Source organism: Scyliorhinus torazame, chromosome 14 (genome assembly GCF_047496885.1).
Source record: "Scyliorhinus torazame isolate Kashiwa2021f chromosome 14, sScyTor2.1, whole genome shotgun sequence".
Classification (NCBI taxonomy): domain Eukaryota; kingdom Metazoa; phylum Chordata; class Chondrichthyes; order Carcharhiniformes; family Scyliorhinidae; genus Scyliorhinus; species Scyliorhinus torazame.
This window is the reverse complement of record NC_092720.1, coordinates 174,479,990-174,552,078: the sequence shown is the minus strand read 5'-3', so window position 1 is coordinate 174,552,078 and position 72,089 is coordinate 174,479,990. Positions and strand designations below refer to the sequence as shown.

Sequence of the window (72,089 nt, the reverse complement as noted above, 5' to 3'; positions counted from 1 at the left end):
TTTAGAGTAGATGTACGAGGCAAGTTTTTTACGCAGAGGTTAGTGGGTGCCTGGAACTCGCTACCGGAGGAGGTGGTGGAAGCAGGGACGATAGTGACATTTAAGTGGCATCTTGACAAATACATGAATAGGATGGGAATCGAGAGATACGGACCCAGGAAATGTAGAAGATTGTAGTTTAGTCGGGCAGCATGGTCGGCACGGGCTCGGAGGGCCGAAGGGCCTGTTCCTGTGCTGTACATTTCTTTGTTCTTTGAAACAGATAGTTAACAGTAATTTTTAAAAAATTATATATAAATATTTTTTAAAAACTTTTAATTTTAATTAATTGACGCAATGTCAGTTAGAGGGGTGCAGTGCTCTGACTGTGAGATGTGGCAGGTCCGGGAAGCTTCCAGTGTCCCGGATGGCTTCATCTGCATAAAGTGCACCCAACTGGAGCTCCTCACAGATCACATGGTTCGGTTGGAGCAGCAATTGGATGCACTTAGGAGCATGCAGGTGGCGGAAAGCATCATAGATCGCAGTTATATAAATGTGGTCACACCCAAGGTGCAGGCAGAGAAATGGGTGACCACCAGAAAGGGCGGGCAGTCAGTGCAGAAATCCCCTGTGGTTGTCCCCCTCTCGAACAGGTATACCCCTTTGGATACTGTCGGGGGGGATAGCCTATCAGGGGAAAACAGCAGCAGCCAGAGCAGTGGCACCACGGCTGGCTCTGATGTTCAGAAGGGAGGGTCAAAGTGCAGAAGAGCAATAGTAATAGGGGACTCTATAGTCAGGGGCACAGATAGGCGCTTCTGTGGACGTGAAAGAGACTCCAGGATAGTATGTTGCCTCCCTGGTGCCAGGGTCCAGGATGTCTCCGAATGGGTAGAGGGCATCCTGAAGGGGGAGGGCAAACAGGCAGAGGTCGCTGTACATATTGGTACTAACGACATAGGCAGGAAGGGGCATGAGGTCCTGCAGCAGGAGTTCAGGGAGCTAGGCAGAAAGTTAAAAGACAGGACATCTGGGGTTGTAATCTCGGGATTACTCCCTGTGCCACGTGCCAGTGAGGCTAGAAATAGGAAGATGGAGCAGCTAAACACATGGCTAAACAGCTGGTGGAGGAGGGAGGGTTTCCATTATCTGGACCACTGCAAGCTCTTCCGGGGCAGGTGTGACCTATATAAGGACGGGTTGCATCTAAACTGGAGAGGCATAAATACCCTTGCCACGAGGTTTGCTAGTGTCACATGGGAGGGTTTAAACAAGTATGGCAGGGGGGTGGGCACGGGAGCAATAGGTCAGAAGGTGAGAGCATTGAGGGAGAACTAGGGAATAGGGACAGTGTGGCTCTGAGGCAGAGCAGACAGGGAGAAGTTGCTGAACACAGCGGGTCTGGTGGCCTGAAGTGCTTATGTTTTAATGCAAGAAGTATTACGGGTAAAGCAGATGAACTTAGAGCTTGGATTAGTACTTGGAACTATGATGTTGTTGCCATTACAGAGACCTGGTTGAGGGAAGGGCAGGATTGGCAGCTAAACGTTCCAGGATTTAGATGTTTCAGGTGGGATAGAGGGGGATGTAAAAGGGGTGGTAGAGTTGCGCTACTGGTTAGGGAGAATATCACAGCTGTACTGCGGGAGGACACCTCAGAGGGCAGTGAGGCTATATGGGTAGAGATCAGGAATAAGAAGGGTGCAGTCACAATGTTGGGGGTTTACTACAGGCCTCCCAACAGCCAGCGGGAGATAGAGGAGCAGATAGGTAGACAGATTTTGGAAAAGAGTAAAAACAACAGGGTTGTGGTGATGGGAGACTTCAACTTCCCCAATATTGACTGGGACTCACTTAGTGCCAGGCGCTTAGACGGGGCGGAGTTCGGAAGGAGCATCCAGGAGGGCTTCTTAAAACAATATGTAGACAGTCCAACGAGGGAAGGTGCGGTACTGGACCTGGTATTGGGGAATGAGCCTGGCCAGGTGGTAGATGTTTCAGTAGGCGAGCATTTCGGGAACAGTGACCACAATTCAGTAAGTTTTAAAGTGCTGGTGGACAAGGATAAGAGTGGTCCTAGGATGAATGTGCTAAACTGGGGCAAGGCTAATTATAACAATATTAGGCGGGAACTGAAGAACATAGATTGGGGGCGGATGTTTGAGGGCAAATCAACATCTGACATGTGGGAGGCTTTCAAGTGTTAGTTGAAAGGAATTCAGGACCGGCATGTTCCTGTGAGGAAGAAGGATAAATACGGCAGTTTTCCGGAACCTTGGATAACGAGAGATAATTGTAGGCCTCGTCAAAAGGAAAAAGGAGGCATTTGTCAGGGCTAAAAGGCTGGGAACAGATGAAGCCTGTGTGGAATATAAGGAAAGTAGGAACAAACTTAAGCAAGGAGTCAGGAGGGCTAGAAGGGGTCACGAAAAGTCATTGGCAAATAGGGTTAAGGAAAATCCCAAGGCTTTTTACATGTCCATAAAAAGCAAGAGGATAGCCAGGGAAATGGTTGGCCCACTGAAGGATAGGCAAGGGAACCTATGTGTGGAGCCAGAGGAAATGGGTGAGGTACTAAATGAATACTATGCATCAGTATTCACCAAAGAGGAGAAATTGGTAGATGTTGAGTCTGGAAAAGGGTGTGTAGAAAGCCTGGGTCACATTGAGATCCAAAAAGACGAGGTGTTGGGTGTCTTATAAAATATTAAGGTAGATAAGTCCCCAGGGCCTGATGGGATCTACCCCAGAATACTGAAGGAGGCTGGAGAGGAAATTGCTGAGGCCTTGACAGAAATCTTTGGATCCTCACTGTCTTCAGGTGATGTCCCGGAGGACTGGAGAATAGCCAAGGTTGTTCCTCTGTTTCAGAAGGGTAGCAAGGATAATCCAGGGAACTACAGGCCGGTGAGCCTTACTTCAGTGGTAGGGAAATTACTGGAGAGAATTCTTTGAGAGAGGATCTACTCCCATTTGGAAGCAAATGGACGTATTAGTGAGAGGCAGCATGGTTTTGTGAAGGGGAGGTAGTGTCTCACTAACTTGCTAGAGTTTTTCGAGGAGGTCACTAAGATGATTGATGCAGGTAGGGCAGTGGATGTTGTCTATATGGACTTCAGTAAGGCCTTTGACAAGGTCCCTCATGGTAGACTAGTGCAAAAGGTGAAGTCACACGGAATCAGGGGTGAGCTGGCAAGGTGGATACAGAACTGGCTAGGTCATAGAAGGCAGAGAGTAGCAATGGAAGGATGTTTTCTAATTGGAGGGCTGTGACCAGTGGTGTTCCACAGGGATCAGTGCTGGGACCTTCGCTGTTTGTAGTGTATATAAATGATTTGGAGGAAAATGTAACTGGTCTGATTAGTAAGTTTGCAGACGACACAAAGGTTGGTGGAATTGCAGATAGCGATGAGGACTGTCAGAGGATACAGCAGGATTTAGATTGTTTGGAGACCTGGGCGGAGAGATGGCAGATGGAGTTTAATCCGGACAAATGTGAGGTAATGCATTTTGGAAGGTCTAATGCAGGTAGGGAATAGACAGTGAATGGCAGAACCGTCGTGTATTGAAAGACAGAGAGATCTAGGTGTCAGGTCCACAGGTCACTGAAAGGGGCAACACAGGTGGAGAAGGTAGTCAAGAAGGCATACGGCATGCTTGCCTTAATTGGCCGGGGCATTGAGTATAGGAATTGGCAAGTCATGTTGCAGCTGTATAGAACCTTAGTTAGGCCACACTTGGAGTATAGTGTTCAATTCTAGTCGCCACACTACCAGAAGTATGTGGAGGCTTTAGAGAGGGTGCAGAAGAGATTTACCAGAATGTTGCCTGGTATGGAGGGCATTAGCTAGGAGGAGCGGTTGAATAAACTCGGTTTGTTCTCACTGGAACGAAGGAGGTTGAGGGGCGACCTGATAGAGGTCTACAAAATTATGAGGGGCATAGACAGAGTGGATAGTCAGAGGCTTTTCCCCGGGGTAGAGGGGTCAATTCCTAGGGGGCATAGGTTTAAGGTGAGAGGGGCAAGGTTTAGAGTAGATGTACACGGCAAGTTTTTTTAAACAGAGGGTAGTGGGTGCCTGGAATTCGCTACCGGAGGAGGTGGTGGAAGCAGGGACGATAGTGACATTTAAGTGGCATCTTGACAAATACTTGAATAGGATGGGAATAGAGGGATACAGACCCAGGAAGTGTAGAAGATTGTAGTTTAATCAGGCAGCATGGTCAGCACGGGCTTGGAGGGCCGAAGGGCCTGTTCCTGTGCTGTACATTTCTTTGTTCTTTGTTATGGTTCGGAAATTGGTTGCGTGGCAGACGACAGAGTTAATAATAATCTTTATTGTCACCAGTAGGCTTACATTAACATTGCAATGAAGTTACTGTGAAAAGACCCTTGTTCCATTGCCTGTATGGGTACACAGAGAAAGAACTCAGAATGTCCAAATTACCTAACAGTCTGTATTTTGGGAATTATGGGAGGAAACCGGAGCACCCGGAGGAAACCCATGCAGACACGGGGAGAACGTTCTGACTCCGCACAGACAGTAACCCGAGCCAGAGTGGGGATAATGGGAAAGTACTCTAATTGGCAAGAGTTGACTAGTGTGTTGGGGCCTTAGTTAGTCATTGATGACTTGGGTGATGGCATTGAAAGTCATATATCCAGATTTCAGTGAAGATACAAAGTTAGGTGGCATTGTAGACAGCCTAAATGATATGTCAGACTCGGTGAATTCAATGTAAGCAAGTGTGAGGTTATCCATTTTGGACTAAAAAAGGACAGAGCAGAGGAATGTCTAAATGGGGAGAGGTTAAGTACAGTGGATGTCCAAAGAGACTTGGGGTTCAGGTTCAAAGATCCTGAAAATGCCACAGACAAGTAGGGAAAATAATCATCAAGGTTAATTTGTGCTAGTCTTTATATCTAGAGGATTGGAGTATAAAGACACAGAGGTTATGCTGCACCGAGAAAAAACCCTGGTTAGACCCCACTTGGAGTACTGTGAGCAATTCTGAGCACCTCACTTTTGGAAAGATATTTTGGCCATGAAAGGCAACTTGGGTTTACAAAAAGTGATAGCTGGATTACAGGCATTAAATTATGAGGAGAGATTACACAGATTAGGCATGTTTTCACTAGAATTAACAAATTTAAGGAGTGATCTGATCGAAGTTTTCAAAATATTAATGGGGAAGACAGGGTAGATAAAGATGAACTACTTCCACTGGTTGGAGATTCATAAAGTAGGGGGCATAGTCTAAATATTAGGGCTGGACTGTTTAGGAGAGATGTTAGAAAGAACCTCCTCACTGAAAGGATGGTAGAGATTTGGAACACTCTCCCACAAGCAAAGGTTCAAGCAGGAACAGTTAATTTTAAATCTGAGATAGATAGATTTTTGTTAAGCAAAGATATTAAGGAATATGGGCCAAAGACAGGTGTTTGGAGTAAGGCCACGGATCAGCCATGCTTTCATTAAATGGTTGGGCAGGCTGAGGTGCTGAATGGCCTAATCCTGTTCCTATGATCAGCATATGGCACTGGTAGTAATCTTGAGATCACTAGCTTTGAGGCCTGACTTCTCAACTTTCTTCCGAACTCCCTATATCTGTTTTCAGGAACACTTCCATTTTTTCTACTTATGCCACTTGTACAATGTGTAGCACGACCACTGGTTGTTCACCCGCCCCCTCCATAATGTCCTATAACCGGTCTGAGACATCCTTGACCCTAGCACCAGGGAGGCAATATAACATCCTGGAGTCACAGTTGCGGCCACAGAAATGCCCATCAATTCCCCTTAAAATCAAATCCCTTGGAACTATTTCACACCTATACTTTTTACTCCACTTCTGTGCAGCAGAACCAACCGTAATGGAACAAATTTGGCTGCTGTTTCGTTCCCGAGTGGCCATTCCCCTCCACACTATCAAATGCGGTATATCTGTTTTGCAGGGAAATGGCCACAAAAGATTTCTGCACTACCTGCCTTGCCTGGTGGTCACCCATTTCCTTCCTGCGGAGTCTGAACCTGCGGTATGACCACCTCTCTATACGTACTTTCCACGATATTCTCCACATTGTGAATGCTCCACAGTATCCCCAGTCACCATTCCGGCTCCAATATCAAGGCTTCCAGAAGGTATATCTGAAGACAATTCCTGCATAAATGCCGGCCTGAGCACTGTTAATGCTCAGGCCTTTGGGGCAACACTGTGGTTAGCACTGCTGCCTCAATGCACAAGTGACCAGGATGCAATTCTACCTTGGGTGACTATTTGGAGTTTGCATTTTCTCCCTGTGTCTGCCCAGGTTTTCTTGGGGTATTCTGGTTTCCTCCATCAGTTCAAAAAAGTGCAGGTTAGGTGATTGGCCATGATAAATTGCCCCTTAGCGTCCAAGGATGTGCAGTTTAGATGTGGTTATGCTGTTACGGGTGGGTGGGCGAATGCCTGGGGGGGGGGGGGGGGGGGGTTCTTTTGGAGGTTCAGGGCAGACTCAATGTGCCGAAGGGCCTCATTCTGCACTGTAGGAATTACATGCTTCTACTCTATGATTCCCGCAAGAAGCACGAGGAACAGAGCTAAGCTCCGTGACTTAGAATCATAGAATTTACAGTGCAGAAGGAGGCCATTCGGCCCATCGAGTCTGCACCAGCTCTTGGAAAGAGCACCCTACACAAGCCCACACCTCCACCCTATCCCCACAACTAACCCAACCCCAACACTAATGGCAATTTTGGACACTAAGGGCAATTTCGCATGTCCAATCCACCTAACCTGCAGATCTTTGGACTCGCCGCTTTAAATTCAACCTCTGGAAGATGCTTGATATTATGAACTGTCATTCGATACACTAACTGAAATGGCAGGTAACAGTACCCAAAAAGCGCCGCGCCGTTAGAATACGGCCCATCTCGAATAAAAGGGTGGTAGCGCGCAGGCGCAGAAAGGTCCCGCCCTTGAAGAAGCAATGTCTGCGCGGAGCATGCGCGCTGTGACGCCAGGAAGCTGAGTGGGGGCGAGTGCATCTTAAGCAATAACGAGTGCGGCTTTCAGGTCCCGAATCAGTGTCACCGAGCCCAGCGGACGTATGAACAGGTGCCTGAGGTGGGTAGGAGCACGATTAACCCGATGGTACAGTCCCTTCCCCGTCCTACCCGCTGCGTCCCGGTTTCTTCTCCGGTTTCCACCAAGTCCGTCTCGAAACAAAGGAGCCGTCCAGAATGCCTCGCGTCTGGCCCTGAGGAGCATGCGCATTAAGCGCCCAGGGAAATGAGCGCATTGGATAGAACGGTTTCTGCCGCGCGGGGGATTGTGGGATCTTCAGCCGCCATTACTACTTGTCAGAAAGTGTTGTACTACACGACCCAAGGTCGCAGGCTTGAAATGTTTAGTATATTTCTCTCTCCACAGATGTTTAATCTGTTCCGTGTATTCTGTATTTTCTATTGTACTTTAGATTTCGACAATCCATAGGGTATTGCATTTGTTTTATTGCTAGCGTTGCTCATGGAACCCTGCCCAGAATGAGACAAGCCAATTAAGATCCCCTTTTAGTTCTGATGCAGTTGGCTATGGAAGATGGTCCCTGTCTCCAGAATTGATTTGCAACTGTTTCAGCTGGAGTGGCCATGGAGGAACAATGGCAGATTAGAAATAATCAAAAGAGGTCATCTGTAGTGGAGATGTGATTGTAAAACAGACAATGCACAAACAATGTAAAACCCTAACTTTTATTCGGAACAGGGATTTTTTTAAGCAGCTTTAAATCCATTTTAACACATGCATTTACTTGTAATTTATTACATGAATGTGGTTATCGCTAGGAAGACCAACAACATATTGCCAGTTCCTAGTCTTATTTGATGCTGGACCTCTTGAATCCATGCAGTCAAAGTTACTAAATTTTAATCCAGCGACGATATTGGAATGATAATCTATATTCAAGTCGGGATGATATTTGTCTTCCAGGGGTATTTGGATGTGAAGGCTTTCCCATGCACCTGCTGTCCTTGTTCTTTGTGCTGGTGGAGGACCCAGGTTGGAAAGTTTAGCAAAGTCTGCTCAGGCTGCAACTGCATAAAGTCCTTCTCCTTCACCTTGTCTCACTCTGCCATCTTTTTCTCTGCCACTGTTTCTCCTCCACTGTAGTTCAATCTTCTGCATGGCCAGACCGCATGGTGGCTCCCTTTCCTGAATGACAAATCTGAATCCGTTGGGTTTTTATAACAATCCAGCAGCTTTTATGGTAACTTCTTTTCATGGTGCTGGCCCTCAATATTGCCATATTGTAGATGAGTTGTGTTTTGGTAACCCTCCTTTGTGTTTTTGTTTGTTCTCTCTCATGACCCCTTCTTCTTCTTCTTTTAAATTCATGTTAGAGGAGGAGGATTTTCACCCGGGAAAGTCACAATCTGACTGAATCATCACACAACTCATCAGGGCCTGAATTTCTTCAGCCTTTGAACATGGAAACGAAAAGCATAATTCACAGCGGAGAGAAACCATATGCATGTACTATATGTGGTCGATGCTTCTGCCGATCATCTGGCCTGTCGAGACACAAGCACAGTCATACCAGTGAAAAACCCTGTAAGTGTGGAGATTGTGGAAAGGGGTTCAGTTACCCATTTGAGCTGGAGATTCATCAGCGCATGCACACCGGGGAGAGACTGTTCACCTGCTCCATGTGTGGTAAGGGATGCACTCATTTCTCTGCCTTGCGGAAACACTGGCGAGTTCACACTGACAAGAGACCTTTCAAGTGTTCAGACTGTGGAAAGAGCTACAAAAGCTCCTGGGAACTGACATGCCATCAACGTGTTCACACTGATGAAAGACCATTCAGGTGCTCCCACTGCGGGACTGGATTCAGACGATCATCTGACCTCACTGTGCACCAACGTAGTCACACTGGGGAGAAGCCATTCATCTGCCCCATGTGTGGGAAGGGATTCACGCAGTCATCCCAGCTCAGTACGCATCAACTGGTACACACTGATAAGAGACCATTTAAATGTTCTGATTGTGAGAAAAGCTTTAAAAGCAAAAAACATCTGGTGACGCACCAGCGAGTTCACACAGGAGAGAGACCATTCACCTGCTCTGTGTGTGGCAAGGGCTTTGGCCGCTCGTCCTACCTGCTGAAACACCAACTGGTTCATACTGGGGAGAGGCCATTCACTTGCTCCGAGTGTGGGAAGGGATTTGCTTGTTCATCCTACCTGCTGAAACACCAACGGGTTCACAGCGGTGAGAAGCCATTCACCTGTTCCGTGTGTGGGAAAAGGTTCACCTGTTCATCTAACCTGCTGAAACATCAACGGGTTCACACTGGCGAGAGGCCATTCACTTGCTCTACATGTGGCAAAGGATTTACTGTTTCATCCAACCTGCTGAAACATCAGCGAGTTCACAAGTGATTGCAAACTCTCTATTCTGCCATTTGTGCTGCTGTTAATGACATCAGGATTGAACCAGCTTCATTCTGACATTTGGGTTTTGCTTTTACTGATGTACATAATCCCAGTGAGGGACTGGTATTTGAGATTCTGGATCAATGTGAACTAAATCAGCTTTGTTTTGAACATGTTGCTTCGGGTTTTTGCCTTTCCCACCAGTGTTCAGCATTACCTGGCTGGAGCTCAGAAAGGACAATCGGGAGGAATGGAACTCGATTGGTGACCGCCCTTCAGAGCCACACATAGAAGGACAAATGGCACTTTGGTCTTTCTTGTCTCCCTTCTCTGACCGCTAAATACCCATCCTGGTTAATTTTGAGGCACATAAAAAATGTAACTGCTCTTTCGTGTTTCACTGCACCTAAGCACCGAACAAAAGGATACTTTGCAATTGTGTTTAGAATCAGAACGAACAATGAATGCTGGAAGCGTGCTATCAAATCAAAGACTGTGCAATACTACGATTTGTATTGACTGTAAGTGAAATGGTAAGTTTAGTTTTCCAGCTTAATAATGAATGAAAATCCTGTAAAGAAATAATGTGCTTTTCTGAGAGTTCTCAGTACCATTTTAATACCTGTTAAAATAGTTGGTTAAAGTTTGCATTAAAATAACAGATGTAGGAATTTGCAGGAGCCTGTAAGCTGCTGGTATAACTATAGAGCAGATATTTGATGCCCAGGTACAGAGGAATCATCAACATGCTTCAACAGTACCCTTGTTCAAATGAATGGACTTCCCACATACAGCCCCTTTAAATATCTACTTCAATCACACAGGCAAAGAGTATCACCATGAAATGAAATGAAAATGGCTTATTGTCACAAGTAGGCTTCAAATGCAGTTACTGTGAAAAGCCCCTTGTCGCCACATTCCGGCGCCTGTTCGGGGAGGCTGGTATGGGAATTGAACCGTGCTGCTGGCCTGCTTTAAAAGCCAGCGATTTAGCCCCTGTGCTAAACCAGCCCATGAGTTTAAATACTAAATTAAACATGGAGGGTGAAACTGCCCTGCACCTTTATTTGTATTCATCCCATTCCTCTACTGTCCCTTTATGAAGGAGTGACATGTTCAGCTCTGCATTATGTTGATAGTTTTATGGGCAGTCTCTTTATTCTGCTCATTTAATGGCATGTGTTGTGACCCAAGAAGACTTGGCCAATTGAATCTGCTCTTATGTAGAGGAATGAAGAGAGATGGTGGCATGGTAGAGATGGGTGTTATTAGCTCTGGATGGTGGCATCAATGGGCATCTTATAGCTGAAGGCTAGCAGGGATCCACCGATAGAACCATGGGGGGACTTCAAACGTAATGGGTGAGCCGTTGCTCGAGATTCTTTGCCTCAGATTGGATAGCTTTCCAAGTGCAGACAAGTGAGGTCAGTCTTACTTAAAGTGACAGTGGAGGAGAGGCAGTGGAGAATGCTGCGGCTGACTGGGAAATTAAGATGTATGAGGAGGGAAAGTGTCTCAGACTCACAGATAATGTACTTTGTGACATAGATTTACGTTGTTCATTGCTGTGGCAGGGATGGAAACATGTTGAAAGGATTAGATGAATTTGGAACACTTTTCAACATTGCTGTGCCACATCAGCTTGCCATCCCTTGCACTTAAACAGCTAAGGGAAAAACACCATCTGTCATTCGAACAAATCCTTTTCCTCAGCTAGTGTTAACTGCATCACTGGATTCCCAAGAAAATGTCACAAACAATCAGATTGTTGCTCTTCCTAAGCACAACCCTGCTTTGTCCACACCTCTCTGGAGGTCACACACGTGATGTATTGATTGGTTGTAAAGCACAGAAGGACATTTGTGTGAATGGAACCTGTAGTCCACCCCCCAAAAAAATGACGTTAGCATACCTACATAAAGATGTAAGTATTGCAAGTGAATATTAGCTTGGATATTGCTGCAGTAAAGTGACAACGAAATTAGAGGAGGGTTTTTGAATGTGGAAGGAAGCAAGATCTGGGAGAAGAGGCGGGTTTGAATTTTGCGGCCTCCAGCACGGACAAGTGAGAGCACTAGATTTAGAAGGAATAAATAGGTTTTCGTCACCAGGATTTTTTTTTCATGGAATGGAGATTGGTTGCCAACTGTTGTTTTAACAGGCTTCGCATTGAGAAAACTATTGAAAATAACATGAGCTGTGAGTTGAACGCACGTCGCTGTACCTACAGTGCACAGTACTGAGTATTACACTATCACGGTACCACACAAAAGCTGTTGCATCACTATTTCCCTGCAGTATATTTAGAAGGACATTGCTGCATAAAGATGAATATCTGGTGAAGAGGCAAAAACACGAGCCCTCAACAATTACCTTGGTGCAATCACAGCTCGACACATAAGCTGGAACTCTGCTCCGGATGGGGAAATGTCATTTAGGACTCTGCTTCTCCAATTTCTTTACATTGATGTAGTTCCTCATTGTTGGAACTATTTTTGTGAATATTTCTTGTTTTCTCGCCAAGGCCTTCATATCCTTCCAAATGTATGGGTGTGTAGAACTGGACACATTACTCCAGCTAAGTTTGACTCATTGTTCCTTGCAGGTTTATCATAACCTCCTTCATTTTGTACTCGCTGTCCCAATTTCTAAAGCTCAGGATCCCTAATGTGTTTTAACTCCTCTCTGCCTGGGCTACCACCTTCAATGATGTCTGCACAAAAGCCCCCAGGCCCCACTTCCGACAGAATTGTAGTTTTAATTTATTTTGCTTCTCTCCCTTTTTTATAGGAACAGGAGTAGGCCATTCTGCCCTACAAACCCGTCCTGCCATTTAATGGTACCATGGCTGATCTGTGCACGAACGCCATATACCTGTCTTTGGCCCCTATCCCTTTTCTTGCTTAACAAAAATCAATCTATCTCAGATTTAAAATCAATAACTTCCAGCTTAAACTGCTGTTTGTGGGAGAGTTCCAAACCTGTACCCCTCGTTGCATGAAGAGCTTCTTACTGATGTCTCTCCTGAACAGTCTAGCCCTAATTTTTAAACTCTGCCCCCTGTTTTTTGAATCTCAACCAGTGCGACCCTTTACCTTTATCTACCCAGTCTTTCACTATTAATATCTTGAACACTTTGATCAGATAATCCCTTAACCTTCTAAATGCGAGCAAAAACAGACCTAATCTGGGTAATCTCGCTTTGGAACACAACCCCTGTAATCCATGTATCACTTTTGTAAACCTACTTTGCACTCCCAAGGCTAAAATATCCTTAACACCCTCGGATGGAAATTGTCAGGTCCTGGGGATTTGTCACTCCTTTGTTCCATTATTTCTTGGTTACTGATGCTTACATTAATTGTATTAAAGTCCCTGTCCTCTGTTGACTATTAATTTTTCGGGACTTCTGGCAAGTTGTCCTCCTTTTCAACTGTAAGTACTGAGGCAGAGTAATTGTTCAACATGACTGCCATTTGCCTGGGGAAATATCCTTCCAGAGCTGCTCACAGTACTCCAAGTGGGGTTGAACCAGGGTTTGTTCAGCTGCAGAATAACCTCTGTGTCTTTATATTCCAATCCTCTCGATATAAAGACTACAATTCCTCTAGCCGTTGTGATTATGTTCTGCACTTGTTCGGGGCATTTTAAGGATCTATGCACCTGAATCCCTACTTGATTCCAACTTGAACTGTACATAACCTCTTTCCATATAGAAAACACTCTGTTCTATCCTTTTTTGATTCAAATTGGATGACCTCCCACATTGAATTACATCTACCACAATTTTGCCCATTCATTCAGTCTGTCAGTATATCCATGTTTGGGCTACCATCTAGGCTGTCGATAAAACCACCTAACTTTGTATCATCAACAAATTTGGACATATGACTTTCTATGCCATTATCCAAATCATTAATGATTAATTGAGGCCCCAACACACATCTTGTGGTACAGCACTGGTTACCTCCTGCAATTGGAGTAATTACCCATTATCCTTGAGGCAGAGTAATTGTTCAACATGACTGCCATTTGCCTGGGGAAATATCCTTCCAGAGCTGCTCACAGTACTCCAAGTGGGGTTGAACCAGGGTTTGTTCAGCTGCAGAATAACCTCTGTGTCTTTATATTCCAATCCTCTCGATATAAAGACTACAATTCCTCTAGCCGTTGTGATTATGTTCTGCACTTGTTCGGGGCATTTTAAGGATCTATGCACCTGAATCCCTACTTGATTCCAACTTGAACTGTACATAACCTCTTTCCATATAGAAAACACTCTGTTCTATCCTTTTTTGATTCAAATTGGATGACCTCCCACTTTGAATTACATCTACCACAATTTTGCCCATTCATTCAGTCTGTCAGTATATCCATGTTTGTGCTACCATCTAGGCTGTCGATAAAACCACCTAACTTTGTATCATCAACAAATTTGGACATATGACTTTCTATGCCATTATCCAAATCATTAATGATTAATTGAGGCCCCAACACACATCTTGTGGTACAGCACTGGTTACCTCCTGCAATTGGAGTAATTACCCATTATCCTTGAGGCAGAGTAATTGTTCAACATGACTGCCATTTGCCTGGGGAAATATCCTTCCAGAGCTGCTCACAGTACTCCAAGTGGGGTTGGACCAGGGTTTGTTCAGCTGCAGAATAACCTCTGTGTCTTTATATTCCAATCTTCTAGATATAAAGACTACAATTCCTCTAGCCGTTGTGATTATGTTCGGCACTTGTTCGGGGCATTTTAAGGATCTATGCACCCGAATCCCTACTTGATTCCAACTTGAACTGTACATAACCTCTTTCCATATAGAAAACACTCTGTTCTATCCTTTTTTGATTCAAATTGGATGACCTCCCACTTTGAATTACATCTACCACAATTTTGCCCATGCATTCAGTCTGTCAGTATATCTATGTTTGTGCTACCATCTAGGCTGTCGATAAAGCCACCTAACTTTGTATCATCAACAAATGTGGACATATGACTTTCTATGCCATTATCCAAATCATTAATGATTAATTGAGGCCCCAACACACATCCTTGTGGTACAGCACTGGTTACCTCCTGCAATTGGAGTAATTACCCATTATCCCCACTCTCTCTCACCTGCTACTCAACCAGCTTCCGAACAGTGTCAATAATTTGTCCTCAACCTTCCACGTTCGTTAACAGTCTCTTCTGGGGTCCATATACGTCTTCAAAAAATTCAATAAGATTAGTCAGGCATGACCTTCATGAATCTATGCTGGCTCTCCCTGACTGCCCAAAATTTTTTGAAGTTTTCTGATTCTTCTTCCCTGATTGTAGACTCCAGCTATTTGCCCACCACAGATGTTAGGCTAACCGGTCTGTAATTTCCTGGTTTCACTCTTCTTAAAATTGGAGTGACGTGTGCAATTTTGCAATCCATTACTACTGAATCTGGGGAACTCTGAAAGATTATGGTTCGGGAATCTACAATTTGCTCCCCGACGTCCTTTAACACCCTCGGATGGAAACTGTCAGGTCCTGGGGATTTGTCACTCTTTTGTTCCATTATTTCTTGGTTACTGATGCTTACATTAATTGTATTAAAGTCTCTGTCCTCTGTTGACTATTAATTTTTCAGGGACTTCTGGCAAGTTATCCTCCTTTTCAACTGTTAAGTACTGAGGCAGAGTAATTGTTCAACATGACTGCCATTTGCCTGGGGGGCTGGTTTAGCTCAATGGGTTGGACAGCTGTTTTTTGATGTAGATTCAATTCCCGTACCAGCTGAGGTTATTTATGAAGGCCACCTTCTCAACCATGCCATCACGTAAGGTGCGGTGTTTCTCAGGTTAAATCACCACCAGTCAACTCTCCTCAAAGGGTAAAGCAGCCTGTGGTCGTCTTGGACTTTGGCGACTTTACCTTGCCTATCACTGACAATATCTCCATTTTCAGCCTTGAGTGGGCCTGTTTTGCTGTTGACCACCTGCTTTCTCTTTATGTATCTATAAAATTTCTTCTTATTGATTTTAATGTCCCTTGTAAGCTTCATTTCATAATCCCTTTTTGTAGCTCTTATAAACTGCTATGTGACTTTTTTCTGGTCTTGTATCTATCCCATTTGTCCGGATCTCTGCTACATATTGCATTTTTGTATGCCATTTATTTTAGTTTTATGTTGTCCCTGACCTCTTGTGTTATCCATGGCTGTTTATTTTGTGAAGTTTAGCCTTTTCCTCTCGGGGGTATATGCTCACCCTGTATCTCATTAATTGTTTCTTTAAATATTCTCCACTGATCGTCAGTCATTTGACCCATTAATAGGTCTTCCCAGTTCACCGTGAACATTCTCTGTTTCATCCCGTTAAAGTCAGCCTTACCCAAATCTAAAATTCTGGTATCTGAATCGTGATTTTTACTTTCAAACACTACACTGAATTCAATCATCTTGTGATCACTATTTGATAAATGTTCGTGCACAGTTAGGCTGTGAATTACATTTGGTTCATTACTCATAACTAAATCTAATATTGCCTGTCCCCTTGCATAATCTGGAACATATTGCTGCAGGAAACTACCCGGACTAATCCCATGAAAAGTAATAATTTCACACTTCTCTACATTAAATGTCATCGACAACTTGTCCACTCATTCTGCAGCCTACCTATGACCTTTCCAAGTTTACTATCATCCTCCTCACAGTTCACCATACTTCTAAGTTTCATGTTGTCTGCAAATTTTGAATTTGTGTCCGACGCAAATCAGTCCAGGTCATTAATTTCACCAACAAAATCAGGTATCCTCTAACAGCGACCCCTGGGAAACCCCGTTATAAATCATCCACATCGGATATCGTCAAAGATATCGCCCAGTTTTGCATAAAAGGAAAACTGTTGCACATGAAAGAAAAGGAAAAGGTGCTGCAAATCCAAATAAAAACTGAAATTGCAGGAAATATTTAGCAGGTCTGACAGCATCTGTGGAGAGAGATTGTGACAATTCATCAGAGCTGACGTTCTTGCTGAATATTTACAGAATTTTCTGTTTTTCTTTCCCGTGCCCCAGGTTCATTAGGGTGATAAGCCACCACAGGAGTGAGTTTACGATTAACATAACAGGCTGTATGTAGAGAGGTAAATGCAAGAAGGTCTCTTGACAGTTTGAGATGGGTTGAAGAATGTCTATATTACAAGCCAAGAGCTCACAAAAGTGTGCCTGATGCTGAGATGTGTACATGCAGGTTTGGTAAACTCGGTTAACTACTGTTTGATGCTAATAATGCAAGGGGTTCAAGCATTGTGTTTGGAAGATTTGCATAAAGAAGATTCTGCATAAACATTGTTTGAAGGCGAGTGTGACAACTTGAAATGATAATATTGTGGTCTCAACCCAGAGTGCAGCCAGCACCTTCTGAGTAATTATGTATTTTTAAATTCATTTATGGCATGTGGGCGTCGCTGGTTAGGCCAGCATTTATTGCTCATCCCTAGTTGCCCTTCAGAAGGTGGTGGTGAGTTGCCTTCTTGAACCGCTGCAGTCCTTCAGCTATTAGGGAAGGAGTTCCAGGATTTTGACCCAGCAAAAGTGAACAAACGGCAATATATTTCCAAGTCCGGGTGGTAAGTGAGTTGGAGGGAAACCTCCAGGTGGTGGGGCTCCCAGGTATCTTCTGCTCTTGTCCTTCTAGATGGTAATGGGCATGGGTTGGGAAGGTGCTGATAAAGGAACCTTGGTGAGTTGCTGCAGTGCATCTTGTAATGGTACATAGCTGCTACTGTTCGTCGTTGGTGGAGCCTTTGACTGTTTGTGGAAGGGGGAGCAATTGAGCGGACTGCTTTGTCCTGGATGGTGTCGAGCTTCTTGAGTGTTGTTGGAGCTGCACTCATCCAGGCAAGTGTAGAGTATTCCAAGATACTTCTGACTTGTGCCTTGTAGATGGTGGACAGGCTTTGGGGGGAAGGGGGGGGGGGGGGGTCATGAGGTCAGGAAGTAAGTTACTCACCGTAGGATTTCTAGCCTTTGACCTGCCCTGGTAGCCACAGTGTTAATGTGGATTGTCCAGTTCAGTTTCTGATCAATGGTAACCCGTAGGATGTTGATTGTGGGGGGTTCAGAGATGGTAATGCCATTAAATGTCAAGGGGCGATGGATGGATCCTCTCTTTTAGGAGATGGTCATTGCCTGCCACTTGAGTGGCGCAACTGTAACTTGCCACTTGTCAGCCCAAGCCTGGATATTGTCCAGGTCTTGCTACATTTCGAAATGGACTGCTTCATTATTTGAGGAGTCGTGAACGGTGCTGAACATTGTGCAGTCACCCGCAAACATCTCTCTTCTGACCTCATGATGGAAGGTCAGAAATAGGGATGTTTGCGGCTGACTGCACAATATCATCCAATATCCTCAATGATTTACTGCAACATAACTCCTTATAATAAATAACAAAAATTTGAAATGTATTTACAGAATCTTGAATATTTAGATTAACAAAGGTTGTTCAGGGATGGAGAGAGTAAACTGAATACCCTAACCCTGAAAATGTAATTGCAATCTAAGCTTTAAATGTGGATTGTGCATTAAATTATACAGTTCAATGAAGACCCTTTTAGTTTCTAACATGGTAGGACAAGACATTTAGAATCATAGAAAAGTTACAGCACAGAAGGAGGCCATCGGGGTCATCTTGTCCATGCCAGCCTGAGGACACCTAGGAGCTCTTTCTAATCCCATCTTCCAGCACTCGGTTTTCAGGTGGTAAATTCAAATATATGGAATTACTTTAGTCAAAATGTATAATGATCATGTATTCATACAAATAAGCACTCTTGGTTTTAACACACAGAGCATGTGTCTTAATTCAAACCATTCACTATCTTCTTTTGGTAAGTAATATCATTTTGGTACTAGACTGATACTAAAGAATCAAAAATAAGAAAGTATATTTATCAAGTCCGATAGACTTTACGACTTTCAATGTGTGATAAAGCCATGAACCTGTATCCTTCTTGTTATCTCTTCTTCATTTGAACAGGTCTTCAATCAGTGAATGGCGAGTAAAATGCCCCCCCCCCCTCCCCCCAAGGTCTATTATTGTTCTCTTCAGTGGTCATCATGTCATGTCAGGCCATGGAACTTTAACCAATTGATTGTTCCTGGCAATTGTGAGGGTAATTTTATTGCCTTTTAATTGTGTAATTGAAGAAAATGCCTTGGTTCATGGGGACAGTCTATGGAAGACAATGGTTCCTCATTCACTATCTTGATCAGATTATGAACAATAAGCTTTATTGCTGAGCTAGAACTTGGCAGTCTAAATGTTCTGTCACTTATCAAAGGATTTGAAATATTTCCCTTATCTGAAATAACTTCTGAAGACATCTTAGGCTTTTGAATATATGTGTATATATATATGTGTATATAAATATTGTCACGAATGTGTTAATTCCAGAAAGTAGTTCAGTTCATCTTCAAGGACTAAAATGACTCTGGGATAAATGTGTTTGGTTTTAAATACACTGTCTGTTAAATAATTAATGCATGGACGTTGGTTGCTGTGGTTCCTGGAAAAGACAATATTTCACCACAAAAGATGTTTTGAAGGTGTTAGAAACCTCTTCACCCTGGTGGACTATTTACAAATGGGTCACATGGTGGTGCTGAAAAAGAAAAACATGCCTGCAAAACTTTAACAGCTGGTTTTGGTTTTGCTTTGGTAAAGTAGGAAGGTCATCTACTTGGGTAAACAATACATCAGCTTCTGAAGCTGCAGACGGAGTTCAAACCAAAGAACAAATGGAAGTTGCTCCGAGGTTGCTCTTGTGTTCTGAAATTGACTGACTGCAGGTTTTCCGCAAAGTACAGCTGAAATGTGGTGCATAAGACATCAAATGTTTTGCAGATCGGTGACGAGAGAACTACCATATAACCTGAACACATTATCAAGGACTCCATCATCTATCTTGTCCCTTGAACCATTGACCTTTCATCCTTTGTCAAAAATGGCTCTTTTCTTCTTGGTATGTGTGTGTGAATTCGAGTATTCAGAAAGAGTAATTATGCTTTCATATTTAATGGTGTATATGAATAAGCTTTGCCTTCTAATTGACAAGTCTGGTTCTATAATAAACAAATAATTTTATTGTTTACTGAAGAAACCTGGGCTATGAGTGGTCATTCTGAGATTCATAGGTTAAGCACATACTTGGTCAAAGAGCTAGCTGAAGTTATCATTTCAATATGTGTGTGTGATTGGATTACCTTTATAAAACTTGGTGCATACGGAATAAGAAGAACTATTTTTCTTTCATAATTCATAGCATGTCAGCATTGCTGGCTGGATCAGCATTTATTGTTCATTCCTAATTCAGAAGGTCGTGCAAACTGCCTTCTTCAATCGTTACAATCCATGTAGTGTATGTACATCCATCGTGCTGTTAGGGAGGGTTCCATGATTTTTAATCAGTAACAGTGAAGGATTGGCAATATATTTCCAAGTCAGGATGGTGAGTGACTTTGATGCAAACCTGCAGGTCTGCTGCCCTTGTACTTCTCGATGGTAGTGGTCGTGGGTTTGGAAGGTGCTGCCTAAAGAGCTTTGGTAACTTCTTGCAGTACATCTTGTAGATGGTACATGTGGCTGCCACTGTTCATTGGGGAGGGATTATGGAAGGGGTAGCAACCAAGCAGGGGCTGCTTTGTTCTGGATATTGTTGAACTTCTTCAATGTTGGAGCAACACTCAGCCAGACAATTGGAGAGCATTCTATTCAACTCCAGACTTGTGCTGAGTAGATTATGGGTGGGCTTTGGGGAGTCACAAGGTGAATTTTTGCCACGGGATCCATAGCCTTTGACCTGCTCTGTTAGGCATGTTATTGATATGGCTAGTTCTGGTCAATGGTAACCCCAGGATGTTGACAATGGGGGCTCAGTGAAGGTAATGCCATTAAATGTCAAGGGACGGTGGTTCGATCCTCTCTTATTGGAGATGTTCATGGCCTGGCACTTGTGTAGCATGATTATTTCCTGCCACTTGAGTAAGCTTTGCACAGGTCAAAGAGACACAGCCTGAGTGAGACACGTCCAGAGTGGGATTTGGAACTTGGTAATTTGGTGCAGTGAGGTAATTCGGTGCAGAGTGGGAGAAGGTGCTTTTTCCCTCCTGTTTTGTTCTCTCTCTTTCTTCTGACCTGTAACTTTCCATCTGCAGAGAGAGAACCAGAGAGCACCTGAGACCCTCAGAAGGTAAGTAAGTGATTTTTACTCATTTTTACTTTTATTACCTTTTCAAATTCTGTTGTGTGTATGTGGGGGGTGAGGGGGAACTGAAGCGACATCACAGAAAAGCTGTGACCTGATTGGCTGGTTGGGAATCTACACTAAATTTAAAAAATTAAGCATTGGTAAACTAATTAAACATAATTACTGAATAAAAATTTAGAGGTATCTAAGCCAGAGATCGGAGAGTAATGTATTTAGCTTTCACATTTATAGTAGAAATCTAGTGCTAGGAAACACATTGATAACACTAACTTTTTAAAACTTTTAAATGTAATTTACGAATTAATTGACGCAATGTCAATTCGATGGGTGCGTGCTCTGACTGTGAGATGTGGCAGGTCCGGGAGGTTTCCAGCGTCCCGGGTGGCTTCATCTGCAGAAAGTGCACCCAGCTGGAGCTTCTCACAGACCGCATGGTTCGGTTGGAGCAGCAGTTGGATGCACTTAGGAGCATGCAGGTGGTGGAAAGCGTCATAGATAGCAGTTATATAAATGTGGTCACACCCAAGGTGCAGGCAGAGAAATCGGTGACCACCAGAAAGGGCAGGCAGTCAGTGCAGGAATCCCCTGTGGTTGTCCCCCTCTCGAACAGGTATATCCTTTTGGATACTGTCAGGGGGGATAGCCTATCAGGGGAAAACAGCAGCAGTCAGAGCAGTGGCACCGCGGCTGGCTCTGATGTTCAGAAGGGAGGGTCAAAGCGCAGAAGAGCAATAGTAATAGGGGACTCTATAGTCAGGGGCACAGATAGGCACTTCTGTGGACGTGAAAGGGACTCCAGGATGGTATATTGCCTCCCTGGTGCCAGGTTCCAGGATGTCTCTGAATGGGTAGAGGGCATCCTGAAGGAGGAGAGCAAACAGGCAGAGGTCGTTGTACATATTGGTACTAACGACATAGGCAGGAAGGGGCATGTGGTCCTGCAGCAGGAGTTCAGGGAGCTAGGCAGAAAGTTAAAAGACAGGACCTCTAGGATTGTAATCTCGGGATTACTCCCTGTGCCACGTGCCAGTGAGGCTAGAAATAGGAAGATAGAGCAGTTAAACACGTGGCTATACAGCTGGTGTAGGAGGGAGGGTTTCCGTTATCTGGACCACTGGGAGCTCTTCCAGGGCAGGTGTGACCTATATAAGGACGGGTTGCATCTAAACTGGAGAGGCATAAATATCCTGACCATGAGGTTTGCTAGTGTCACACGGGAGGGTTTAAACCAGTACGGCTGGGGGGAGGGCATGGGAGCAATAGGTCAGAAGGTGGGAGCATTGAGGGAGAGCTAGGGAATAGGGCCAGTATGGCTCTGAGGCAGAGTAGACAGGGAGAAGTTGCTGAACACAGCGGGTCTGGTGGCCTGAAGTGCATATGTTTTAATGCAAGAAGTATCACGGGTAAGGCAGATGAAATTAGAGCTTGGATTAGTACTTGGAACTATTATGTTGTTGCCATTACAGAGACCTGGTTGAGGGAAGGGCAGGATTGGCAGCTAAATGTTCCAGGATTTAGATGTTTCAGGCGGGATAGAGGGGGATGTAAAAGTGGTGGCGGAGTTGCTCTACTGGTTAGGGAGAATATCACAGCTGTACTACGGGGGACACCTCAGAGGGCAGTGAGGCTATATGGGTAGAGATCAGGAATAAGAAGGGTGCAGTCACAATGTTGGGGGTTTACTACAGGCCTCCCAACAGCCAGCAGGAGATAGAGGAGCAGATCGGTTGACAGATTTTGGAAAAGAGTAAAAACAGCAGGGTTGTTGTGATGGGAGACTTCAACTTCCCCAATATTGACTGGGACTCACTTAGTACCAGGGGCTTAGACGGGGCAGAGTTTGTAAGGAGCATCCAGGAGGGCTTTTTAAAACAATTTGTAGACAGTCCAACTAGGGAAGGGGCTGTATTGGACCTGGTATTGGGGAATGAGCCCGGCTAGGTGGTAGACGTTTCAGTCGGGGAGCATTTGGGGAACAGTGGCCACAATTCAGTAAGTTTTAAAGTGCTGGTGGACAAGGATAAGAGTGGTCCTAGGGTGAATGTGCTATATTGGGGGAAGGCTAATTTTAACAATATTAGGCGGAACTGAAGAACCTAGATTGGGGGCAGATGTTTGAGGGTAATCAACATCTGACATGTGGGAGGCTCAGGACCGGCATGTTCCTGTGAGGAAGAAGGACAAATACGGCATTTATCGGGAACCTTGGATAACGAGAGATATTGTAGGCCTCGCCAAAAAGAAGATGGAGGCATTTGTCAGGGTTACAAGGCTGGGAACAAACGAAGGCTGTGTGGCATACAAGGAAAGTAGGAAGGAACTTAAGCAAGGAGTCAGGAGGGCTCGAAGGAGTCACGAAAAGTCATTGGCAAATAGTGTTAAGGAAAATCCCAAGGCTTTTTACACGTACATAAAAAGCAAGAGGGTAGCCAGGGAAAGGGTTGGCCCACTGAAGAATAGGCAAGGGAATCGATGTGTGGAGCCAGAGGAAATGGGTGAGGTACTAAATGAATACTTTGCATCAGTATTCACCAAAGAGAAGGAATTGGTGGATGGTGAGTCTGGAGAAGGGTGCGTAGATAGCCTGGGTCACCATTGAGATCCAAAAAGACGAGGTGTTGGGCGGCTTGAAAAATATTAAGGTAGATAAGTCCCCAGTGCCTGATGGGATCTTCCCCAGAATACTGAAGGAGGCTAGAGAGGAAATTGCTGAGGCCTTGACAGAAATCTTTGGATCCTCACTGTCTTCAGGTGATATCCCGGAGGACTGGAGTATAGCCATTGTTGTTCATTTGTTTAAGAAGGGAAGCAAGGATAATCCAGGGAACTACTGACCGTTGAGCCTTACGTCAGTGGTAGGGAAATTACTGGAGAGAATTCTTCGAGACAGAATCTACTCCCATTTGGAAGCAAATGGACGTATTAGTGAGAGGCAGCATGGTTGTGTGAAAGGGAGGTCGTGTCTCACTAACTTGACAGAGTTTTTCGAAGAGGTCACAAAGATGATTGATGCAGGTAGGGCAGTGGATGTTGTCTATATGGACTTCAGTAAGGCCTTTGATAAGGTCCCTCATGGACTGGTACAAAAGGTGAAGTCACACGAGATCAGGCATGAGCTGGCAAGGTGGATACAGAACTGGCTAGGTCATAGAAGGCAGAGAGTAGCAATGGAAGAATGCTTTTCTAATTGGAGGGTTGTGACTAGTGGTGTTTTACAGGGATCAGTGCCAGATTCGGCAGTGCCTCAGCAAGGTGACAATGAAATTAATGGAGGAGGGGGGTAAGGAGAGGAGGGTTGATGATTACAGAAGGGAGAATCATCTAAAAGCAGGCTTTTAGTGGATCAAGAATGCACGCGTGACGGCGTTAGCTGAAGCAATAAAGAGACGTTTATTTTCAAACTAATATTGCTTGGTGCCAAGAAATTTGATTTCCCATTTTGTTCTTTCATGCACTGTAACAGAGAGCGAAGTGTTTAAAAAAACCTTGCCGTGACTCGGATTCGAACCGAGGTTGCTGCAACCACAACGCAGAGTACTAACCATTATACGATCAGGGTGCCCCAGAACGGCCCCAGCTCTCTGATTACAACAAGGTGGACATCACACTGCGCGGTGAGCAGGTTAATTTAGTGCCTGCACCAGACCAAAGTAGGTCTTTTGCCGTCTGGAGCCTGTTCCTCCATTCCATTTACATGATGGCAGATCTGATGGTGGCCTCAGCTGGAATTTCCTGATAACCCATAGCTCTCGAGTCCGTTTCCGATTAAACGTCTGTCTCACTCAGCCTTGAATATGTTCAATGAGTCAATCGGGGAGAGGAATGCAAAGGTTAACAACCCGTGACGATAAGGAAGCCTTCCTCATCCCCTTAAAGGGAAGACCCCCATCTTACCACTGTCCATTTATGTGAGCGGAGGCAACACTTTATCGTCGGTTTGTTTGTCTTATCTGTCAGCAGTCTATATCAAAAGCTAATGGACAGAATTCCACATAAGTTAATGCAGAGATATCTTATGACCCAGCGATTAGTTTTTGACGAATAGACAAATCTGGATCCTGCACATTTTAAAAGGATTTGTTAACAGAGGGACATGGTTGAATTTGCTTTTTTCAATGGTATCAATTGCCTCAGCTGTTATGATGGAATTTTTAAAAATTCATTCTTTATGGGATGTGGGCATCGCTGGCTCTGCCAGCATTTGTTGCCCATCCTTAATTGCCCTGAGAAGGTGGTGGTGAGCTGCCTTCTTGAACCACTGCAGTCCCTGTGATGTCAGTACACCTACTATGCTATTAGGGAGGGAGCACTAGGATTTTAATCCAGCGACAGTGAAGGAACGGCAATATATTTCCAAGTCAGGGTTGTGAGTGACTTGGAGGGGGCCCACCAAGTGGTGGTGTTCCCAGGTACCTGCTGCCTTTTGTCTTTCTAGAGTAGTCGTGGGTTAAGAAGGTACTGCCGAAGGAGCATTGGTGAGTTCCTGCAGTGCATCTTGTAGCTGCTATGCCCGCCTGCTACTGTGCGTCAGTGCTGGAGGGAGTGAATGCTTGTGGGAGGTGTGCCAATCAAGTGGGCTGCTTTGACCTGCATGTTGTCGGGCTTCTTGAGTGTTGTTACAGCTGCACTCATCGAGGCAAGTGGGGATTATTCCATTATACTCCATACTTGTGCCTTGTAGATGGTGGATTGGCATTGGGGAGTCAGGAGGTCAGTTAATCACCACAGGATTCCTAGTCTGACCTGCTCTTGTCGCCACAGGAATTATATGGCTAGTTTGATTCCCTCTTATTGGACATGGCCATTGCCTAGCACTTGTGTGGTGTGAATTTTACTTGCTGCTTGATAGCCCAAGCCTGAATATTGTTTAGGTCTTGCTCCATTTGTACGTGGACTGCCATCAGTGTCGGAGAAGTTGTAAATGGTGCTAAAAATTGTGGAATCATCAGCAAACATCCCCACATCCAAGTACAGTCACCACAGAAACGAAAGGGAAAATGCTGGAAAACTGCAGCAGGTCTGGCTTCAACAAAGAGTCATCGGCCTCAAAACATTAGCTATTTTCTCTCCCTACAGGTGCTGCCAGACCTGCTGAGATTTTCCAGCATTTTCTCTTTCATTTCCGATTCCAGCATCTGCAGTAATTTGCTTTTATAAAGTCACCACAGTCCTAGATGACCATAGGGTGCTTTCCCCTTGAGGAGTAGAGCTGACTGGTGGTACTTTAACCTGAGGATCATCACACCTCAGGCAAGGGGTATAATTGAGAAGGCAGGGCCTTCAGCCTCAGCCGGTACGGGAATTAAACCTGTGCTGTTGGCCTCACTCTGCATCATGAAGCAGGTGTCCAGCCAACTGAGCTAAGCCAACACCCACATCTGACCTGATGTTGGAAGGAAGCTCATTGATGAAGCAGCTGGAGATTGTTGGGTCTAGGACACTAGCCTGAGGAACTCCTGCAGTGATGTCTCCGGACAGAGATGACTGACCTCCAACCACCACAATCATCTTCCTTTGTGCCAGGACTCCAACCAGTAGAGAGTTTTCCCCGATTCCCATTGATTCCAGTTTTACTCGGTCTCCTTGATGTCAAGGGCAGTTACTCACACCTCACGTCTGGAGCACAGCTCTTTCGTCCATGTTTGAATCAAGGCTGTATTATGCTAAGTGACTCTGGTGAAACCAAAACTGAGCATCAGTGAGTAGATTATTTCCAAGTAAGTGATGCTTGATAGCACTGTTGATGACTCCTTCTATCAGTCCACTAATGATTGAGAGTAGACTGATAGGACGGTAATTGGGTGGTTTGGATTTGTCCTGCCTGTTATGTACAGGACATAGCTGCCAATTTTCCACATTGCTGGGTCGATGCCAGTGTTGTAGCTGTACTGGAACAGCTTGGCTAGGAGCATGACAAGTTCTAGAGCACAGGTCTTCAGTACTATTGGCGGAATATTGTTTGGGACCATTGCCGCTGCAGCATCCAGTGCCTTCAACCATTTCTTGATATCACGTGGGTTGAATCAAATTGGCTGAAGACTGATATCTATGATGCTGGGGACCTCTGGAGGAGACTGAGATCATCCACTCAACACTTCTGGCTGAAGATTATTATGAATGCTTCAGCCTTGTCTTTTGCACACGTGCTGAGCAGCTCCATTTTTGTTGTTCACAGTATTCCAGGTGTGCTGTAACTAGAGCCTTTATATAATGTTAGCAGTACTTCCCTATATCGATACTCTATTCCCTTTGAAATAAAGTTAAACATTCAATTTGCCTGAAATTATCGGTTAACTTGCATGCAATCTTTATGATTTATGCACGAGGACACCCCAAATCCACCTGTGCTGCAGTATTCTGCAGTCTTTATCATATTGAATAATATTCAATTCCTTTATTCTTCCTACTAAGGTACATAATTTAATATTTTCTACACTATATTCAAACTGAAGTTTTTTCACCACTCACCTAAACTGTCTATATCCCTCTGGACACTCTGTCATTCTGACCACTTGCCTTCCTGGTTATCTGTGTCACCCACAGTCTTGACAATAGTGCATTCACTTCCTTCATCCAAGTCAAGATTACGACCAGCGCATCCATTATCTTTGTAAATACTTCCTTAAAATTGTGGTGGAGGAATGTGTACCACAGTGCCCTCCACTTATTATTTGCTTTACCAACATGCTAATGCTTTGTGGCACATTTCCCAGGACACCCAGTACCCTCTGTTCCACCACATGCTTTAGTACTCAATCATCTGAACAGTATTCTACTTTTCTATTCTTCACACCAAAAGTAGACGGTCACATTTCCCACGTTAGTCCACTCACTTATTTCGCCACAATTTGCTTTTTTGCCTATCTTTGTCAAAAATATTGCTCACATAAAAGCCTAAAAAATACTGACTGCAATAAAACTCAACAGCCACCTGAACACCAATCAGAGATTTGAACCAGTGCTTTAAACACTTATTAAAAGCATAAAATGTTGGAAAGACTCAGCGGGTCTGGCAACATCTGTGGAAAGGGGAACAGAGTTAACATTTTGAATTTGTATGACTTCTTCATAGTTGAACCCTGCAGCTAAGTTACCAGAGATAGCTGACGCAAATTTCAAAGCTGATATCTGTGAACGGAAAGCTAGTTTTCCACCTGACTGCCCACCAAGTCCGCGGATTTGCATTGGAGAGAGAATTAGAAGTCTGTTTGTTTAAAACCTTTGTGCTGCAATGCAGAATTCATTGGGTGGGCACTTTGCTTTTGGTTTGTGCCCATGTTGAGCTTTGTCAACACAGTGTCAAATAATGCCTGGCTTCACACTAAGCTAAATAACCCATATACAGTAAGTATGAAGTGAAGACTGAACAAAAATGCTGGAAATATTCAGCTGGTCTGGCAACACCTTTTGACAAGAAAGCAGCAGTAAACTTTCAGGCTTCCTACATTTCATCAGAGGTGAAAGTGCTGCCAGTACGTAGGTGGATTGACCGTGCTAAATTGCCCCCGAGTGTCCAAAAACGTTAAGGTGAGACGATTGGCCGTGATCAATGCGTGGCGTTATATGGACAGGCCGTGGGAATGGGCCTATTTAGATTGCTCTTTCGAAGGGTTGTGAAAACCCGATGGGCTGAATGGCCTCCTTCTCCACTCTAGAGAGTCTAGATTCAACTGTCTAGTATTTCCAAACCTTTCCAGTATTACTCCCTTACTTTATTGGGATGATGTGGAATTACCTTTTAAGAGTAGGATGTATGATTAACAATGCAGCCGATATGGAGAGAAGTCAGTGCGTGATGTTCTTTGACAGTTTGAGGGGTTAAACACATGCCTGGAATACAAATCAAGAACTCACCTTAAATTGCATACGAGGGCAAGACTTGGATATTCAGGTTTTAGCTGAGTTATTGAACTAGCATGTGGCAGTAACACTGCCAAGGTTAAATAGGTCGAGAAGTTACTTGTGGAAACTTATTACATAGAAACAATTTTACTTAAAAGTGACATACAACAGTAACCACTTGTTTCCTTCATACACCGATGCTCCCAGGCCTGTGGTATGCTCCCAGCATTTTTTTGCTCAATTCAATTTCCAAATTCTTCAGGACTTTGTCCTTTGCAGTAAACCACAGCACTATCAGAGGAATAAATAAGCAGAGTCTGGAAAGTTGAGCTCAGGAAAATATATTTGACTGGAATCCTCTTAAAAAATCGGAACGTATGATTTGACGGATATAAAGATCATAGACCTCTGGAATCCTCGTTTAAAAAATGGGAATGTATGATTTGAAGGACATAAAGTTCATAGACCTGAAACGTAAACTCTTTCTCTCTCCACAAATGCTTTCCAGCCTGATGAGGTTTTTAAAAAATAATTTTGTTTTTATTTCAGATTTCCAGCATCTGCACTATTTGTGTTTTATTTTTTACACTTTGCTGTTAACAAAAGCATGTGTACCACATACCTGCACATTTGTGGGACAGACTGCTGCGGCCAAACAGTAACCCAAGTATATGATCGATTCCCACAGTCTGCCAAAACCTCCCCACCTGCAACTTTCTGGACAGTTGGCTGAATGCTTTGATATTTGGACAAGTTTTGCAGCATTATTAAGAGTTCTTCATACTTTTAACCAAACTTGTGTCCATTATCAGGAAATTAATCTGGATGTCCCGATTTCAATACTCAAGAATCCTTCCAGAGGAAGTGGCTGAAATAAATTGAGCTGTTTGAAACATTGTTACATATTATGCATTCCAATCCCGGTTGGATTTCAAGTCCAACACTTCAGCCACTCGACAATCACAGTTACATAAACATCATCCTTAACAAGTTCTCATACAAAAAGGTCAAACACTCTTAGTCCTGTGTCTCTAAACCATTAAAATTAGCACTTTAAAAACGCAGCAGATTAACTTTATTTCACCCTCCACTGATGTTGAAGTTTCAGGTCAATAACCTTCACCTTTCACAGAAGCAGGAATAGGCCATATGGGCCTGCGAGACTGCTCTGCTATTCATTATGATCATGGTTGATCATCAAGTTCAATACCCTGATCCCGCCTTCTTCCCATATCCCTTGACCCCTTTAGCCCCAAGAGCCATATCGAATTAGTTCTTGAAATTAATAAAAACCTGATATTGAATCCTGGAAAACCCCACCATAACCCTTCCATCAGTTCTAGAAACAACCACGCATCACTGCTCTTTATCCTCTCAAATAATCTTATTTTCCCTTTTCTTCCATTAGTTCTAACTTAGCTCACAGGTGCAGCACTTAATGCCTTTTAAAAGGTCTACGTACACAGTGTTTCATCAAGAGAATCAAGCTGGTTAAATACAATTTGTTCTTAAGAAATTGGTGCTGGCTTTCCTTAATTAACCTGTATTTGCCCAAGTGACTTCTGTCCCAAATTGTTTCTACAAATTTCCCCAATAGGTTAAACAGACTGGTCTGTAGTTGCTGTGCTTATCCAAATGCCATTTTTTGAACAATCATGCAAATCTCTAATGCTATGGCACCAGTCCTGGGTCTACGGTGGATTGGAAAATTATGGCCACTGCTTCTGCAAGCTAAAATACAGGTACAGCAAACAATTAGGAAGGTGAATGGTATGCTAGCCTTTACCACAAGAGTTTTGAGTAGTGGCAAAACTTTGCTTCCATTGTTCAGAACCTTCGTTAGACCTCACCTGAAGAACGGTATGAAGTTTTGGCCCCCTTACCTTCGAAGGGATGTTATTGCCATTGAGGATGTGCAAAGGTTCACCAAACTTGTTCCCAGGATGGCAGGACTGTCCTATGAAAAAAGATTGGGGAAATAGTGCTGGTATTCTCTGGAACTTCGATGAGAGGTGATCCCATTGAAACCTACAATATAATTAAACGGACAGACAGGGTAGATGTTTGCAAGGTATTTCCCCTGTTTGGGAAGTCGAGAGCGAGGGGATACAATTTCAAAGTAAGGACAGCGATTAAGAGGTTATTGTTTTTACTCCGAGGGTTGTGAATATTTGGAATTCTTTATCCCAGTGGACTGTGGACGTTTAGATATTGAGTATGTTTAAATCACAGATTTGTAGATTTCTAAACACTAATGGTATAAATGGATAGGATATGGGGATTGTGGAAAATGCATTGAAGTGGATGCCATGATAATATTTAACGGGGGAGCAGGTTCAATGGGCTGAATGGCCTACTCCAACCCGTGTTCCAATCTTACTTGCCTCAGTATCCTTGGATACTCTTATCCGATCCAATCAACATTCAGTACAGACAGCCCTTCTCACGCCTCCTCCTTTTCACCAAACACTTCTCAACAAACTTCCATCTTCGCCATAACATTGGTAGTTTCATGGTCACCTATACGGAGACTAGTTTTCAATCCCTGTTAAAGCTCTTCTCACAGGCAGGACATTTAAAAGGTCTCTGATCAGTGTGCACAAGGTGGTGCTCAGTGAGGTGGGATGACTGAGTGAATCTCTTTTTGCACACTGAGCAGATGAATCCGCTGGTCCCTCAGCAAGTGAGATGATCGACTGAATCCCTTTCTGCACATGGAGCAGATAAATGGCTTCTCCCCGTGTGCATGCGCACGTGCGTTAGCAGATCAAGCTTACTTTTAAAACTCTTCTCACAGAACATTTAAAAAGGTCTCTTATCCATGTGAACTCGCTTGTGCGTTAGAAGGTTGGAGAGAACATTAAATCCCTTCCCACATACATGGCAAGGGAATAGCCTCTCCCCAGTGTGCACCCGCTGGTACGTATAGAGGCTGGATGACGGAGTGAATCCCTTCCCACAAACAGAGCAGATAAAGGGCCTCTCCCCAGTGTGGCTCCATCGATGAGTTTCCAGCTCCGACGGGTAATTGAATCCCTTTCCACAATTCCCACATTTCCACAGTCTCTCCATAATGTGGTTTTCCTTGCATCTCTCCAGGTTGATTGTCCAGTTGAAACGCGACTAGACTCAGAACGTGCGTATGGTTTTCTCCACACAACTGAATGGGAGCAATGTAACTGATTAAGGCTCTTTGCGCAGTCAGCTCAAGGGAATACTTTCATTCGGCTGTACGTCAGTACCTTCCAGTCACATGGACCGTTGAAATCTTCCTGCAGACAGAACAGACAAACATTTCTTGTTCCACGTTCAAAAGCTGTTGATAATCAGATCCATATGAATTGAGTGCATTATATTTGGTTTCGGCTTTTGTTGTACAAATCTTCCTCTTCTCATGTCTTGTAAAAGGATTTTACACAAAATATACACAGAATTACACAAAATATAGAGTAGAAAGAGATTGTTCATGCCAGGGAATGTTTATTGTTTTCTTTATAATCCATCTTACCGCCGGCCATTTCATGCACCTCATCTTAACCTTTCAGCCTATCCTTCTACTCCCCTTCATCTCATGCAGTCTGCCAGTTTCCTTTGAAAACACACCAAAACCACTTACTGAGGGAGTGAGTTCCACATTCTCACTGGCCTCTCAATAGGTAAAACTCTTCTTCTTTCCCTCCTGGATTCATCCATACGCAGTGTCTCTTGCCAGCGTAAGATGACTGTGCAAAATGGCCACTAACATATCTGCAGTTATCCACGTATACACGGAAAGCCAATGATGTCATTGGCTGGAGACATCAGCAGCAAACACAGCTTGTGTTTAAAACGTTGGAAAATAGCACCACACATTTCTATGGCCATTGTGAATAAAACTGTGTTACAGATTGTGCAAGAAAAAACAGTGGATGACGTATAGGTACATAGGAACAGGAGTAAGCCATTCAGTCCTTTGAGCCTGCCCCGATCATGGCTGATCTGTAGCCTAACTTCTTGTACCTGCCTTTGGCCCATATCCCTTAATATCTTTGCTGTACAAAAATCTATCTATCTCAGATTTAAAGTGAACAACTGCTCTACCTTCAACTGCTATTTGTGGGAGTGAGTTTCAAGTCTCTACCACCCTTTGTACAAAGAAGTGCTTCCCAACCACACCCCTGAATGGCCTGGCCATAAATGTTAGACTATTCCCGCTAGTTTTAGAATCTCCCACCAGTGGAAATAATTTATCTTTATCTACCCTGCCTGTCCTTGTGAATATCTTGAATAATTCGATCAGATCACTTCTTAACCTTCTAAATTTTAGCAAAAACAGGTCTAATTTGTGTAATCTCTCCTTGCAACTTAACCCTGTAGTCCAGGTATTAATTTTGCAAACATCCGTTGCAAGCTCTACAAACCCACTATATCCTTCCTAAGGTCAGGTGCCCAGAAATGCTCACAGTACTCCAAGTCGGGTCTAACCAGGGTTTTGTATAGCTGCAGCATAACCTCAGTGTCTTTGTACTCCAACCCTCAAGTCATAAATGGTAGCATTTTGTTCGCCTTTTTGGTTATTTTCTGCACATGTTCGTGGCTATTTAAGGATTTGTGCATAGAACCCCCAGGTCTCTTTGTACATCCGCTGTACTTAACCCTTCCCAATTTAGAAATTACTCTGCTCTTGTCCATTTTTGGTCCAAAATGGATAACCTCATACTTGCTTACATTGAATTCCATCTGACACAAATCTGCCCAGTCACCTAGACTGATCTCCTTGCAATTTTATGCTATCATCTAGATTGTCTACAGTGCCACCTAATTTGGACACATGACTTTTCATGCCATCATCCAAGTCATTCATGTGAATAACTGAGGCCCCAATACAGATCCCTGTGGTACACCAAGAGTCACATCCTGCCAATTAGAGTACTTACCCATTATCCCCACTCTCTATCGCCTGCCACTGAACCAATTGCCTATCCCGGTCAATAACTTGCCCTCCAATCATATTTAACAGTCTCTTATGTGGGACTTCTGGAAGTTCACATAAATAACATTTATTGACATTCCCCTATCACCTTAGTCACCTCTTCAAAAAATTCAATGTAATTAATCAGGCATGACCTTCCCCTCACAAATCCATGTTGGCTCTCCTTGATCGACCAAAGTTTTGAAGGTGTTCAGTTACCCCATCCCTGATTATAATCTCCAGCAAATTCCCCACCGTAGATATTAGGCTAACCAGTCTAGAATTCCCTACTTTCCGCCTTTCACCCTTCTTAAAAAGTGGAGTGACGTGTGCAATTTTCCAATCCAGAGGGACTTCTCCTGATCTAAGGAACTCAGAAAGATTATAATTCGGGCATCTACAATGTGCTTCCCTACTTCTTTTCAGACTCTCGGATGGAAACCATCAGGTCCTGGGGATTTGTAACTGTTTAATTCCATCAATTTCCCAGTGGCTTTTTCAGGGAGTTTCCTGCTGGCTTTGTCGGGGAGCTCCCCACCACTTTTCAAAGACATGCAAGTCACTTTTTTGAGCCATGTGGAGTTTCTTACCAGTTTTGCCCGCACTTAGAATTGAAGAGATTGGGCTGAGGTTGCCCCGATCTCTGTGAGCTTGTGGGGCCCCCCGCCCATGGGCAACGTCAACCTCCACACAAATGGACACCCCACAAGTGAGGACACCCCAATATGGGGTCCCTGGTGCACCCGAACACCCTTACAGCACCCCTTTCCTTCCAAGACCCCAACCCATTATCCCCCAAACCACCCGGAGGTCCTACTTATCTGCCCTGCACCCCCCCACTCTTCAGCCCACCCACCCCCATCCTCCTTTCATGGCCATGCCCCCCCCCCCCCGGGTCTGACCCTTGACACTGCAACTGTGGCACTCAAGCACCTTGTCTCCTGGACAGTGCTCCAGCCAGCTTGGCAGGGCCACTGGGCACATTGACAGTGTCCGGGTGCCCGCGTTCCTGGGGAAGAGCCGGAGGCCACCCTGCACTTAACCGAACCACCCAGGGCATCTCCAATAGCCCAAGAGACTCTCTGGGTGCTGTTCTGCCTGGCCCACATTTGTGTAGACCAGTGCTGAATGGCGCCTAGCTACAGCCTCCCTGGGAAGACTAGAGAATCGAGGGAGGCCGGTGTATCCTGTGTGAGTAAGTCTTAAGTTGGTTTGAGACCTACTACCGGGAGCGCATTTTCATCACGTCCATTTATGGTGGAGTTCCAACTCAGACTTCTCGCAGGACTTTGGTGAATCCCGTGAGGGGCGGAGGTAGCAGGGAGGCCGGCTGAAGGCTCTCAAGATTCTCTCACTTGAGCACAACACGGTCAGCCAATTGCGCCCCTGTATCATCTCAGTAAAGTCAGCCTTGCCCAAATTTAAAATTATCGTATCTGAAACATGCTTTTCATTTTTAAATGCTACACTGAGTTCAATCATGTTGTGATCACTGTTTAATAAATGTTCTTGCAGTTCGGCTAGTAATTAAATTTTATTATTACATAATTAAATTTAATATTGTCTGTCCACTTGTTACACCTGGAACATTGCTGAAATTCACTACCTTTCTGACAGGCGCTTGTCTGCATTTTCAAATTTATGTGCAAGTTAAAATCCCCCATTAATACTACTATATCTTTACACTTGCCTAATTTCTGCATTTATACAATCTCATGCCTCAGAACTGCTACCACGGGATCTATACATAAGGTCCATTAGTTTTTGATCATTTTCTGTTCCTTGGTTCTAACCATATAGTCTCCACTAGTTGCTTTCCCCTCATTATATCCCCCCTCACCATTGAGGTGATAGTATTTTTAATTAGCAAGGCTACTCCACCCCCTCGGCCATCTTCCCTCTCCCTCCTGTAAGCTTTATAACCAGGTATATTTTGTCCCCAGTCCCAGCCATGTCTCCATAATAGCTACCATATCTTAAGCTTTAATTTTAATTTGCATCTACAACTCATCTAGTTGATTCCTTACACTCAGTGCATCAGTATATAGAATTCTTAATTGGGTTACACCCATAACCATGAGCACTGATGCTTTATTCGCTTGTTCATAATTTCTCGCTTCTGGTTTTACCAGTATACTTGCTGCAGTTCTTAAAGTTGCATTCCTGACTATTTCTTTACTCTCTGGCCTGCTACTTGGTTTTTGACATGTATCGGCTTCCTCTCCCGTTCTTTATATTAAAAAGTAGAAGTACAGCAAAATGCTTCAGGTATTGATGGGTGAGCTGCCAGTGTTCGTATACAACAGAACTGAAAATGTGCCAAGAAAAAGATAAAGCTGAAAGAAGTTAGAGGTGAAAATGGGTTTGAATATTGGTCGGAATATAATAATTTTTAGTTCTAAAATGTACTCTCCAGGACAAGTAATTTGACTTTGCACTGCAGTTTCAGCCCTCATTAGGATAGCTGCAAGTTTTAATTTTGCTTTCAGCAAAACCGATATACTAACTGAAGAGGATGAATATCACATGGAGGGAATGAGGAAAGTTCACAACCTCATCACTCGCACTGACGTCATGGAGTGAAGCTTTTCAGCAAATGTTGCCATGTTGATAACAAATGAGGCCTTGTTCATAACTATATTTACGGCCTCCAGTTCTGCATTATCTCACAAGTGAACACATTCTCTCCATATCCAACCTGTCCAATCCATTCAGATTTGCAAAAAATACTTATAAAATCATCTCTATCTTCTCTTGTCTGAGGAAAAGAAAAATGCCCAACCTTACCTCATAGCTGTAATTTCAGTTGACAAAAACCCTCAGTGTCTTGGTTAGAATTTCAGAACAAATATTTCTCTTGGTTTAAGGTTTGCTGTGTGTAAATCCTCCCTTTCTAAGCCCCTGTAAAAGAAGTTTACAAAATCCATTCCTGTCAGATCAGAAGTTGACAATATTCTCTCCTCCAGTTTGCTGACCCAGGAAGGTCCTGTTGCTTATTCCTTCCTGTAAGGATGGTGGTCATTGACCTATAATGATGGGTGTTCGTTAAAGTGGGCCTGATGCCAGGAAAAGCCCTACAGCTGCTGCCCCTCTCAGTGCAAATGCAGGTCTAGGAGGACCTTAATCTGGACTTCAGCCTTAAACAAGTTATTTGTGAATCCTACCTGCTCAGCCACTGGCTCAAAACCGTCCTAAGCTTGGCAATTTCCCTACCCCGGCTTCAACACAATCATTGCTGCACAGCCCCAGCATTATGACATTGCTCCAGCTGCAGCTGAGCACCGTGCCCGCATGGAGAGGGGCAGAAGGTGGGTCTCCTGTAATAAAGATAAGTCGCATTCTACCTCGTGGAGGAGGCTGCATAATTGTGCTATCCATTGAAAAGACATGTTTCTGGCGAGAGAATTATAGCCCGTGTCTTCCGGTCATTGACCGCCACCATGTTTCCTGTATCACAAATTAACTGCCTATTTTCAGCCAGGACCTCAGTCCCCAGCTAAGCAGAAACAGCTGAGCGCAGACTCTCCAGGGCGAGGCCAGAAATTGCAGCAAAGACAAAGTAAAGAGAAGACACAGATCATGTTCATTGCACTGGCTGCCATGTTCAGGCAACTTTATTAAAAGCCCAGATAAGTGAGTTGGTGAATGTATGAGTAGTTGGGTTGGATGAATTGGGCAAGGGGAAGGATCATCGGGTTGACAGCGAGAGTAGTCCAGTGGTTAGCTGGTTAGGGGTAGTTGGGAAGGTGAGGAGTGGGGGGCGAAGTCAGCTCATCATGGGAGGGTAGGTAAGTGGTTGGGGGGGGGTGCAGTCTGTACTCTAGTAGGGTTCCATAGTTAGGTGATCTAGATGGGAGGCAGGTGGTAGTGAGTAGTAGTCAGACGGTCAGGGAGTGAGCAGGGTGAGGGCTAGTCGAATTGTCAGCCGGTCCAAAATTGGCTGAGCTGAGCAGCAGGAGGCAGAAAGTGTTGGTCAAAGTTTATTTTTGTGACTGGAAGCTTGCGTCCAGTGGTGTACCGCAGGGATTGGTGCTGGGTCCCATGCTGTTTGTTATGTATGTTAATGATCTGAACAGAAATGTGGGTGTTATGATCAGGAAGTTCACACAAGACACATAAATTGGTGGTGTGGTAAATAGTGGGGAGGAATGCCTTAGATTACAGAGTGATAAAGGAGGACTGGTCAGATGATCAGAACACTGGTAAATGGAATTTAAACCGGAAAAGCGTGGGGTAGTGGGAGAAATATCAATGCAAGGGAATACACAATGACCAACAGGACACTAGATGTAGAGGATTAGAAGGATATTGGGGCGCATACTCATAAGTCGCTGGAGGCAGGAGAGGTAGGAGTATGGTTAAGATGGCATGTGGGAAACTTGCCTTTATTCATGTGACATTAAATATAAATAGCATGGGGGCAGCATGGTGGCACAGTAGTTAGCATTGCTGCCTCACAGTACCGAGGTTCCAGGTTCAACCCTGGCCCAGGGTCACTGTCCGTGTGGAGTTTGCACATTCTCCCAATGTCTATGTGGGTCTCACCCCCACAACCCAAAAGAGGTGGATTGGCCATGCTAATATCGGCCCTAAAATGGAAAAACAAAAATTGGATACTTCAAATTTAGTTAAAATATATAAGAGCATAGAGGTTATGGTGGAGCTGTATAAAACACTTGTTAGGCCACAGCTAGAGCAGTGTGTGCAGTTCAGCTCATCGCGCTATAGGAATGAATGGTGCAGAGTAGATTTACCAGGATGTTGCCCGAGCTGGATCATTTCAGTTATGATGGGAGGCTCATTAGATTGGGGTTGTTTTCCTTAGAGAAGAGAAGGCTGAAGGGGGAGGGGAACCTGATGATTGAGGGTCCAATATTATGAAGGATGTAGTTGGGTAGAAAGGCTGACCTTCACATTTTAAGTAGAATTTAGATGAGCACTTGAATAGCATACAAGGCTATAGACAAAGTGGTGGAAAATGGGATTAAAATAAAAGGTGCTTGATGGTCGGTACAGCCACATAGGTAGTGGGTAGCTGCGAGGTCATCAGTGTTAAGTAATGGGTTAAGAGTTAAGTAATGTATTAAGAGACATTGCAATTAGTTGTCTCATTTATGTTAAGTATCCAATGATTGACACGGATATGTAAAGGGGCTTCAGGTGGCCCTTGTGTCAGGTGATGTGTTGTTAGAGTTCTGTGCAGAGGCTGTGGAAGTGAAATAAATGGTGTTTGGTGAAAAGGAACAGGACTTTTGACTCTTCATACAACGGTAACTAAAACGTATAACAGTCAGTAGTCTGGTGGTCAATGGTCAAGGTTTAGTTTGGTGGTCAGTAGATGAGTGGTCAGGGTAGTAGTCAGGTCGGGAACTAGTCCGGCAGTTGGGGGATGGCGGGCACTCAATTTGTACTCTGGTTGGGGAGGGTGTAGTTAGCTGGCCGGGAAGGTAGTCCGGAAGTTGTTGGGGTAGTCAGATAGTCAGGTGTTGTGGCGAATGAGGCCTAGTAGTGGTCAGCTGGTCATCGGGGTAGTTGGGTGACCATAGGGTAGTCTGTTGTCAGCTGGTGTAGTTGGATGGTTAGCTGTTCAAGGGGTAGTCAGGAGCCAGAGATTTAGTTGTTAGGGTAGGTGAGCAGTTGGCTGATGAGGGGGGTAGTCCGGTAGGTTGTGGGGTTGTGTGGGGCCAGGTTCAATGCTTTGTTCAATCTTGCTGTCTGATCCTCGCGTTGGACTAAATATTAGCCAGCAGAATATTTTGATGGCCAATATCCAGTTAGGTCCCACATAGGGGCAGCACAGTAGCACCAGTGAATAGCACTGCTGCTTCACAGCTCTTGGGTCCCATGTTTGATTCCAAGATTGGGTCATTGTATGTCTGGAGTCTGCAAGTTCTCCCCGTGTCTGCGTGGGTTTCATCTGGCTGCTCCGGTTTCCTCCCACAAGTCCCGAAAGACATGCTGTTAGGTAATGTGGACATTCTGAATTCTCCCTATGTGACCCGAACAGGCGACGGAATGTGGTGACTAGGGGCTTTTCACAGTAACTTCATTGTAGTGTTAATGTAAGCTTATTTGGTGACAATAAAGATTATTAATTAATTAACACAATGTTGGAAGGCATTGGGATGGTGGTAATGTCACTGCACTAATATTCCAGAGCCTCATGCTAATATTCTGAGAACCCAGGTTTGAATCCTACCATGGCAACAGCAAAATTTGAACTGAATAAAAATCTGGAATTAAATGTTTAATGATGACCATGAAACCATTATCGTAAAAAAACAATCTGGTCCACGAATGGCCTTGAGGGAAGGGAATCTGCCATCTTTACCTGGTCTGTTCTACATGTGACTGCAGATCGTCCGCAATATGGGTGACTCTTAAATGCTCCCTCTTGCGCAATTAAAGATGGGCAACAGCCAGCGATGCCCACAGCCCAGACTAAAAAAGATTCTGGCACAGATCTCTGACAATGAGTTCAGTGTCAGACACACTCATTAACAAACACATATGCAAGTTAGGTTGGGTTACAGGTATAGTGCTGGGGAGTGGGTCTAGGTATGGTGTTCTTTTGGAGGGTGGGTGCAGAATTGATGGGCCAAAAGTGGCCTCCTTCTGCACTGCAGGAATTCTATGATTAAGGGTCCCTGGGCAGCACTAATCAGGCCATTTGGAAGTTTCACCTTCCTGGACAAATTCAGCGCATGAGTGAGTGACTTCCATGGAGTCCTGATGCACATTTCCCAATTTACGTCAAATGTCCATGAAACCGTATGGTTATCATAAGATTTAGGCTGAGGTTCAGTGATCCAATTACTCTTGGAGCCAAGGGGTCAAGATACAAAAGGAATAATCAATTTCATACAGAAAGCCAAATGCTTGGGCCCTCCACCATTGTGCTGGCCTGGAAATAGTTAATATCAGTAATGATCGCAGAACCCAACCCTGCATTCAAAGATGCGCCTGCCTTTTGGCTCATCGACCGACCCTCAAGAAAGCACTCTGCCTAGGCCGATACCACCAACCTATCCCTGTAAACCCACCCAATGAGCAAGGCCAATCCACTTAACCTGCACATATTTACACAGTAAGGGACAATTTAGCATAGCTAGCCCACCCAACCTACATATCTTTGGTCTGTGGAAGAAAACTGGAGCACCCGGAGAAAACCCAAACACAGGGAGAACGTGCAACTCCATGCAGTTACTCAAGGTTGGAATTAGACCCGGGTCCCTAATCCTTTGAGGCAGAAGTGCTAACCACTGTGACACAGTGCCGCCCTAGTAGGTGAGGTGTACAGGAAAGAATAATTTCCCATGCACGCAATATTTAAACAGATTCTCTCGAGTACGAATGGACTGGCTGCACATCAGATCCAGCAAACATTTAAAGTTAGAGAGCGAACAGGTCCACCCTGTACACCATATAATTAGTAGTGTCCTTACTCCATAATTCTTTTCAAGGAAAAATTTAGACAAGACATCATAGTCCCGGACAAGGCGTGTACAGAATCTTCCTCTGTTCTATTAGCATAACCTTCTAATTTCCAGTTAGTCATTTTGGCATGAACGGAAACAGAATTAATACCTGGGTGTGATGGCCGACAGTCCAGTTCTAAGCCTGCGGGATACATCTGCAACATACTGCCCTAAAGAAAACATAATTGGGTGGCATGGTGGCACAGTGGTTAGCACTGCTGCCTCACAGCACCAGGTACTCTGGTTCAATTCCGACCTTGTTGAATATGCAGATTAGTGTCTGCGTGGGTTTTTCAGGGTGCTCTGGTTTCCTCCCTCAGTCCAAATGTTAGATGGATTGGCCATGCTAAATTGCCCTTCGTGTCCAAAGATGTTCAGGTTAGGTGGGGTTATGTAGATAGAGTGGGCTATGTGAGCCTGGGTGGGGTGCTGTTGGGCGTGGTGCACAATTGGTGGGCTGTTCATCCGGCTTCTGCACTGTCAGGATTCTCTAGATTCTAGGCAACTGTGGTCACTGACCTGCGTCCACCCATTTCAGCCGATTTCCAATTACAGACCTCCAGTTCCTGTGGAAGGCCAAACTGCTGCACACCTATTGATATCCAGCGTCCTGAAACGATCAGAAAAAGCACAAAGAAAATGACAAGTGCGAGTTTTTAGTTTTTGCAAAATTTTCAGTGTTAAATTTTGATTATTTTTAGCATTCATCTTGGCCCTTTTGGGGCCAATTCAAATCTGTGATGCAAATATTTCAGCTTCACTTAAAAAATACACAGGTAAACTGGTGAATTGCAGAAAGCTCCCAGGTATAACCTCAACATTGACATTATCTCATCAGAGGTAATGGCATTCCCTTGCATTTACCACCACTCCTGTTCTCCTTCCAACCTGGAAAGATCTCTTCCCAAGAAGATTACAACTCCTCTTTCAAACTTCCGACCGTAACACCATTTGACCATGCATTTGTCATGACACTTCTTCAACTGGTCATCTGTTCAAGCATTCCCACAACTCGTGATTTCTTTCTCCTGCGTAGAACACTGAATCTTCCCCTTAACTCCCATTACCCCCTTTGCAGCTTATGTCTAAGGAACGCAGACCGGAACATATGTCACACAAAAGGTTTAGCCAATTATTGGCCGAGCAAGCTGCCCCACACACTAAATACTACCTGGTCCTGTATCCACTTTCCCTGCAGCCATTTCTTAAAAGACCCTAGGATACAGAGCAGTAAGTCCACACGATGTGCCCGTCTCTGTCAGTCCAATTAGTTGTTCTAGTCATTGTTTATGTTTCTCAATCCCTGCTGCATCTCGGTTTTCTACTATCCTTGGAATGGTGTTTGGGTTTTTACTTTGGAGACAGAGACTAAATACTTAAGTTTCTGCTATTTCCTGGTGTCCTATACTAATTTCCCTGCCCTACCATCTAAAGAAGCAATGCTTTGATTTTTTTAATGTTTTCTTAGTTTTCTCTCAAATTCCAATTTCTTCCTCTTTTTTTTTTATAAAAGTCACCCTTTACTGCACTGAGCTTTTTAAGCACAAAGCACTTTAGAATCTAAATGCAGCACATGCTGCAATCCTTACCTGGTCTGGCCTACATGTGATTCCAGCTGCTGACTGTTAACTGCCCTCAGTCCACTCAGTTCAAGCAGAGTGAAGGCTGGGCATTAAATGCTGGCCTCAGCCTACAATGTCCACATCCCATTTAAAAAAAAAAAAATCTTTCTTCCTTAATAGCATGCATCTCTACTGATAGTTATGAAATATCCCCCTCAATGTCTGACGCTCCACTGTCCTAACTTTTAATTTATTTTCTGTTTGCTCCAGCTAACTCTCTATTCATACTTTTTAATTGCCTTTATTTAAGTTCAAGACACTCGTCTTAGACCTACCGATCGCATCCTGTAAGTGAATGAAATTCCATTATGCTGTGACAATTATTCCCAATTGGATCCTTTACAAGATGATCATTAATCAATGCTACCTCTTTGAACACTATCAAGTCTAAAGACTTTTCCCTCGTTTCCCAACTAAATTGTTCCAAGGAACTGCTCGAAATACATCAATTCAAGATGCAGGCTACCTTTTCTAATTTGATTCAACAAATCTATATAAAAGGTGAAAATCACCCACGATTGTGGTACCTGCCTTAGAAGGTTCCATTTCTTCATGTATAGCATATATTTAGCACTACTGACTCATCGCGCCAGGGACCAGTGTTCAATTCTGGCCTTGGATGACTATCTGTGTGGAGTTTGCACTCAAATTCCTTTCTGTATTGCATTCCTCTGGGTGCTCCGGTGTCCTCCCACAGTCCAAATATGTGCAGGTTAGGTGGATTGGCCATGCTACATTGCTCCTTCGTGGCCAGTGATGCACAGGTTAAGTTACAAGGATAGGGCAGGGACTGTGCCTCGGCAGGGTTCTCTTTCAGAGGGTCTGTGCAGACTCGATGAGCCAAATGGCCTCATTCTGCACAGAATTCTATGATTCTATACTCTGTCCTGCAAAGCAGCTACTGGCTGAACCATGGTGGTGGTGCAGTGATGGCTATAAACTATTCCCAGCAGTAACTTTCCTTGACAATTGCTCATTTAAATCCAAACTGATTCTATATCTTGATCCTTCAAACCAAGATCATTTCTCACTATTGTACTGATCTTCAACACCTTTTTTTTTTCTTGTACCTCCCAAATGTCCAAATCCCTTGAATCTTCAGGTCCCATGCACGGTCCTTTATAACCAGGTCTTTCTAAGGCTTTCATATCGTAGTCATTTATTTCAAGTTGTTCTACCAATAAATAAATTGATCATAATTCTTCAGATCTGCTTTTTTACTATTTTATCCTCTGCAGATCTTTTTGCTGGTGCACTTGTATATTTGTATGCCCTGTCCATTCCTGTCACTCTTTATTATCATTAACCATACAATAACCTGCACTATTCCCTTGTCTTTTTTCATTGATTTTAGAAATATTCCCTCATATGAAACTTTCTCCCTACTATTTAGTTGAAAGCACTTTTTACAGCAATAGATGTACAATTTTCCAGAACACTGGTCCCAGAAAGGTTCAGTTAAAGGCGTCCCAATGTTATAGCTCCCAGTGCCGAAAGAATGGAAACCCAAGTATCCCCCACCAACATTTGAATTACACATTCAACTTTCTGATTCACATTACCCAATGCAAATTTCCTTCTAGTTTGGATTGTAATCCAGAAATGATAATCTTTGCGGTTCTGTTTTTAATTTAACCCCTCACTGTTCATACTCCTTATGTTGTTGGATCCCTTCCCACCCACTCAAGATTCCTCTCCAATCCCTACGAAATGTCCGTAATCACATGCACTGGAAAGACATTACAGCCTTCAATGCTCACCCTCTTTGTTGCAGATAACAGTATCTATTCCCCTATACAGTCCCCTACTACAAATGTAACTCCAAAGTCAGTCTGCAAAACAGAAGAGAACTGGATATAACAACTTGAAGTGGGGGAGGAAACAGAAACATCTTTTTATTTGCTTTGCGTTCTTGAATTAAAGGGATCAAAAGATTATTCGGTAGGCAGAATATGGAGTTGAGGCCACAGTCAGATCACCCATGATCTTGCTGAAAGGTAGAACAGGCTCAAGGGGCCTAATGACCTAAGTCTGCTCATATCATTGATCATACCACCATATTGTTCTGTGAAAATGCAAAAATTATTTGAGCTTCTAGTTTTGGAATTGGTAGATTCAGTCTCAACTTTTGCAAAGTCCAATCTTGCCCTTTACCAAATGTACTAGATGCAGCTGGGATATTGCAGCTGCTGCTAAACAAAATCCAAACAAAAGTCACAGTGATAGATGGGCAAGTGTCTTCACAATGAAGATTTTCAAGTGTCGCTAAAAACTGACAAACACAAATATTTGTGAATTAAGACAGGACATATAGAGATATGTTTTCTTGCTCTCTGAAACAAATGCCACACGAGTACCTGGGTCAATTTAAATTGGGTGTATAAGTGGCAGAAAACTTTATAAAAAGTTCTCTGGTTATCAATACATAAAACATGAAGGAGGGGGTTCTGTAAAAGGACAAGTGCTCCACTCTGCCAGATTACTCGCCAGGAATTGAAGACAGTAATCCACTTCCTTAGAGAGGGATTTAAACCTGAGGTTGAGAATGTTAACATCAAGACTTTGCCATAATTGGAAGCTAATACAGTGCCACACACTCTCAGCCACTTACGGTTTGTTGCTGGGTGATGATGGCACAGTGGTTATCACTGCTGCCACACAGCACCGTGGGCCCAGGTTCAATTCCAACCTTGGGTGACTGTGTGGAATTTGCACATTCTTCCCGTGTCTGCGTGGGTTTCCTCTGGGTGCTCTGGTTTCCTCCCACATCGAAAGATGTGCCGGTTAGGTAGATTGACTTTGTTAAATTGCTCCGAGGTGGGATTACGGGGATAGGGTGGGGCTTTGGACTGGGCCTAGACTGTGTTCTTTCAGAGGGTCGGCACAGACTCGATGGGCCAAATGGCCTCCTTTTGCACTATAGTGATTCTATGATTCTAAACATTGATGTCGGTGGAGGGACAAACAGGGCCAGGGGACAAACAAGGCCACAGCAGGACTGTGTCTGCAGACTCTGCCTGTCAGGTCAGATACAAACAGGATCAGCTTGAACAAGACACACAAGAGTGATGGATCTTACTGCAGTGTCACAGCCAACGTCACTCCTTCGCCCGAGTCCACAGTCACCTCGGTCTCCATCTCCCAATGTAAAGCTGCAAAACAAAAGAAAAGTGGATAAGACAACCTGAAATAGAAGATGAAATGAGGATTTATTTTTAAAGCAGCGAGTTGGTATGCTCTGGGATGCATGGCTGAAAGGAGGCAGCAGAATCATCTGTAACTTTGCAAATGGGATCAGATAAAGACTTGAAAAGGAAGAATATTCACAGAGCTGCGGGTACAGGCAAAGAGGGGACTGACTCCCTGCTATTCCTGTGCTCCTGCTGACGGCGCACGTGTCACCGACCTCAGCCATTGAGACCACATTAATCAAGCCTGACACCCCGACGCCCTACCCTTCTCCCCCGACGCCCTACCCTTCTCCCTTCCCCCACCCCGACGCCCTACCCTTCTCCTCCCCCCCATCACACGCCGAAAGGTCCTGGACTCCGTGCGAGCTCACTCGCTCGCCCTTCCGCGGCAGCACCCTCTCGGGCCCAGTATTACTGCCCCGAACTGAGATCGCCGCTATCGACCCGAAATCCAGGCCCGGCCCCTGACCGCAGCAAATCTACACACTGAGGAGCGCAGCGCATGCGCGGCTTTTTCAGCACCGGACAAACCATGACGCAATCTCGTAATCACGAGAGACGAAATGATGCGTGACGTGCAGGGTGGCCCAACCTTGGAGAGAGAGGGAGCTGTCAATCTAAGGATATGCAGTCATTGTGCACCGGGTTGTTAGAAACTACTGCTGTGAGAAACACCGCTCACTTAATAAAAGATTTACACTTAGTCAAATTCTGAAGAAGTATTTATTATCGATCTTGCAAGAGCGGGTGCCTCCAGTAAGCAATAGCAGACACAAAGAATTCACACAGCATCACTTTGTTATATACAATCCATGAAAATACAATCCGTGGGAAACAATCCGTGAGAAACACATCCCACAAACTATAAAAAGGGCAGTTCCCTTATCAGTGATCCCTTATTTGGTCTCCCCCTTGCATAGTGATTTCTGTCCGCTCCTGGTACATCCTTGGACCGGCAGTTAAAGATAAGAATGAGGCCCCCTGCTTGCACCTGCTATCTCCCCTTGCTTAGCAAGTTCTGTTATTGTACATCCCGTTCTTCCCCGAAGGTCATCCTGGTACATCGTTATAATAATTCGCTCACTATAGCTTACTCAGAACTCAACATGTTAATTTTCCCATCATGCTTCATTGTTGATATCTTAATTGTGAACCAGAGTATATACATGTGAAAACAACACAAAAACAACACAGAATGTTCATTTCTCACACTGCAAATGCAAAATATTCGGAAATATATATGAGGAAAATTCTGTAAATACAATAATTCCAACTGGGGATCGTCTGGAACGGTTGAGCAAGACCCATCGGTCTTAAGTTCCTATTTCTTGCTTCACTGTCACATGGCAGGTGAGGCTTTGGGACCTGATTGCATTCTCTCATTCGAGAGAGTTGATTAAGTCACTAATAGAAAGAATAAGTAGTACCTCGGTTATGATTGGCGGGAAATTTAGATGTTATCTTTTATATTATATGTATTATGTAAAACATATAAATACCCATGTTCACCAGCGTTTAGCATCTTTAGTACCAGGGTAGCCAAATCTGTTTGCTCATCTACAGTCTCCAGTTTATCACCTCAAAGAACATCCTCCTATTTTCATCCAGTGCATACAATTTACGCTTTTTCTGTAACTCCTCACATTTTTATCTATTGCTTTAATCGAATCCTCTTTTTTGTCCTTTAGTTCATAAAAGTTTTTTGGAAGAAGGGACTAACTGAGAAACACCAGAAATACATGAAAGTCAGGTGTTACGTTCTGGTACTAGGCTGGTAGGAATCAATCTACTGGAGAACGTCTCGTTCATGGCTGGTTAAGTTTTATTGTTAAATATTAACATGGGTTAGATAACAAACATGATACGATGAAAAACTATTACTATCAAAATATCCAAGCCATGGGACATCTGCGACTATCTACTTCAACAGCTATCCCCAGAGTCCCTGAGTTTGTAATGCCACATGGTTCTCTTCTGCCACCTGTTGGTTGGAGGTCGTATCCGTTAATATTTACATAACTGCTTCTGCAGATCATCACACCCTCTTTCCTTTGGAAATGAGTACTATTTACAATCATCATTTTAAAACAATACATTTACATCTGATGCACTTCATTCTTTACTTATGTACATATTTCAAGGCTTACAAATCAATCTGTCTGGTTTTCTGCTGTGTCTTATCGACCTTCTCAGTGCCCATTGAATCGGCGAATTCGACTGGCATTCAGATGTTTCTGAACATAACATAAGAACTAGCAACAGGAGTAGGCCATCTGGCCCCTCGAGCCTGCTCCGCCATTCAATGAGATCATGGCTGATCTTTGTGGACTCAGCTCCACTCTCCGGCCCGTACACCATATCCCCGAATCCCTTTATTCTTTAGAAAGGTATCTATCTTTTTCTTAAAAACGTTTAAAGAAGGAGCCTCAACTGCTTCACTGGACAAGGAATTCCAGAGATTCACAACCCTTTGGGTGAAGAAGTTCCTCCTAAACTCGGTCCTAAATCTACTTCCCCTTATTTTGAGGCTATGCCCCCTAGTTCTGCTTTCCCCGACCAGTGGAAACAACCTGCCCGCATCTATCCTATCTATTCCCTTCATAATTTTATATGTTTCAATAAGATCCCCCCGCATCCTTCTAAACTCCAATGAGTACAGTCCCAGTCTACTCAACCTCTCGTCATAATCTAATCCCCTCAACTCTGGGATCAACCTAGTGAATCTCCTCTGCACTCCCTCCAGTGTCAATATGTCCTTCCTCAGGTAAGGAGACCAAAACTGAACACAATACTCCAGATGTGGCCTCACCAACACCTTATACAATTGCAGCATAACCTCCCTAGTCTTGAACTCCATCCCTCTAGCAATGAAAGACAAAACTCGATTAGTCTTCTTAATCACCTGTTGCTCCTGCACACCAACTTTTTGCTACTCGTGCACCAGCGCACCCAGGTCCCTCTGCACAGCAGCATGTTTTAACATCTTACCGTTTAAATAATAATCCATTCTGCTGTTATTCCTCCCAAAATGGATAGCCTCACATTTGGCAACATTGAATTCCATCTGCCAGACCCTAGCCCATTCACCTAACCTATCCAAATCCTTCTGCAGACTTCCGGTATCCTCTGCACTTTTTGCTTTACAACTCATCTTAGTGCCGTCTGCAAAGTTTGCCACATTGCACTTGGTCCCCAACTCCAAATCATCTGTGTAAATTGTGAACAACTGCGGGCCCAACACTGATCCTTGAGGGACCCCACTAGTTACAGGTTGCCAACCAGAGAAACACCCATTTAGCCCCACTCTCTGCTTTCTGTTAGTTAACCAATCCTCTACACATGCTACCACTTTACCCTCAATGCCATGCATCTTTAGTTTATGCGGCAACCTTTTGTGTGGCACCTTGTCAAAAGCTTTCTGGAAATCCAAATATACCACATCCATTGGCTCCCCATTATCTACTGCACTGGTAACATCCTCAAAAAAATCTACCAAATTAGTCAGACACGACCTACCCTTTATGAACCCATGCTGTGACTGCCCAATGGGACAATTTCCCTCCAGGTGCCCCGCTATTTCCTCCTTAATGATAGATTCCAGCATTTTCCCTACAACCTAAGTTAAGCTTACCGGCCTATAATTACCCGCTTTCTGCCGACCTCCTTTTTTAAACAGTGGTGTCACGTTTGCTACTTTCCAATCCTCTGGGACCACCCCAGAGTCTAGTGAATTTTGATAAATTATCACTAGTGCGTTTAGAATTTCCCTAGCCATCTCTTTTAACACTCTGGGATGCATCCCATCAGGGCCAGGAGACCTGTCAACCTTTAGCCCCATTAGCTTGCCCAATACTGCCTCCTTAGTGATTACAATCATCTCAAGGTCCTCACCTATCACATCTTTATTTCCATCAGTCACTGGCATGTTATTTGTGTCTTCCACTGTGAAGACTGACCCAAAAAACCTGTTCAGCTCCTCAGCCATTTCCCAGTCTCCTATTATTAAATCTCCCTTCTCATCTTCCAAAGGACCAATATTTACCTTAGCCACTCTTTTTTGTCTTATATATTTGTAGAAGCTTTTACTATCTGCTTTTATGTTCTGAGCAAGTTTACTTTCATAGCCTACCTTAATCTTCTTTATAGCCTTTTTAGTAGCTTTCTGTTGTCCCCTAAAGACTTCCCAGTCCTCTAGTCTCCCACTAATATTTGCCACTTTATATGTTTTTTCGTGTCTCTGTGCTTTGCACTGCGTGACTTTGTACGGCCTGTGTGTGCTCAGGCAGCATGAGATCACTCACGTCAATATCCATTGGATCAGGATAAACGGATTGGATAGGATTGGATTTGTTTATTGTCACGTGTACCAAGGTACAGTGAAAAGGATTTTTCTGTCAGCAGCTCAACAGATCATTCAGTACATTGGAAGTAAAGGGAATAAAAGAAAATACATAACAGGGCAACACAACATATACAATGTAATTACATAAGCACTGGCATCGGATGAAGCATATAGGGTGTAGTGTTAATGAGGTCAGTCCATAAGAGGGTCATTTAGGAGTCTGATAACAGAGAGGAAGAAGCTGTTTTTGAGTCTGTTTGTGCGTGTTCTCAGACTTCTGTATCTCCTGCCTGATGGAAGAAGATGGAAGAGTGAGTAAACCGGGTGGGAGGGATCTTTGATTATGCTGCCCACTTTCCCCAGGCAGCGGGAGGTGTAGATGGAGCCAATGGATGGGAGGCAGGTTTGTGTGATGGACTGGGCAGTGTTCACGACTCTCTGAAGTTTCTTGCGGTCCTGGGCCGAGCAGTTGCCATACGAGGCCCAATAGGATGCTTTCTATGGTGCATCTGTAAAAGTTGGTAAGGGTTAATGTGGACATGCCGAATTTCTTTAGTTTCCTGAGGAAGTATAGGCGCTGTTGTACTTTCTTGGTGGTAGCGTCGACGTGGGTGGACCAGGACCGATTTTTGGAGATGTGCACCCCTAGGAATTTGAAACTGCTAACCATCTCCTCCTCTGCTCCATTGACCCTACATAGAACATAGAACATAGAACAATACAGCGCAGTACAGGCCCTGCGGCCCACGATGTTGCACCGAAACAAAAGCCATCTAACCTACACTATGCCATTATCATCCATATGTTTATCCAATAAACTTTTAAATGCCCTCACAGGGGGGTGGACAGTACTTTGCTTCCTGAAGTCAATGACCAGCTCTTTAGTTTTGCTGGCTTTGAGGAAGAGATTGTTGTCGCTACACCACTCCACTTGGTTCTTTATCTCCCGCCTGTATTCTGACTCGTCGTTATTCGAGATCCAGCCCACTATGGTCGTATCGTCAGCAAACATGTAGATGGAGTTGGAACCAAATTTTGCCACGCAGTCCTGTGTGTACAGGGAGTAGAGTAGGGGGCTAAGTATGCAGCCTTGTGGGGCCTCGGTGTTGAGGACTATTGTGGAGGAGGTGTTGATACTCATTCTTGCTGCTTGTGGTCTGTTGGTCAGAAAATCGAGGATCCTGTTGCAGAGTGGGGAGCTAAGTCCTAGGTTTTGGAGCTTTGATATGAGCTTGCCTGGGATTATGGTGTTGTAGGCAGAGCTGTAGTTAATAAATAGGTGTCTGATGTAGGAGTCCTTGTTTTTGAGATGCTCTAGGGATGTGTAGGGCCAGGAAAATGGCGTCTAATGTGGACCGTTTGCAGCGGTATGCGAATTGCAGTGGTTCACGGCGCTCTGGGAGTATGGAGGTGATGCGCTTCATGATCAACCTCTTGAAGCACTTCATTACGACTGAAGTCAGGGCCACTGGATGGTAGTCATTGAGACACGTTGCCTGGTTCTTCTTTGGGACCGGTATGATGGTGGTCTTCTTGAAGCAGGTGGGGACCTCAGAGTGGAGTAGGGAATACCCATGCCAGCTGGTTCACGCAGGCTCTGAGTACATGACCAGGGATCCCATCCGGGCCCGTCGCTTTCCAAGGGTTCACTTTCAGGAAGGGTTGCTGATCCTTCATCAAGGTTCTCCTGTTTCTTCTCAGGTTATGTCCTTGATCCGTTACAACAATGTATGATTGTGGACCTGATGTTGTATTACCTTTGCACACGTTAACCAATCATTAGAACCTTCAATCCTCACTGTGTCATCTCTGATTACAGGTTGCAGATGCTTTGCAGATCGGTCATAATATTTCTTCTACCTCCTTTTTTGAAATTCAAGTTTCTTGACTAGTTCTTCATTAATTGGCTCCTGGGAAATATGTGGAATGGTGGTTCTAAGCATTCTATTCAGAAGCATTTGTGAAGATGCCAATCCGTTTATCAATGGTGCTGCTCGAAACCTAAGTAACACAATAAACGGATTTTCTTTGGGCAGCACGGTAGCACAAATGATTAGCACTGTGGCTTCACAGTGCCAGGGTCCCAGTTTCGATTCCCCGCTGGGTCACTGTCTGTGCGGAGCCTGCATGTTCTCCCCGTGTCTGCGTGGGTTTCCTCCGGGTGCTCCGGTTTCCTCCCACAGTCCAAAGACGTGCAGGTTAGGTGGATTGGCCATGCTAAATTGCTCTTAGTGTCCAAAAAGGCGAAGTGGCATTATTGAGTTATGGGGATAGTGTGGAAGTGAGGGCTTAAGTGGGTCGATGCAGACTCGATGGGCCGAATGGCCTTCTTCTGCACTGTATGTTCTATCTATGTTCTCTGATATCCATTTTTTTTTTGAGTGGCTGTTTTAAATGTGAGCACCATTTTCAGTCCTTCCGTTAGATTGTAAATAAAGAGGACTAGAAGTGACGTGCTGAAAATCATGTCTTTGTGCAAACGCTGCCCATTTAGAACTGCTAAAAGATGGGCAATTGTCACTCATGACAACCTGGAGTATTCCATGACAAGCAAAAATGTCCTTGGTATGTTTGATGACACATGCGGCTGACGAGCTGGCTTGTTGTACTTCCTCTGGAATGTTAGAAAAATAATCAATTATCAACAGGTATTCTTTTCCTGCCATTTAAAAATGTTCTATGCCAACTTTCTGCCATGGAACTTTCATAATTTCGCCCATTTGCATCGGTTCTTTTCGCTGTTGTTGCTGAAATTTCTGAAACGCTGCACAATTTCAATAATTTGGTGGATATCTAGATAGATACTTGGCCAATACACTGCCTCTCTAGCTCTTTGTTTGCATTTTCAATACCTAAGTGTCCTTCATGAATCTTTTGCAAAATCATTGGTCTCAGGACTGTTCCAAAGCTCCCCTAAAAATCAGAGAAACAAAAGATAAGCAGGCATTTTACATTTCAGAGAAGTGTAAAAGTAACAGGGTAGTGATAGCGGGGGATTTAAACTTCTGCAATATTAATTGGGGTAGTCATAGCATAATCGTTTCAGACATAGTGGCAGTCTTAAAATGAGAGAACTTTGTGAGATAGTACGTAGAAGGTCCTACAAGAGACTTACATTTAGGTAATGAAGCCGGGCAAGTGGTTGAAGTTTCACAGGTGGAGCATCTTGCAGACCGAGGTCATAACTCCATGACATTCGATTGTTCTGGAAAAGGATAAAGATGCGCCTGAAATCAAAATTGTAAACTGGAGGAAGGCCGATTTTAATAAGATCAGATAGGACTTTGCCAGAGTGGACTGGGAGCAGGGGCGTCATTCTCCGCCGGCGGGAGTCTCCGTTCTGCCGGCGCCCGGGGGTTTCCCGACGGCGTGGGGCTGCCCCACAATGGGAAACCCCATTGACCGGCCGGCGTTACGGAGACTCCCGCCGGCCGGTCAGCGCAGAAATGTGGCGGGGCGGGTAGGAGAATTTCGCCCCAGATACCTTTAGTTAATCTGTTACCGAACAGTGGGATGCATTCAAGAAGGAAATAGTGAGAGTACAGGACCAGTATGTTTCAATCAAGAAAAAGGATGGGACCAACAAATTCGGTTATATCGAGCGATATACATCATTGGATAAGGAGAAAATGGGAGATTATGGCAGGCATTGAGGCCTCGTCTATCATGCTGTCTCCAGGGAAAGCTGAAGTGTGTCCCAGGCTCTTGTCCGAGGCACGGGAGGAAATCGCAGGGGCTCTGTCAATAATTTTGAATTGCTCTCAGGCATCAGGAGAAGTGATGGAGGACAAATAGTCAGGAGTCTATCGTCAGGAACTGCACCTAATGGCAAAACTACAAGAAGGCTAAACCAGAAAAGAAATGTAATAAACAAGCAAACAAATAATTAGTGCTGGGCAACAGGTTAGGGAGAATAGCCCAAAAAATATTTATACATACGAATGCTTGGAATGTAAGGAATAAACTAGATGAGATGCAGGCGCAAATGCAAATTGAAGATTATGATGTAGCAGCTATTAGAAAGACATGCCTGCAGGATGGTCAGAACTGGGAACTAAAGTTTACATGCAGGACAGGAAAAATGGCAGAGGAGGTGTAGTAGCCTTACTGATGAGAAATACTATCACCACAATGGTGAGGGAGGATATAATGTGGGAAATGCATCCAATGGAGACCATATGGGTGTACCTGAAGAACAAAAAAGGATCTAGAACTAAATGGCTGCTGTGTATCGGATACCTGGTAGCAATTCTAAGGTATTATATTGTATAAAAACAGAAATTAGGCAAGTTCGCAGCAAAGGCAGAGTAGTATTTTTTTAAAATAATTTATATTAAGGTCTTCATAAAATATCAATAGCAATTTGAAAAAGGAACACAACAGGGTTAAGTACAATACACGGTCTAGAAAAGCAACCTTCCCTACCCCCCTACCCCTGTACAAAAATAATAAATTAACATTAACACCCCGACTTAACACAACTGGTATATATACCCCCCTGGACCCTCCAGTGTAAATAACAGAAACAGAAATAAAGTGAACCCCCCCCCCCTTCCGAGTTGCTGCTGCCATTGACTAATGTCTACCGTTCTGCCAGGAAGTCTAAGAACGGTTGCCACCGCCTAAAGAACCCTTGTACCGACCCTCTCAAGGCGAATTTCACCCTCTCCAATTTAATGAACCCCGCCATATCGTTGATCCAGGATTCCATGCTTGGGGGCCTCGCATCCTTCCACTGAAGAAGAATCCTTCGCCGGGCTACCAGGGACGCAAAGGCCAGGATACCGGCCTCTTTCGCCTCCTGCACTCCTGGCTCCTCCGCCACCCCAAATATTGCGAGCACCCAGCCTGGTTCGAGCCTGGATCCTACCACCCTCGACACCATCCTCACTACGCCCTTCCAAAATTCCTCCAGCGCTGGGCATGCCCAGAACATATGGGTGTGATTTGCTGGGCTCCCTGAGCACCTAACACACCTGTCCTCACCCCCAAAAAATCCGGCTCATCCTTGTCCCGGTCATGTGTGCCCTGTGCAGCACCTTAAACTGTATGCAGCTGAGCCTCATGCATGATGCGGAAGAGTTCACCCTCCGTAGGGCATCTGCCCACGTCCCTTCCTCAATCACCTCTCCCAACTCCTCCTCCCACCTACCTTTCACCTCCACCACCGAGGCCTCCTCCTCCTCCTGCATCACCTGGTAAGTTTCCGAGATCTTCCCAACTCCCACCCACCCCCCGGAGAACACCCTGTCCAGTACTGTGTGTGGCAGTAGCCGCGGGAATTCCACCACCTGCCGTCTGGCAAACGCCCTTACCTGTAAGTACCTGAAGGTGTTCCCCGGGGCGAGCCCGTGCTTCTCCTCCAGCTCACCCAGGCTCACGATCTTCTCGTCCACAAACAGGTCCCCCAACTTTCGTATCCCTGCCCTATGCCACCCCGAGAACCCTCCACCTGTTCTCCCCGGGGCGAACCGGTGGTTCCCCCGTATGGGGGTCCACGCCGAGGCCCCAACTTCCCCCCAATGCCACCTCCACTGCCCCCAGATTTTGAGGGCAGCCGCCACCACTGGGCTTGTGGTATACCTCCTTGGAGGGAGCGGCAGCGGCGCCGTTGCCAGCGCCCCTAGACTTGTACCCACAGAAGACGCCAACTCCAGCCTCTTCCATGCAGCCCCCTCCCCCTCCATCACCCACTTGCACACCATCGTCGCATTGGCGGCCCAGTAGTACCCACAGAGGTTCGGCAGCGCCAGTCCCCCCTTATCTCTACTCCGCTCCAGGAACACCCTTCTCACCCTCGGAGTCCCTCGCGCCCACACAAACCCCATTATATTCCTGTTTACCCGCCTAAAGAAAGTCTTCGGGATAAACACGAGGAGGCACTGGAACAGGAACAAAAATCTTGGGAGCATCGTCATTTTGATTGACTGCACCCTACTCACCAAGGACAGTGGCAACACGTCATACCTCTTGAATTCCTCCTCCATTTGCTCCACCAGCTTTATAAAATTAAGCCTATGCAGGGCCCCCAGCTCCTGGCCACCTGGACCCCCAAATACCTGAAGCTCCTCTCCGCCCTTTTTAGTGCGAGCTCGCCAATCTCCCTCTCCTGGTCCCCTGGGTGAACTACGAACAGCTCGCATGCTGAGCTTGTACCCCGAAAAGTCCCCAAATTCCCTAAGAATCCTCATTAACTCTGGCATTCCCCCCACCAGGTCCGCCACATATAGCAGCAGGTCGTCCGCATAGAGCGGCACCCTATGCTCCTCCCCACCCCGCACCAACCCCCTCCAGTTCCTTGACTCCCTCAGTGCCATAGCCAGGGGTTCAATCGCCAGTGCGAAGAGCAGGGGGAACAGGGGACACCCCTGCCTCGTCCCTCGGTGCAACCGAAAGCACTCGGACCTCCTCCTGTTTGTGGCCACACGCGCCATCGGGACCTCATACAACAGCCTAACCCACCTGACAAACCCATCCCCAAATCCAAACCTCTTCAGCACCTCCCACAGGTCTTCATGGATGATCTGCGGCACACGATCCTCAATCCTCGTGGCTAAGACCTTCGGCAGCACCTTGGCATCTACATTTAGCAACGAAATTGGTCTGTAAGACCCACACTGCAGGGGATCCTTGTCCAGCTTCAGGATCAAGGAGATCAGTGCCCGTGACATCGTCAGGGGCAAAGCCCCCCCCCCCTCCCTTGCCTCGTTGAAGGTCCTGACTAGCAAAGGGCCCAACAGGTCCATATATTTTTAATAAAATTCGACCGGGAAACCGACCGGCCCCGGTGCCTTCCCCCGCATGCTTCCTATCACTTTGATGAGCTCTTTCAGCCCAATCGGGGCCCCCAATCCCACCACCAGTCCCTCTTCCACCTTTGGAAACCTCAATTGTTCCAGGAAGCGGCCCATCCCTCCCCCCTCCTGTGGGGGCTCAGATCGGTACAATTCCTCGTAAAAGTCCCTGAAGACCCCATTGATGCCAACCACACTCCCTCCCCTGGCCTTAACGCCCCCGATCTCCGTAGCTGCTTCCCGCTTCCGAAGCTGATGCGCCAGCATCCGGCTTGCCTTTTCCCCATACTCATAAATCGCCCCTTGGGCGTACCTCCACTGCACCTCCACCTTCCTGGTGGTCACCAGGTCGAATTCGGCCTGGAGGCTGCGCGTCTTCCTCAACAATCCTTCCTCGGGCACCTACGCATGTTCAATCCTCAGTTTCTTTACCCGTCAGTCTGGCCTCAATAAAAGTCGAGGTGGATTTGCAGGTACAGCATTAGTTATTTTATTCAGCTTGCAAGCTTTCTCAGTTCACAGCAGTACAGAATGCCTCTCGCTCTCTGTACCTCCAGAATCAAGTGAAGTTATCAAACAAAGAGCTCTGTACTGATACATTCATATGGCATCAGGTTTCACATACTCGACGCCCATAGGTCATCCTATGTCCCTCCTGACCTGTTTGATCTATTCTGATTGGCTCACTTCCAATCCCTTCCTCTGGCCCCTATTACTCAGCATCACTCTCGTAGACACACCTCTTCCTGCTTTTCCATGCGGTCTGAAATCCTTTGTCTGTGAACTCACCAGAATGAGACTGGCCTATCTCTACATTACAGTAACTAATATCTCTAAAGTAACTATTTTATATCACATTCGTCATTCCCTCCTTTTATCATTCCATGATAACCGGACTATCCAATCCATAGCTACGGTTCCTCATCTAAAAAGATCCGTCGCTGCATTTCCAATTCCTGGCTTAGCCCCCCTCATCTGCTTCACCCTCACGGATTTTAACAGTTACGTTTTAGGGGCGTTGATCTGATCCAGTGCACCCCGCATTCTACCCATCACACATTTAAGGATAGTACGAAGTCTTACAACACCAGGTTAAAGTCCAACAGGTTTGTTTCGATGTCACTAGCTTTCGGAGCGCTGCTCCTTCCTCAGGTGAATGAAGAGGTCTGTTTAAGAAACACATGTATAGACAAATTCAAAGATGCCAAACAATGCTAGGAATGCGAGCATTAGCAGGTGATTAAATCTTTACAGATCCAGAGATGGGGTAACCCCAGGTTAAAGAGGTGTGAATTGCATCAAGCCAGGACAGTTGGTAGGATTTCACAGGCCAGATGGTGGGGGATGAATGTAATGCGACATGAATCCCAGGTCCCGGTTGAGGCCGCACTCATGTGTGCGGAACTTGGCTATAAGTGCGGCCTAAACCGGGACCTGGGATTCATGTCGCATTACATTCATCCCCCACCATCTGGCCTGCGAAATCCTACCAACTGTCCTGGCTTGATACAATTCACACCTCTTTAACCTGGGGTTACCCCATCTCTGGATCTGTAAAGATTTAATCACCTGCTAATGCTCGCATTCCTAGCATTGTTTGGCATCTTTGAATTTGTCTATATATGTGTTTCTTGAACAGACCTCTTCATTCACCTGAGGAAGGAGCAGCGCTCCGAAAGCTAGTGACATCGAAACAAACCTGTTGGACTTTAACCTGGTGTTGTAAGACTTTGTACTGTGCTCACCCCAGTCCAACGCCGGCATCTCCACATCACATTTAAGGATGGCCAGGCCCACAAAGATGCAGCCGATAGCTACCACTAAATACATGGCCATATTTATCAACCAGTCCTTCCAACCTCCAAATCCCCAGTTACCCCAAGAGCCAGGATCCTGCATCCCGTCCAGGTGATCCCGTATGCGATCCATAAATTTAGTGATGTTAGCGGTCAAGTCTTGAACTCCCATGATACACTTGCCCTGCACTTTGGCGCATACCCCACCCTCACGGGCCAGAAGATAGTCAAGAGCATACCGGTTCTGCATTGCAAACAACCGTAGCTGAGACAATTCCTTGGTTATTGCCCCGAGGGCTCCTAATGTTTCATTTCCCAAGATGGTAAGGCCACAAATAAAATAATTCCTATCACTGACAGCCAAGGAACCCCCCACACCTCGCAGTGTCAATACGCTCAGAATTCCCCCACCCGGCTGAGTGGCCCCGGTTGGGTGCAAGAACCTGAGGTTTTTTCCAGTTCTCGCAAAATTCAGCAGAGACTGCCCAGCGTGCTAACTGATTATGCAGCTTCCACGCCGAAGGGCAGGGGACTGTGGTAGGGACTGGAGTCCCTATAGCAATTTGGCGGGGAAATGGGGGTGACAAAACGTTGGTCGCTGTACCATTAAATAAAAAGTAGTATCCTTGCTTCTTGTGCAGGCTAGCATCACAATCAGCATATCGGTTGCGTAAGGACCCCCCAGTAGGCCAGTTTATCCAGCTTTGAAATGCCCATTCGGGCCGCCTAGCAATGCGGAAAGCCCTCGTCCCAACAGTGATATGAGAGACATTCGCCCAGCCACAAAGGAGCTGGAGGCCGGCGTTCAAGGGAACGCAAGTGGTGTTGTAACAAACGCATTGGCCAGACGCCTGGGTGATATGGCACCTCCTGTCCGTACAGGTGGGGAACAGACATGTTATATTCGTGTCCACCTCTACCAGCAAACAGCCGTATCCTTCACTGCTGAGACAAATCTCGTACGACCGGGAATCCCTATTGGGAGTGAAGTGGCTAGGTATGTATGCCCTCCACCGTTGCAGCCTATCGTACTGTGGGGAATTATCCCGAGGAAGGGGAAGGCAAATAGCCGGTGGTGCTGAACCCGGATCGTAAGGAAGAGTGACTTGCTCGGGCAGTGGTTCGGAATTCTGACAATGAACCACCGTTTGGGGAGTGCCCCAAAGCGGTGAAACAGAAAATAACCTAGACACCGCTGCGGGGTTCGGATAGCAGACAACCCGTCCCTGGCCATACAAGCGCTGGTAAATCTGGTAGAAGAGATTCATACTACCCGGGTTTTCCTCAGTTCCGCCTTTAACTAACTTAAGTGTATCTCCCGGTAACCTACGTTCTAGCTGTACTTCCCTTCTCATACGCCCCGTCCTCTCTCTAGTCCCTTTCACTTTCTCATAGCCTCTTCCTACGCTCTTCTGACGGCCTGATGTTACCTTTATTGCACCACTCTTAACACATCCAAAATCGAATTTACATGTATTCCAAAAACAAGGCAATGTCTATATAATGTTCCCTTCCCATCGCCGGGACCGGTGCAATTGCTTCAGGAGTCCTGCATTCTCCTTAACTTTGACGACCTTCCATGAGTCGATACCATGTCCTCGTATATGGGGGCAGCGAAGAACATCACCTTTGCATAGGTGATGTATCCTTGTAGATTGGTTGGGGTTACAAAAATATATAATATTCCCCTTTTCCATGTCCATCGCCAATAACACTCCAAGCGAAGTGAGGCCAAATATCACATAGACGGTGCGTAGCCACTCCATCATGCTCCACACCTGTAAAATAGCACTGGAGAAGGGAGGCAGGTTAGTATCCGACCTTTTACAGTAGTGGAGATGGACTCAATTTACAGTGATGTATATGGACCCAAGCACTTCGCCCCTCCACTTTAACTGCTGTGGGGGTGGTAAGGAGAACTTGGAAGGGCCCGTCCCATCGCGGCTCCGACCCCTTCCTAGTCCAATTTTTGACCATGACATTACTGCCGGGCTGGACTGAAAGTGAGCAAGGTACTGGGGGCGATGGCTGGTGAGCCGCGCAGACCTGGCCATGGAGTTCCTTGAGCACTTGCGTGAGGGCTAGAACATAGGTGGTTATCTCTTCAGTCATCTGGTGAAACTGAACCAGTCTGGGAACCTGCAGGCTCCAGGGAGTTCTAAGAGGCCTGCCATAAAGAATCTCGGCAGGAGAGAGCCGGGCCGGTCCCGCAAGTGTAACCCGCAGCTGGAAGAGGGCAACGGGGAGCAACTTAAGCCATGTCAGTCCCGTGTCTGCTCTTAATTTAGCCAATTTAGTTTTGAGGGTCTGATTGTGTCTCTCAACCAACCCGGCCGCCTGCGGTCTATAAGCACAGTGTAACTGCTGGCGTATGCCCAACTGGGAGCAAAACTCCTTGTTAATTTGTCCAATAAAATGAGGCCCATTATCAGAACTTAACTGAGCTGGTATACCGTACCGGGGAATGATTTCCCGCATCAAGACTTTAACCACAGTAGCAGCTTTATTATCGATAGTCGGATACGCCTCGACCCATCTGCTGAACACATCCACAATGACCAAAACATATTTATAACATTGACACCTTTCCAACTCAATGTAATCCATTTGGAGCGTCTCAAAGGGACCACTGGGCAACGGGGTTTGCCCCATCCCACAAGGGATACCTTTTCCGGTGTTGTATTGCTGACAAATCAAACACCGATTACTGATACTTTGGGCCAACCCCTGCATTTTAGGGTGCCACCAAGTGTCCAGCAACAAATCACTAGTCCCTCGAGCCCCACAATGAGTTGCCAAGTGTACACATTCAATTACCCATAAAGCCAGTACATCAGACATACAAGTCTGATGTGCTGGCGTGGTCCATAAAGAGGAAACACAATCATATGTACAACCTAACCGTTTCCACATTTGTTTATCACTCTCAGGAGCGTCCTCCTGTAACCTTATGACGTCTTGGATGGTTGGCATTGACTTGTCAGAACCAGACATATTTATAGTAGATCGTTTAGTCTGACTTAACATCTTAGGCACCATCACTTGCTGAATTTGCGCGGCTGTTCGCGCTGCACAATCTGCTCGTTCATTACCAACGTCAACTGGGGTCCTACCATTCGTGTGGGCAGCGCATTTAATAACGGAAATCTGCGCGGGCATAAGGAGGGCCTGCAGTAAGTCATTAACTAAACCCCGGTTGGATATTTCTGTGCCTGCCGAGGTAAGGAATCCCCTATTCTTCCAGAGTTGTCCGAAGTCATGAACTACCCCGAAAGCATATCGGGAGTCAGTGTAGATATTTGCCCGACGATCTCCCCCAAGTATACATGCACGGGTGAGGGCAAAAGGTTTGGCTTGTTGAGCTGAATAAGGGGTCTGGAAAGCTGCCGCTTCTAGAATCAGACCATCCTGATCTACGATTGCATAACCGGACAGTCTCCGGCCAGTGGGGCTTAGTAATGCACTGCCATCAACATACATAATCATGTCAGGTTGTTCTAACGGAATATCACTCAGATCATCCCTTATTGTTGTAGTTTCCTGAATCAAGGCTAAACAGTCATGACCAGGCGCGTCCTCATGGACAGGGGGACCGCTAAGAAAACAGGCTGGATTGATAGTGGTACAGTATTTAAATGTCAGACATGGATTGTTCAAAAGGTATATCTCATACCTATTCTGACGAGCTGCGGTAAGATGCTGAGTCTGCAGTTGCCCCAATAGTGCGATTACCGAGTGGGAGCTATACACCGTAATATCCTGTTGGAGAGTGATATTGGCAGCAGCCTGCAAACTATTGTATATCGCTGCCAGGATCTGGGTGCAAACAGGGTGGCCCAACACCATTGGGTCGAATTTGGAAGAGTAATATGCTACGGGCCGGTGCTTGTCCCCATGTTGTTGGGTGAGTACCGCTGTTGAACATCCTTCCAGAACAGTACAGTATATCTGGAATGGTTGGTCGTATAGGGGCCTACCGAGGGCCGGTGCTTGTAACAAGGCCTGCTTCAGGCAACGGAAGGCCTCGAGTGCCTCGGTGGTGAGAGTAAAGTTCCCCTCTTCACCAGTGTAAGGCGTCAGCAGCTTTGTATAGACAGCGATGTTTGGTATCCACTGCCGACAATAATTCACCATACCCAGCCAATGACGAACCTCCTTGGCTATTGTAGGGGCGGGCAATTGGCATATTGGTTCAATCCTACTGGGTTCGAGACTTCTTTCTGTGGCTGTAAGTAAAACTCCTAAGAACTTAACTTTTCTCTGAGCCACCAAGACCTTTGCTTGTGAGACAACATAACCCAACGAGGATAGGTGGTTCAATAATTGGATCACATCATCCCTATTACTGGGCTCGCCAGGACTTGCCACCAATATGTCATCTACATACTGCACTAGAGTAGAACCATGCTCCAATGTCAAGGCCTGGAGTTGGGTCTGCAGACATCTGGAGAAGAGTGTAGGTGAGTTGACGAACCCCTGTGGCAGTCGGGTCCAGGTATACTGCTGCCCATTGTAAGTGAAGGCAAACAAATATTGACTTTCAGTCGCAAGTGGGAGAGCAAAGAAGGCGTGCTGAAGGTCAATTACGGCGAAGACCCGGGCTTGAGCTGGAATTTGAGCCAGTATGTGGGCAGGGTTAGGGACGAGAGCATGTAACGGCTGTCCGATGGCATTGATTGAACGTAAATCCTGTACTAATCGGTACTGGTCTGGTTTGGCTGGTTTAGGCACAGCAAGTATGGGGGTGTTACATTCTGATTGGCAAGGGACCAAAATACCCTGTTTCAACAGCTCTTGAATTAATTTATCTGTTGACGGAGCAGCTTGAGATTTCAAGGGGTATTGCCGAATGGAAGGTAGCTTTACATGATCCTTAATCATCACCTTAATAGGTGTTACATTTGTCTTTCCGACTTGTGATGGGTATTCCGCCCAGACCTGTGGATTGACATATTCCAAGACATCATGTCCCCTGTGATGCTGCAGTCGAGTGTTAATCGTTTCAGGGACCTCAAAATATTTTATGGTAGTGCCGTCCGGCATGACTTGAAGTGCGTACTCTGTTGGATCCGAATGATCCACTGCCCTCCTGACCATTCGCCCCATATCCCTGGCATGGTGCTGGTCGTGGACCTGATGTGTAATATGAGGGCTTACCGAAGCTGACTGTGGCCATAACTGTGGTGATATTGTAACAAAATCGGCTGTACCTTCTTTTCCCGTGACTGTGGCTGTAACCTTGACTGGCCATTCGGTCTCAATTAATGGCTGGTATTTGTCCTTCCACTCCCTTTTTCGTCCAGTTCTGTCATAGGCCAGGGTAATGTGATGCAGTGACTGTTCAATGTCTAACGTCCACCACTGGGGGGTGATAGAAATATAGCACTGTTGTCTCATCCTCCATGATGTAACCGTTTCCCCCTCACCTCCGCACTCTAGCTGTAGCTGGAAGATACACAGTAAATCTCGGGCCAACAAGTTACAGTCCAATCCAGTAGTCACTACAAACTGATGATCTGCAGACTTATTCTCGTAAGTGACTGTCACAGTTTCAGAAATAGGATACTCACACACCTGTCCTTGGAACCCCGACAATTGCTGCGTGTGGTCGGATAATGGTAGTCGAAGTGTTGATTGCACAGAAGACATGGCTGCCCCAGTGTCGATTACAAATGGGTGATGTTGATCTCCTATCTGCAGAGAGATAATAGGTTCCCTGTCCGATTGGAGAGTCCTTATGGCTAATTTAGCTAGTCAATCCTGTGTTGGGAAAGGGTTTTCCTGGGAGAAGTCAGTGTATCTCGTCTGTCCTCCCCTCGGTGGGTACCCTCTCCTTTGGGTCGGATAATCTCCTTCTACTACCTGTCTTTTAAAGGGGCATTCCTGTTGCCAGTGATCTGCACGGCCGCAATTAAAACATGCATTGCTCCCTCTATATCTGCCTCGTCCTCTTCTCCCAGTAGACCAATGGCCCCTCAGAGGGGGCTGCAGTTGTAAAGCTGTTGATGCATTCGGTGGGCCATAAAAAGGAGCTGAGGGTCCCTTTGGGTGGGTTTGGTATCCTCCCCCTCGCTGATCCACCCACCCAAAGTCACAACATTGAGGCTTCTGCTGGTAAACTACCATTTCTGCCGCTTGTTGGGGTCGCAGATCATCCTTTTTCATTACATACTCAGTCTTAACCTTTGTAACTGAGCCTCCTTCCTGGCGTACACCCTCCTTCCAATAAAATCTGACTGCCCTTGCCATCTGGGAAGGGTCGTTCTCTGTCCAATTCATGTTATTACATTTCACAGCAGTAACCACAGAAGGTGGTAGGCAATGCATTAACATAGCACAATATTGAGGGGAATTCTGACCATTTTGATACAGCAAGTCGCCTAACTGCCCACGGTAGATTTCATTAAAACGCTCCAGAAATTCCTCTGGCTCTTCAATCTTCTTAGGTTTTAGGTCTAAGATAACAGAAAGATTTATGGGCTTTTGAAATGTGCTGTTCAACGCATTCAGGATCTGTGTCCTTCTATCGTCGTCTAACGCATAGGCCTGCTGAAGTGCGGCATGGCTAGCATAATTCAAATGGTTAAGATAATTGCGGTACTCTGCTGGGGTTAAAATCTGCTGGACTAGGGCCCAGAGGTCCCTTGAATCAGCTTGATAAATTGAGATGGTAGTTCTCAAGGAATCCACGAAAGCAGCAGGAGATTTTTTTCTATCTGGGATTGTAGACATAATAGCCATCATCTCACTGGGTGTCCATGGGAAGTAAACGTCTATCGTGGGGTTCGCTCCCGCAGTCGCCGCGTCAGGGTTTCGCATCTTCCTAATCGGTAACTGTCTCCGAATGTCACCAGGGGGCACTCTAGTTGTTTCCCCTGGTTGTTCCAAGACGTCAACGTCTCTCCCTGTCACTAGGGGGAGTTCTTTCTCTTCAAAAGAATTTGTTGCAGCTTCCTTTGTTCCCGAACCTTGTGGTTTCTCCTTAGTTTGGAGAGACTTAGGTGGTATACTTAATTGTTTCTGGTGAGGGTCAAGCCCCTCTCTCGCTGTCCGAGATCTTGTCCTCGAGCTAACTGGGCTTGTGGAACAGTGCTCCTCTTGTTCTACTGATCGTGAAGATGGTAAATCAGGACCCACACTATCACCCAAAAGGGCTTGAGTTACTGGCATATTTGGAATCTGGGGAGCAATGACTGGGTATATATTATTGTACTCTGGTGGTTCTGGAATGAGTGAAGACCATGCTACAGGTGCAGACGGAACTTTCAATGACTTTTCCAAATTATTGAATTTATCATTTTCTGTCAATTCAAGGCCAGCCATTGAACTACGTAGCTCATCTCTTGTTTGACCCGCGTCTTTCCTGTCTCTACTTGCGCTTTTTTTGAATGCACATTCCTTTTTCAAGACCTGTAATGTTTTTAGGTTACCCTGTTCACTAATTGGAATTCCCATTTTAAGGGCATTGTCCTGCCAACTGGACAACATGATCTTATCTCTTTCCTCTTGACAATATTGCCTCCATAATCCAATTAATTATTTTGCTTTCATACTTTGACTCTTTTTCCAAATTTGTCCCTGGATTTTCTTACCCATTTCTAGGTCTTTGGTGCCCCCTAGTGGCCATTCATCTCCCATTTTACTTCTTAACTGTGCTGACAATTTTCTAAAATCCTTCGCTTTATTCGGATACTTATCACATAATATTTGCAGTGGCATGCCTGGATCATTTGTGCTATCCAAGGAATTCCCCATATTCTCAACTAGTCCTCGGAACTGCGTTTTTCGCCACTACAGTCCAAGGGTACAATGTTAGCTTAATCAACGATATATTTAACACACTCACACATGGAGGTGAACCATTTTCAATTTCAAATGTCTCATCGACCTCCCATAACCTAACCCAAGCCGAATTAACTCACACATGAAGTTGAACCATTTACAATTTCAAATGTTGCATCAACCACATAAAGCTAACCCAAGCCGAATTAACTCACACATGGAGGTGAACCATTTTCAATTTCGAATGTCCCATCGACCTCCCATAACCTAACCCAAGCCGAATTAACAATATGAAATCCCATCAATTAAATTGCTAATCCCCAGACTGACCTTTGATTTCGTCGAGACGATGTTTCTGTACCAACCGCGAGTGACCAGACTAATCAGACGATAAGAAGAGGGGAAAAATCAATGCGCGGTCATTTTCCAGCTGTACATTGGGGGCCCTTTCTTCCCCATCCTCCTGTTCATAATCAGTATAATTCTGATTTCGCAGTTGGGTCAGGATCGTCTTGAGAAACCCCGGGTTTCGGCACCAAATGTTACATCCTCAGTTTCTTTACCCGTCAGTCTGGCCTCAATAAAAGTCGAGATGGATTTGCAGGTACAGCATTAGTTATTTTATTCAGCTTGCAAGCTTTCTCAGTTCACAGCAGTACAGAATGCCTCTCGCTCTCTGTACCTCCAGAATCAAGTGAAGTTATCAAACAAAGAGCTCTGTACTGATACATTCAAATGGCATCAAGTTTCACATACTCGACGCCCATAGGTCATCCTATGTCCCTCCTGACCTGTTTGATCTATTCTGATTGGCTCACTTCCAATCCCTTCCTCTGGCCCCTATTACTCAGCATCACTCTCGTAGACACACCTCTTCCTGCTTTTCCATGCGGTCTGAAATCCTTTGTCTGTGAACTCACCAGAATGAGACTGGCCTATCTCTACATTACAGTAACTAATATCTCTAAAGTAACTATTTTATATCACATTCGTCACGCATACCACCTGTCTACCCTCACCATCTCCCCCACCAGCCTCTCCCTCTCCCCCCGCTCCCTCTGCTCCTTGTGGGTCCTAATGGAGATCAGCTCTCCCTCACCACCACCTTCAGCGCTTCCAATACCATCCCCACTCGGACCTCCCCGTTGTCGTTGGTCTCCAAGTACCTCTCTATACTTACCATAAGACCATAAGACATAGGAGCAGAGGTAAGGTCAGTCGGCTCATCGAGCCCACTCCTCCATTCAATCATGGTTGATTTCAACTCCATTTACCCGCTCTCTCTCCATAGCCCTTAATTCCTCGAGAAATCAAGAATTTATCAACTTCTGTCTTAAAGACACTCAACGTCCCAGCCTCCACCGCCCTCTGTGGCAATGAATTCCACAGACCCACCACTCTCTGGCTGAAGAAATTTCTCCTCATCTCTGTTCTAAAGTGACTCCCTTTTATTCTAAGGCTGTGCACCCGAGTCCTAGTCTCCCCTGCTAATGGAAACAACTTCCCTACGTCCACCCTATCTAAGCCATTCATTATCTTGTAAGTTTTTATTAGATCTCCCCTCAACCTCCTAAACTCCAATGAATATAATCCCAGGATCCTCAGACGTTCATCGTATGTTAGGCCCACCATTCCTGGGATCATCCGTGTGAATCTCCACTGGACCCGCTCCAGTGCCAGTATGTCCTTCCTGAGGTGTGGGGCCCAACATTGCTCACAGTATTCTAAATGGGGCCTAACTAATGCTTGAAAAGCTTCAGAAGTACACCCCTGCTTTTATATTCCAAGCCTCTTGAGATAAATGACAACATTGCATTTGCTTTCTTAAGTACGGACTCAACCTGCAAGTTTACCTTTAGAGAATCCTGGACTAGGACTCCCAAGTCCCTTTGCACTTTAGCATTATGAATTTTGTCACCGTTTAGAAAATAGTCCATGCCTCTATTCTTTTTTCCAAAGTGCAAGACCTCTCACTTGCCCGCGTTGAATTTCATCAGCCATTTCTTGGACCACTCTCCTAAACTGTCTACATCTTTCTGCAGCCTCCCCACCTCCTCCATACTACCTGCCCCTCCACCTATCTTTGTATCATCAGCAAACTTAGCCAGAATGCCCCCAGTCCCGTCATCTAGATCGTTAAGATATAAAGAGAACAGCTGTGGCCCCAACACTGAACCCTGCGGGACACCACTCGTCACCGGTTGCCATTCCGAAAAAGAACCTTTTATCCCAACTCTCTGCCTTCTGCCTGACAGCCAATCGTCAATCCATGTTAGTACCTTGCCTCGAATACCATGGGCACTTATTTTACTCAGCAGTCTCCCGTGAGGCACCTTTTCAAAGACCTTTTGGAAGTCAATATTGATCACATCCATTGGCTCTCCTTGGTCTAACCTATTTGTTATCTCTTCAAAGAACTCTAACAGGTTTGTCAGGCACGACCTCCCCTTACTAAATCCATGCTGACTTGTCCTAATCCGACCCTGCACTTCCAAGAATTTAGAAATCTCATCCTTAACAATGGATTCTAGAATCTTGCCAACAACCGAGGTTAGGCTAATTGGCCTATAATTTTCCAACTTTTTCCTTGTTCCCTTCTTGAACAGGGGGATTACAACAGCGATTTTCCAATCCTCTGGGACTTTCCCTGACTCCACTGACTTTTGAAAGATCATAACTAACACCTCCACTATTTCTTCAGCTATCTCCTTTAGAACTCTAGGATGTAGCCCATCTGGGCCCGGAGATTTATCAATTTTTAGACCTCCTAGTTTCTCTAGCACTTTCTGCTTTGTGATGGCCACCATACTCAACTCTGCCCCCTGACTCTCCTGAATTGTTGGGATATTACTCATGTCTTCTACTGTGAAGACTGACGCAAATTACTTATTTAGTTCCTCAGCTATTTCCCTGTCTCCCATCACTAGATTACCAGCGTCATTTTGGAGCGGCCCAATGTCTACTTTTGCCTCCCATTTGTTTTTAATGTATTTAAAGAAACTTTTACTATCATTCCTAATGTTACTGGCTAGCCTACCTTCATAATTGATCCTCTCTTTCCTTATTTCTCTCTTTGTTATCCTCTGTTTGTTTTTGTAGCCTTCCCAATCTTCTGACATCCCACTACTCTTTGCCACATTACAGACTTTCTCTTTTGCTTTGATGCATTCCCTAACTTCCTTTGTCAGCCATGGCTGCCTAATCCCCCCTCTGAACCTTTCTTTTCTTTGGGATGAACCTCTGTACTGTGCCCCCAATTACTCCCAGAAACTCCTGCCATTGCTGTTCTACTGTCTTTCCCACTAGGCTCTGCTCCCAGACTTCCTCGGACCCGCTCGCTCACCTACTCGTCTGCCAACAGCCCCACCTCCAAGTGCCACAACGGGCGCTGGTCCCTCTCCTCTCCCATCTCCAAGTCCACCCAATGCGGGGTGTGGTCCGAAATGGCTATTACTGAATACTCAGTATCCTCTACTCTCGCTGTCAGCGCCCTACTCAAAATGAAAAAGTCGATTTGGGAATAAGCCTTATGGACATGTGAGAAGAATTAAAATTCCCTAGCCTTGCAAATCTCCAAGGCTCCACCCCTCCCATCTGGTCCATAAACCCCCTCAGCACTCTAGCCGCCGCCGGCTTCCTACCCGTCCTAGACCTGGAGCGATCCAGTGCCGGATCCAGCACCGTATTAAAGTCTCCCCCCATTATCAGGGCCCCCACTTCCAAGTCTGGGATCCGACCCAACATACGCCGCATAAAACCCGCATCGTCCCAATTCGGGGCATACACATTGACCAGTACCACCCTCTCTCCCTGCAACTTACCATTACGTACCTACCGCCATTATCTGCCACAATGCTCGATGCCTCGAATCACACCTTCTTTCCCACCAAGATCGCCACGCCTCGATTTTTGGCATCCAGCCCTGAGTGAAACACCTGACCTACCCACCCTTTCCTCAATCTTACCTGGTCTGCCACCTTCAGGTGTGTCTCCTGGAGCATAACCACATCCGCCTTCAGTCCCTTCAGGTGCACGAACACGCAGGCCTGCTTAACTGGCCCATTCAGTCCCCTTACATTCCAGGTTATCAGCCGGATCAGGGGGCTACCCGCCCCCCCTCCCCCGCTGACTAGCCATAACCTCTCCTCGGCCAGCCACGCGCCCGCACCCCACACCCAGCCCATTCCCCATGGCGGCATACCCCCATCTCGACCCCTCCCCCACTCGCTCCAGCTCCCCCTTGACCATAGCAGCAGCAACTCAATTCCCCCCCAACCACCCCCCCCCCCCACCCCCCACCACCCCCCCCCCCCCCCATCCCCGGCTAGGACCCATCCTAGCTGATTTACACCCCCATTGCACTTCCACAAGTCAGCTGACTCCTGCTGACCCCGGCCACTCCCGCCTCTCCTTTGACTCCTCCCATTGTGTAACAAACGCCACCTCCGCACTCCAGTCCTGGTATATTCGAACGTCCACGTTCTCCCACCTGCTGCTCCTATCCTTCTTGGCCCACCTGAGCACACACTCTCGATCGACGAACCGATGGAACCTCACCAACACCGCCTTGGACCTCGTTAGCCTTGGACCTCCTCGCCAGCACTCTATGGGCCCCTTCCAGCTCCAGGGGCCCCTGGAAGGACCCCGCTCCCATCAGCGAGTTCAACATGATGACCACATAGGCCCCCATGTCCGGTCCCTCCAGCCCCTCCGGGAGGCCCAGAATCCGTAGATTCGTCCGCCTCGACCGATTCTCCTTCTCGTCGAACCGCTCCTGTCATGTCTTGTGGAGCGCCTAGTGTGCCTCCACCTTTACCGCCAGGCCTAAGATCGCGTCCTCGTTGTCGGAGATCTTTTGTCGAGCCTCGCGAATCGCCACCCCCTGGGCCGTCTGTGCCTCCAGCAGCTTATCAATAGAAGCCTTCATCGGCTCAAGCAGGTCCGCTTTAATCTCTCTGAAGCAGCACTGGATACCCTCCTGCTGCTACTCCACACACTGCATCCACGCTGCCTGGTCTCTACCCGCCGCCATTTTGTTCTTCTTCCCTCGCACCTTCTTCGGGTCCACCACCATCTTTTTGGTCGCCCCGCTCCTAGTAGAAGCCATATACTATCGTGGAGCTATTATAATCTCCTTCCCACACCGGGAAAAGTCAAAAAGGTGCCAGTGGGGGCCCTGGAAAGAGTCCAAAAGTCCGTTTTTTGCGGGAGCCGCCGAATGTGCGACTTAGCTCCACATAGCCGCAACCAGAAGTCAAAGGCAGAGTAGTATTAAATAGGGATTTTAATTTACACAAAGTTTGGGAGAGACAGACAAGCACCGGTCCGAAAGGCAGTGAATTTTTGCAATATGTCCTGGATACCTTCCTGCCAAAACTTTCCGGGTACAACAAATGGACAGTCACTATTCGATATAGTTATGAGCAATGAATCATGTTTAATTAGTAGTGTAACTGCGTGAATATTTATAAAATAGTGACACGAACACGATTAAATTCAGTCGAGCGTTTGAAAGTGAAAAACACAATTCAAAACTTAGACTGGGATAAGGCTGACTTTCACGGAATGAGACAGGGACTGTCCACAGTAAACTGGGAAGGTATTTTAAATGGTCAACCGACTGAAGATTGGTAGAGAGTA

The 72,089-nt window shown here is 45.4% G+C and overlaps 1 protein-coding gene and 1 long non-coding RNA gene across 3 annotated transcripts; one reads left to right on the top strand and one right to left on the bottom strand.

The window, feature by feature from the left end:
- Positions 1-6,962: 6,962 nt before the first annotated feature.
- On the top strand, positions 6,963-17,328 carry LOC140390227 (uncharacterized). The gene is made up of 2 exons (XM_072475200.1): positions 6,963-7,092; positions 8,367-17,328. Exon 2 carries the CDS (start codon positions 8,454-8,456, stop codon positions 9,405-9,407), a length of 954 nt encoding a protein of 317 aa, XP_072331301.1. The 5' UTR covers positions 6,963-7,092; positions 8,367-8,453; the 3' UTR covers positions 9,408-17,328.
- Positions 17,329-31,565: 14,237 nt separating this feature from the next.
- On the bottom strand, positions 31,566-46,223 carry LOC140390233 (uncharacterized). Of its 2 annotated transcripts, XR_011934591.1 has the most exons (5): positions 46,107-46,223; positions 45,624-45,696; positions 41,442-41,532; positions 36,232-36,345; positions 31,566-31,765 (listed from the first exon to the last, which is right to left on the bottom strand). It is a non-coding gene; the product is annotated as an uncharacterized lncRNA (long non-coding RNA). The 2 variants fall into 2 exon arrangements; XR_011934590.1 differs by lacking the exon at positions 46,107-46,223 and having other exon boundaries at positions 45,624-45,990.
- Positions 46,224-72,089: the final 25,866 nt, after the last annotated feature.

What these genes read in the sequence shown, in the direction of transcription:
- LOC140390227 (XM_072475200.1), top strand. Translation starts at nt 8,454, where the DNA reads ATGGAAACGAAAAGCATAATTCACAGCGGAGAGAAACCATATGCATGT.